Source organism: Mirounga leonina, unplaced genomic scaffold (genome assembly GCF_011800145.1).
Source record: "Mirounga leonina isolate KUSES-001 unplaced genomic scaffold, KU_Mleo_1.0 Mir_129, whole genome shotgun sequence".
Taxonomy (NCBI): Eukaryota; Metazoa; Chordata; class Mammalia; order Carnivora; family Phocidae; genus Mirounga; species Mirounga leonina.
This window is the reverse complement of record NW_023270323.1, coordinates 60599454-60663075: the sequence shown is the minus strand read 5'-3', so window position 1 is coordinate 60663075 and position 63622 is coordinate 60599454. Positions and strand designations below refer to the sequence as shown.

The 63622-nt window shown below is 42.9% G+C and overlaps 1 long non-coding RNA gene across 1 annotated transcript; it reads left to right on the top strand.

The window, feature by feature from the left end:
• Positions 1-6104: 6104 nt before the first annotated feature.
• On the top strand, positions 6105-50942 carry LOC118010275. Its single transcript, XR_004679160.1, has 3 exons — positions 6105-6121; positions 26944-27020; positions 50839-50942. It is a non-coding gene; the product is annotated as an uncharacterized LOC118010275 (long non-coding RNA).
• Positions 50943-63622: the final 12680 nt, after the last annotated feature.

The window sequence follows — 63622 nt, the reverse complement described above, 5'->3', positions numbered from 1 at the left end:
AAATAAATAAATAAATAAATAAATAAATAAATAAATAAATAAATAAAAATAAAGAAGGCTGATAGAAGGGTACACATGCACATATGGAGGAGCCCCCCCTGGGTCCCATGGCCTGTTGTACTGGAGTTTCTGTGCAACTTCCAGGCGGGGACTGATAGACCAGGAGAAACCCAGAGACAAAGGGGACCGGAAGGCCTCCAGGTGCAGGGATCTCAATAAGGCGTGAAGACAGGGGCCCATGGACTTCTGCAGCAGGGCTCCCCAAATCAAGAAATGAGATTATTGAGCTATGCCCCAACAGGGATTTATGCCAGATGCCTACAGATGGAATAGGACCAGGAAAGATCACTTTCTGTCCCATCCCTCCTGGAGGGCAGCAGGGAGGAAGCCAGGGCAGATGGAGCTCCTGAGGGGAGAGGAAAAGAACAATAATGAGTTTAAACTCATTGTCAACATATGGCGTCGGCTGGAAAGCAAAGCAGCATGAAAAAGCAGTGGGTAATAGAGATGACAGAAGTGGCTTTAGTGGGTTGTGTGGGATCAGGAAGTAGGACACAACGCCCACCATGGACACACTCTTTTCTCGAGTTTATCCCCTTCCTTGAGGTAACAAACTTCACTGGTTGGCTGTGGAGCATCCCACCCCTTTGCGCATGCTCACATAATCATATGCACATACAGATAGATAGATATATGTTCATTTTTAATTTTTTTTTAAGTTTACTTTTTTTAGTAATCTCTACACCCAACGTGGGGCTCGAACTCACGACCCCGGGATCAAGAGTCGCATGCTGCCCCCACTGAGCCAGCCAGGTGCCCTAGATGTGTTCATTTCTTTAAACAACAGGAGTAGATTATGCCCAGCTACTTTTCTTAGGTGACATGACATCATAGTGAACGTGTCTGTGTGTGTATAGTAAATGTGTACGTATGTATAGATGTGTGTACGTGCTTCTTTTAATCCCATAGCATGCAATATCCATGAATCTTACCCCACAACTTGCTATCACCACCACCTTCATTGTCACTTTCACCCTTTTTTGGGACCATCCTAAACAATGTTTCAATAGACACACTCGTTTTCTCATCTAATCCTCACGAGACCCCTCTGAGGTGAAGGTCTGTTCTGAGACTCATGGCGCAGTGACAGGCCTGGGCATGCCCTGATGGTCCATGCTCTTTCTTCTGTACCACAAATATCACATGCTCTTTCTTCTACACCAGAAATATCACTCCCCAGGACTGTCCACAGTGTGTGGAAATCCCACCTTCAGGGATGTATATTAGTTTCCTAGGGTTGCTAACAAATTACCACAAACTGGGTGGCTTAAGAGAGTGCAAGTTTATCCTCTCCCAGTTCTGGAAGCCAGAAATCCAAACTCAAGGTGTCAGCAGGGCCACGCTCCTTCTGGAGGCTCTAGGGAAGGGTCTTTTCTTGTCTCCTCCCAGCATCTGCTAGTTGCCGGCAACCCTCAGCCATCCTTGGCTTGTAGAAGCCTCACTCGGTCTCTGCCTCTATCATCACATCATGTTTTCCCGGTGTAGCTCTATGTCCAAACTTCCCTCTTTGGAGATGGACACCAGTCCTTGCATTAGGACTTGCACTAATCCAGTATGACCTCATCCTTAACTTGATTCCATCTGCAAAGACCCTTTTGCAAGGGTCACATACACAAGTTCCAGATGGACATGAATTTTGACAACCCCGCACAAGGGGGATGTTCTTTTGAGAACAGGTGTGATTTCTTGAATACTCACATTCCAGTTCTAAAGTACAAATGGCTTGTTTGTCAAGAGCTAATATGTCCAGCACCACGTGAATGTGGATGACAGGGTGTGCACGTTGCTGGGACTGGAATGTTAACAGGCACCTTGAGATCAACCCAGACTCTTGACTCCCTCCCCACTGAGCTCACACCAGTCACCAATCACTGTGTTTGGGTCCCCTATCCTCACTGTCTCTTCTTCAAAGGTTGGGCCACTGAATTCCTCACCTGAGGAGCAGGAACACCCTCTGGGAGGAATTTCTTCACCTCTAGTCTCGCCCTCCTCTAATCCATCCTCTGACCTTCAATCCCAGTGATCTTTCTGAGTTAAAATTAAGATCATGAAAAGCCTGTTCACTGCCTTCAGGGCACAGTCCAAGCCTGTTGGCCAGCACACAGGCCCTTCGTGGCCAGCAGATTGCTTCCCAAGTAACCTGAGCTCTTACCCTACCCCCAGAACCTTGTGTTCCGTACTCCATGCCATTCCCAGAACCAACATGCCCTCCCACACCTCCTTGGCTTTCTGTACTCTGCGCCCTATCTAAAAGCTCTTTCCCTCCCTCCTTCACATGGTGTAGTGAGTTGAATGATGAACACCAGAAAGAGATGTCCATGTGCTGACTTCCAGAATGTAAGAATGTGACATATTTGGAAAAAGGGTCTTCGCAGCTATAATCAACTTAGAGTTCTCAAGACAAGATCATTCTGGATTACCTGGGAGGCCCTAAATCCAATGACAGGAGTCCTTATAAGAGAAAGGCAGAGGCAGATTTGACACAGAGACACACAGAAGGGAAGCCCATGTGACGACAGAGGCAGAGAATGGATGATGCAGCCTCAAGCCAGAGAATGCCTAGAGCCCCCAGAACCTGGAAGAAGCGAGGAAGGATTCTCTCCTAGAGACTTCAGAGGGAATGTGGCCATATCAACACCTTAATTTTGGACTTCTCACCTCTAGAACCCCGAGGGAATAAATTCCTGTTCTTTTAAGCCACACAGTTTGTGGTAATTTGTTACGGCAGCCCCAGGAAATGAATATTCATGGGTTCTCCCCAAGGACATGGAAGGCTCTGCCGGCTGCTGATATCACAAGGCCACCTAGCTGAGAGGGTGAGTAGGAACCACATCCAGCTTACACTCAGCCTGCCAAGCTGTGCGCTCAGCATGAAACTGCCTCTTGCCCGAAGGAGTGCTCTTCTCTTATTCACACAAAGGCACCTGATGGGCCAGCAGCAGCCCTAATTCCTGGGTGTTGTTCAAGGTTCTCTTCCTGGGTTGGTCCTCCAGGAAGCCTTCCCTGCCTCACACACCCTCCCTCAGACTAGTTTGGATACTTCACCTGCTCCAGCAGCACCTAATCGTACATGTATCCTGCTGTAAAACAATTGTCTGTTCCCATTTCTGTCCCCTCCTCTGCACCTTGGAAGCAAGGACTATTCTTATCCTTCCCTTTCCCCTATACCTAGCACTTAATAGACGTTCAAAAGAGGCCTACTGAATGAATGGGCATGATCACACAATGGGGCTTTAGCAAGCTTGAGGCAGCGAGAAGGAGCCATCAGCAGGGGCAGAGGTGGGGTGCTATTCCCAAAGGGGGGCTGGATATGGGCAATTTTATGCACATCACAATTTTGCCTAAACTAGCCATCAAAGAAAACCAAAAAATAGACTTAAATAGAGAGCATCACCAAGACATTAATGTTTTACAGATGCCATATCTGATATTGTGTCTTTATCTTTTCCCTAATTGAGGCATCAGTGCCTAAGGATGTTTCCATTTGGGCCAAGCACATGTTCCACACATCCAATGGGAGGCAGTTCACTGCATTCCATGCAGATACACACATGAGCTCATACAAGTCCCAGGGTGCTCATCTGGTCCAGATTTGAAGGAAACTATGTAGCTGGATGGAGAAAAACACATCATGTATCAACTTAATACCAAACAGATTTTATGACATACTGAAACTTCTTTTGATAATCAACTAATATATCAGAAGGGCTAATGAACCAAAAAAGTACCAGCTAATCATTGTATCTTTGAGGTCTGGACAATGTTTGTGTGGGCTGCAGGGATGACAGAAAGGCAAAAAGATGCAGGGAGCTTTAGGGAAATTTATCCAAAAGGACTCCTGAGAGGCAGTATGTCTGTTGTAGCAAGAGGTATATTTTGCCAATTTATGAGCATAAGCAATTTTTTTTTTTTCTGGCGGAAAGTCAGATTGGACTTTTCCAGAGATAAAGAAGGACAATGGCTTGGTCATTCTCATCCCTGCTAGGCATGAGCACCATGGATGCTACTGAGGAAGGAGTCAATTCTTGGTTGTCTTGTTTGGGAATATCTCAACCCATTGTTAAAATTGGTGTGAATAGGCGCCCCCCCCCCCAAACTATCACTTCACATAAAATAAAAAATTGGGAACATGGGATTAAAATGATAAATTAGCTAAGAACTTTTGGCTGCTAGTGAAAATCACTTGTGGTTGGAATAAGAAACAAGGCAATTGTAAAGAAGGATATTGGCGAGATTAATCCAATTTAATGGAGAGTTAATGCATCTTGGGAAAGGTAAGGACTGAGACAGCTCAGGATCCTCAGCAGCAGGAGTTGCCATTCATGAGACAGCTTCAAGTTCTGAGTGAACAATTCTAGGAGGACTGAAACTGGTTGACCCAGTTTGGGATTGGATTGAATTAGAATGGATTACTCAACTAAGGGCAGGGGGAGGTGGTCCTCATGCAAAGTGATCTCTTACAAGCCAGCGAATGCTCCAATTGGGGCCGACCATAAATACCTACTAACAGGGCGCCTGGGTGGCTCAGTCAGTTAAGCAACTGCCTTCAGCTCAGGTCATGATCCCAGGGTCCTGGGATGGAGTCCCACATTGGGCTCCCTGCTCAGGAGGGAGTCTGCTTCTCCCTCTGACCCTCCCCCCTCTCATGCTCTCTGTCTCTCATTCTCTTTCTTGCAAATAAATAAAATCTTAAAAAAAAAATACCTACTAACATGTTGGGAGGGTTTTAGGGCACATGGGGATTTAATACAAGGTTTTTCCTTGCTCACTTTCTTTAGTACAGGATTTCCAGCTTGGTGTCAGGGAGAATGTAGTCCTGTCCCCTGGGATGGGGGATGGCCTTTGGAAATCTGTAGAATTCTGTTGGACTGTCTCAATATCTGGGGAGGGATGGGAAGGAGAGGGGAGCACTACTGACCCTCAGAAGGCAGGGACCCAGGGAGCTCACCTTCTTGCAATAGCCCCACTGAGAAGCACTGCATTAAAGTAATTCCATTCCATTCCTGGCTGAATCTGTATGTAACTCGCTTCATTATGGTATAAGCAGAAAGGACATTACTGTTTGTATTTGCTTTTGTTTTGATTTAGGTTGCTATTTGGAGGTGTTTTTATTTTATCATATTATATTTTTTACATAACCAAGCCATTTTGTTGGCATTATGTAAATAGACTTATCTTCTAAAATGTAAGAGAGGAGTGGAGGACATTTTTCAGAGGAAAACCATCCTTTCAGATGCCCTACTCACACCAGGAACTCCAGAAGAAGGTCCTCTCCATTTGATCTCCTAGAGGAGATATTATAATGAGATTCTCAGTTATTAGCCAAGGCCACATGTCAAAGGCAGCAGAGCTTCAGTTCCTCATGCACATAAAGAAAAAGGAGGAATTTGAGACAAAAGACTAACATAGAGTTTTTTCCTATTACTGGAGAGGAGCAGTAATAGAGCCTTTGTAACAAAGGAATCACGTGATCCTTTTAAAAATAAGAGTGAATTCAGAAGTCAGGACTCTCTGTGCGGGAAGCTTCAGGGAAATGCAAGGAATTTTTTAAAAGGAAGAAGTTCTCAGAATAGGGCTGTAGGAAAAATGTCTCCTGACAACTGGGGCAGCCATATTGGCGAGGGGCAAACGTGATTAACTTCATTTTATTTTCATACAGGAAACCATAGGGATAGCCAAGAAACAAGCTCACTATTTCTGGTTATTGGCTGGTTCTAGCTCTTAGGGGACACTCCCTTCCTCAGTCAGAGAGCTGTTTTTATGGCAAGGGACTCACATGCTTTTTCATTGCTACATTTTTCTTTGAATCATGGTTGGCAATTAGGCATTCAAATTGACTATACACCTTTGGGATTCTTCTGGGTATGAAAAGAATTCCCCCATCTGTTTTGTTCAGGATGTGGGCAGATGAAGAAGTAGTAACCACTGATAGATATTGACTCTATTTGACTGGTGTTGGGAAAGAACCTTTGCAATCAGCCAAGGAGATATTCACCAGTGCTAAGAGGTGGAAAATAGAACTATATCTTTGGATCTCACCTACTTCTGCAACTGTCCCCAGGTCAGAGGGAGTTGGGGTGGGTGGGTGGAGAGTGGGGTGGGAAATCCCACCTTTCAAAGGTTAAAGACAGCCTGTGACTTAAACAGAGAATTAGGGAAATTGGTGGGAAAAAAAAAAAAGGAAGATTGTGCCATAAAGTGAAAAGAGAAAAAAGAAGGAATTCAAGTCAACAAATATTTATGAGGCATTAGGTGCTGTGCTAGATGAATCATCCTCATAATAACAATTGTAAGAGCGGGTCATGCTTGCTATCCTCTTTCCAAGTTCCAGGCACTGGTTTTTGTTTTTGCTTTTGTTTTTTATTGAAGTATAGTTAACATACAGTGTTATATTAGTTTCAGGTGTACAATGTAATAATTCAACAATTCTATACATTACTCAGTGCTCATCATTTTAAGTGTACTCTTAATCCCCTCGCCCACCTCCCATCTGGCACTGCTTTAAGTATATTTTATGTATTAACTCATTTAATCTTCATAACAAATCTATAATATTTATGCCTGTTAATATGATCCCCACTTTAAGAATGCAGAAACAAGGCACCAAAAGGCTAAGTACCTTCCCAGAATTATCCAGGTAATAAATACTAGAGCTGGGATATACACTCAGTAAGTCTTCAGAGACTGGGCTATAAATCACTATATTATAGTGTCTCTTTTTTTTCTTTAAGATTTTATTTATTTGCGAGAGAGAGAATGAGAGACAGAGAGCATGAGAGGGGGGAGGGTCAGAGGGAGAAGCAGACTCCCTGCTGAGCAGGGAGCCCGATGTGGGACTCGATCCCGGGACTCCAGGATCATGACCTGAGCCGAAGGCAGTTGCTTAACCAACTGAGCCACCCAGCAGCCCTATTATAGTGTCTCTTAAGACATAATTTCTTTTCTCAAGAAGGCTACAGGGAGATAGAGTCATCAACAGGTAATGCCAGTATTATTTGAACAGAAGATGATGGGTAGATGTGGGGTGTTTGGGATGCCCATAGTCCAGTCCTGGGGACAGAGGTGGCTTCTACCAGAATCTTGAGGAGTGGATAGGAATAAGTTAGGGAGACAAAGAGGCAGAGGGAAACCAACCAAAACAACAGGAATAAAAAGGGTGTCTAAGGAGAAACAAGCAGTTTGGGGGTAGGAGTAGTATAAAGTATGAGGAGGAAGATAGGTGAGCTACAGTTGGGAGCTTAACATGTTAAAGGCACACAAATCTTCATTTGTTGAATGAACACATGAGAGTCCAGCCAAACATGGCTCTGTGGGCCAAGTTAAGGAGTTGGGTGGCCATAGGGGGGAGTTTAAGCAAAGGAGTACTATGATATTAGACCACTTTAGCAACACTGTTAAAGATATGTATCTGTATATAATTATTATTATTATTGGCTAGGAGAATGGCAATTTTAACTACTTTTCTTATAGTTCTTTATAGGGAGGCCTTATGTCAGAAACTGGTTAGAAAGTGGCCAAAAACGTTTGTCTTGAAGTTACACTTTTCTTTTTACTAAAAGTCAGTCTACTGGCCCAAAAGTGGTATTTTCTTAGTTTTTACCTTCCACAAATTAAACCATGACATCATCAGCCTAATTAATTTTAACTGATGCCTGGCTAGGGTTCTTCTCTTTCCTCTTTCATTCCTTTTTTTTTAAATTATTTCTTCCTTAATTCCTTTCTTCCTCCTCTTTCTACTTTTATCTTACTTATTTCATCAAGTGGCCAAATTGACGTGAAACCACACCTCAACTTGACCACAAGGTTATAATGGAGACATGAAAACCAGAAAGAGGCTATTACAACACGCCAAGCAAGAGAGTATGCTGAGGGCCTAAACTGGAATAATATTAGAAATAGAGAAGAGGGGGCATATTTGAGAAAGAGCGAAGGGCTAAAATTGGTCAGCTGTGCATGCATGGGAGCTGGGATGGTAATAGAACTAGAGGGACCGGGATGAATTCTGGTTTCTGGCCTGGATGGCTGTCATTTACTAAAATAAAGCACATAGGATGACACACATGTCCAGGAGGGAAGATGATGAGTTTAGTTGCAGGCATATGGATTTGAGGTACATGTGGAAACATCCAACAGGAGGCAGATGCATCTGAAATAAAGGGAATGATGATAAAATTGGGAAAGTAAATTCAGTACTTATGGCCTAGAGGCTGTAATAACTAGTTTCAAAGGTGACCGCCATCAATGTCTTCTCTTGGGTAATGCACACGCCACTCCCCCACCCACAGGAGGACTCTGTGTCCCTTCCCTGGAAACTCATATGGACTTGTAAATGTTCTGACCAACAAATGCTGGAAAAGAGACATTCTGGGACTTCTGAGTTCAAGACTTAAGAAGACAAGTAATCTTTAGTTATTTCCTCTTGGATCATGGAATGCAGCTGCCATGCTATGAGGAAGCCCAAACTCTAAACTCACAGAATCGTGATAATGAATGGTTATGAATGGTTATTGTTGCTGTTTTAAGCCACTAGTTTTTTAAAAACTTTTTAATACATGGCACTAGGAAGATAAATTGGTACCTGAAAGAGTGTAGTGCTATTTATAACAAAAACCTAATTTTATATTTATAAATGTCATATATACATATATATGACATTGGCTTTAAAAGCTAGCAGCGGGTAAAAGCTGGGGGCTTTGAAAAGACATACAGACTGAAAAGGCAGTAAGGAAATTGATATTGAAGATTTGAGAATAAAAGACATGCATTAGGGATTGGCAGAATTATTTAGTGAAATGTTGCCTACAGTAACATGAAAAGTAGACTGCCTGATTAATGATGGCTGGCTAAGATTTCCAGGCAGAGTGATGGCTTCCTTTAGGTGCCAAAGATAAAGTACAAGAGCAATGAGATGAGATTAAGAAGGAACTGTTTAGCTTTCAAGCAGAATTTAGAGGCAGTATTTCTGATGTAAAACCTGCTTGATGGAAAATTAAAACAATTTTGTATTTACAGCTTTTTGGGAAAACAAGAGATCCTCAGGGTAAGAAAAAGCCACAGGGAGGGGTGCCTGGTTGGCTCAGTTGGGGGTGTGTGTGAGACTCTTGATCTCAGGGTTGTGAGTTCAAGCCCCACGTTGGGTATAGAGATTACTTATTTTATTTTATTTTATTTTAAAGATTTTATTTATTTACTGCGGAGAGAGAGAGAGCACATGTGAGAGAGTGAGGATGAGTTGGGGGCGGGGGGAGGGCAGAAGGAGAGGGAAAAGCAGACTCCCCACTCAGCGGGGAGCTTGACAAGCGGCTGGATCCCAGGACCGGGATCATGACCTGAGCCAAAGGCAGACCCTTAACCAACTGAGCCACCCAGGTGCCCCTGTAGAGATTACTTTAAAAAAAGAGGGGGGAGGGTAATAAAAAAAAAGAAAGAAAGAAATAGGCACAGGGAAAAATCAAATCCAGAAGCTTCTAAGAAAACATAGCCTTTGGTAAAGATCAGAGCAAGGGTGTGGTAGTAAGACCCTTTGTTGACACCTCAGAAAGATTTAAGGTAGCGCCTCAGAAGCTTCTCAACTAGATAAAAGAGCTTTGTCATGGAGAACTTCCTAGCCTTTCTGCCAGATGATAGGACTTCTGAGAACCTTAAAGATTTTTGCCCCATGGCACACTGACTTTGAGGATCCTATCTCAAGGAGATTTGTGGGTATGAATTATAATTTAATACACTGGGAGCCTACAACGTTTTAAAAAGGAATTATGTCAGTTTAAATTCAACAAGCAGGGCTTGGGAAACTATTAATCAGAAGAGAAATGTTTCACTGGAGAATGAAAATGCACGATGTTTAGGTTACAGATCTGGAATGTGGTAAAGGATGGATCATGGGAAATGAAAAGAGATCCCTGGACCCTAAACTTCCTATGAGCAGGAAGCAGACTGAGAAAGCTCCTCAGTGGCAAACAGAGGGTATTTCCTCTAGGAAAAGAAGGGCAACTCAGAAGGTGAAGCCAAGATTCCAAAGGGAGGAGCCAAAAGCCATGGAAAACCACTCACAAGGAGCAGAAATAAACTCTTAATCAAGGAACATTCTCTCCCCCTGGAGTCAGAGGAAAATGACCACATGGGCTCAGCTGAATTTCAGAACTGCTAAGGACAGTGGTGTCAATGTGCCTCCTGTTCTTTTTCTTTTTTGAGTGGGAACATCCATTGTTTTATTCTGTCTCCTTTTGACAATTGTATGTCACTGTAAGATGGCTTGCTATTATGTCTCATAAATCTCCACACCCAAAACACCATGGCTGAAGCAGACCAGCAAATCAGGTATAAATCTTCATTTATACCTGATTTAAATGATGATATCCCAGACTTTGAGCAAATGCTGTAAGGGGATGAGAATTTTGAGGGAGAGATGAGTGCATTTTGCACGTAGGAATATTGTTCATTGTTGTGGTCAGAGAGTCAACCATGGTGGGTAATCTCCAAGTATATCCACCATCAATTCCTTCTCTCCTTGAATGTATATGCCATTTGTCAAAGAAAAACTAGAACTGGACTGTAGTCACAGAAGTGAAAACAGATTTTATTCAGGACTATTGCACTAAGGGAAAAGAGACCTCAGTATGGAACCAGGTTCAATTCTGAACATGACATGGGCAAGTGGGACTCTACAGCCAAGGAACAGGGTGGGGGTCGGTGGCTGAAAATTGCCAAAAGGAAAGGTTGGGGGTAATGGAAGATTCTGGCTAAACTGATCTAGCAGGATTCTTGTTGAAGATAAGCCAGGGTGATCAGACACCACCTAGGGGATGGTAGAGGATAAGGAACTGATCAGATACTGAGGGTGATCAGATATGGAAGATGAGGGATTCTGGCTAAACCAGCTTAGCAGGATTCTCGCTAAAATTGGACAATGCAGATGTACACAAAAATCCAAAAGTCAGGCCTAGCTGAAAAGGAGTTCAGGGAAGCCTAAGGGGAGTTTGGTCAATGAGAGAACCTTTGTCACACTCCCCCATCAAGAGATGGAGTTTATTTCTCCTAGGCTGGCCTCATGACTTCTTTAGCCAATACAATGCAGCAAAAGTGACATCTGAGACTTTTGAAAATCCATTTTAAGAGAACTGGCAGCTTCTACCACCTTCCTTTTGGAACACAGCCACCATCTGTAAGGAAGCTCAACATCCATGAGGCAGGGACCATACAGAAGAATACAAAGACCCTCAGCTGTCAGCCCTAGTTGAACTCCCAGTCAGTAGCCAACATCAATCACCAGCCACTTGAGGGAGGCCATTTTGGAACTATCATCCCCCTTAGCACCCTAGCCAATACTACAAAAAGCAGAGGAACCACCCACTTAACCCACAGAATTGTGGAGATCTTAATTTATGGTAGTTTTAAACCACTAAGTTTCAGGTGGTTTGTTGTAGCAACATGTAACCAAAACAGATACAGATTAAAACTTTGGAGACTGAATGCGATATCTCCAAGAAAGCACATAAAAGAATCAAGCAAGAACAATCCAGAGAGAACAAGAATTCTAGGTGGTTAGAAGTGTCCCCAAAAGGAGACTGAGAAGAAGTGTTCAAAGAGAGAAGAAAGCAAGAAGCAGTAACATCACAGAAAGCAAGAGAGGACTCCTTCACAGTGTCAAATGCAGCAGAGCGTTCTAGAAAGAAAAGAGCAGATGTGGAAATCCGCCATCAGGTTTGGTAATGTGAAGCTACTGATGATGCACTTTGTCAAAGCAGCTTAAACAAAAGGGTAGAAACAGAAGCTGAATTACAGGGGGTTAAAGAGATTTCTAACCAGGAAATTTTATTTAGTCATAGAGAGTAAAAATGAGAGGAAACAACATCTCTGTAACCAAGCGTCTAGAAAGGAAGTAAGAGTAATAGCACATTTGGTAAATGGGAGTCACAGGGTCAAGAGAAGTATTATATTAACACATTTATGCTTTCCAGTCGGGCCCTAGGTTGCTTTGGCTTTTTAGAAATGGTCATCTTCGGACTGATGTATGGCTTCTGCTTTTGAGTTTGTCCATATGGTTCTGCTTGAAAGCTAAGCAGATCTGAGCTTTATAATGGGCTTATCACGTGGTGCAAGGAGCACCGTTTTGGGGGTTCTGACACTGAGTTGGCCACTACTTACAGCAAGTCCTCTATTTCTAGACCTCAGCTTCTCCTCCACTCAACAAGTGTTTTTGAATGGAGGACCGCGAAGGGCCTTCCAGTCTTAGCACTCCATACATTGATTTCATTCTCAATTTCTACATGTGATTATAATGCTTTGTTATTGTTATTTCCTAGAAATTTATAGTGTGAATATGGGCTAAATCACCTAACTTACATAAAAGACTTGCACCTAATGCACACACAATACTTTAATTTTTAGCCCTTATCCCATGAGTTGGAACTTGGGTATAAGGGGCTCAACTCATGAGCCCTTGGGGATTGAAGTCACCCAGAGCAGGTCATCTAGCCCAAAGTTGATGAGCTAAGACCTTTCCCTTGCTCATACCTCAGGGTCAGAGGTCTGTGGGCATGCCCAGGGATAAACCAGGCTACCAAGCAAAAAGGGAAGGGTCAGGAGGATTTACCAAGTCTAGCGTATTCCCTAAAGTGACAGGTCTACATGGTTGGGGAGACAGATATCTGTCACTTCATGTAGTGCAGAGACAGGAACATATCCCAAGCCTTTCCATAGCCCTCCCTCCCAAGGGTCAGTATTGTCAAGCATCCTTTTTTCATATTTAACATCTATTGGAGGATATTATTTCTGCATTCAGCCTCTTTCTTTTCTATTTCTCATTTATACTTTCATCTTTACTCTGTGCGGTGTCTTCATTCCCAAATACAATCAAGGACAAAGCCAGAGGGTACATGGTTCTTGTACAGTCAGGAAATGTATTTAATTGGTATTACCAAGTTTTCTTTTTTTAGAGGAAGAAAATAAACTAGAAAGTGAAATCTTATTACATCTCTCACCCCAAATCCTAATACTTTAATATTGATGTTATTAGTGTGACAGGAGGAGAAATAGATTTGTGGCAGGAAAAATAATTCTTCTCATTCTAAGGATGATCATCCTCCAAGAGTTCATGCTAAATGGGATGATGAGTGTGAGTATGCAGGCTGGGAGAAGTCTTCATAGAACCAGGTAGTGTTGGTTAAGGAAAAGGAAGAGAGACAGAGGCAGGGAGGGAGGAAAAGAGAATTTTGGAGAGGTCAGAATGCTGGTTTCCATCAAGCTATGACGTCTGTTGGAGGGAGACAGTGGAGTAGCGAAGCAGCTATTAGCTGAAAAGAATACTACAGGCAGATCTGAGATGCTTTTTGCTCTATTTTATGCTTAAAATAGAACATGGCTCTTTGTCACATCCTCCCCAAACAAACAAACAAACAAAATTGAATTTCAGAAAGTATTAGGAAGTAGCTGTAAAATATGTGTCAGGCCTATTGTAAGCCCTTACCATGTCCTAACACACTTAATTCTCACAAGAACCTTGTGATGTAGGTGCCATTATTACCCTGGTTTTGCAGATAAGGAAACCAAAGCATGCAGATGTTAGATTAAATCACCCCAAGTCACCCTGTCAGTGGTATGTGTGGAGCCAGGAGTTGAAAGGAGGTGTCTGGACCCAGAATCTCTGTTCTTAACAAGCACAGTAAGGGAAAAGCTGGTGAAGGCACAGGAGAGAAATGGTAGAGGGTGTTCTGTCCCACAGCACAAGGCACAGCAATAGAAATCCTCACTAGACCGTCTCCATAGGACGGCTCACGGCATGGAAGTTCCCTTCCTGCAGACAGAGGGACCCGAAAGAGAGTGAAAGAGTGAGAGTGTGTGCTCAAAAGGAAGCTACAATCTAAGAAGAAATAATACCTATTCTCCTAAAGCTGTTTCAAAAAATAGAAACAGAAGGAAAGCTTCCAGACTCGTTCTATGAGGCCAGCATTACCTTAATCCCCAAACCAGGCAAAAACCCCATCAAAAAGGAGAATTTCAGACCGATATCCCTGATGAATATGGATTCCAAAATTCTCAACAAAATCCTAGCTAATAGGATCCAACAATACATTAAAAGGATCATCCACCACGACCAAGTGGGATTTATCCCCGGGATGCAAGGGTGGTTCAACGTTTGCAAATCAATCAATGTAATAGAACATATTAATAAGAGGAGAGAGAAGAACCATATGGTCCTCTCAATTGATGAAGAAAAAGCATTTGACAAAGTACAGCATCCTTTCCTGATTAAAACTCTTCAGAGTATAGGGATAGAGGGAACATTCCTCAAGTTCATAAAATCCATCTAGGAAAAACCCACAGCGAATATCATCCTCAATGGGGAAAAGCTGAGAGCCTTTCCCTTAAGATCAGGAACACGACAAGGATGCCCACTCTCACCACTATTGTTCAGCATAGTACTAGAAGTCCTACCAACAGCAATCAGACAACAAAAAGAAATAAAAGGTACTCAAATTGGCAAAGAAGAAGTCAAACTCTCTCTCTTCCCAGATGACATGATTCTTTATGTGGAAAATCCAAAAGACTCCACCCCCAAATTACTAAAACTCATACAGCAATTCAGTAATGTGGCAGGATACAAAATCAACACACAGAAATCAGTTGCTTTCTTATACACTAACAATGCAACTGTTGAAAGAGAAATTAGAGAAACTATTCCATTTACAACAGCACAAAAAACCATAAGATATCTCAGAATAAACATAACCAAAGAGGTAAAGGATCTATACTTTAGGAACTACAGAACACTCATGAAAGGAATTGAAGACACAAAAAGAAGGAAAAACATTCCATGCTCATGGATCGGAAGAATAAACATTGTTAAAATGTCTACGCTACCTGGAGAAATCCATACCTTCAATGCCATCCCGATCAAAATTCCAATGACATTTTTCAAAGTGCTGGAACAAACAATCCTAAAATTTGTATGGAATTAGAAAAGACCCCAAATCGCCAAGGAAATGTTGAAAAAGAAAAACAAAGCTGGGGGCATCACGTTGCCGGATTTCAAGCTATATTACAAAGCAGTGATCACCAAGACAGCATGGTACTGGCACAAAAACAGACATATAGACCAATGGAACAGATTAGAGAGCCCAGATATGGACACTCAACTCTATGGTCAAATAATCTTTGACAAAGCAGGAAAAAATATGCAATGGAAAAAAGACAGTCTCTTCAATAAATGGTGCTGGGAAAATTGGACAGCTATATACAGAAGAATGAAACTCGACCATTCTCTAACACCATACACAAAGATAAACTCAAAATGGATGAAAGACCTCAATGTGAGACAGGAATCCATCAAAATCCTAGAGAAGAACATAGGCAGTAACCTCTTTCACATCGGCCACGGCAACTTCTTTTAAGATACATCTCCCAAAGCTAGTGAAACAAAAGCAAAAATCAACTTTTGTGACTTCACCAAGATAAAAAGCTTCTGCACAGCAAAGGAAACAGTCAACAAAACAAAGACACAACCCACAGGATGGGAGAAGTTATTTGCAAATGACACTACAGATAAAGGGCTGGTATCCAAGATCTATAAAGAACTTCTCAAACTCAACAACCCAAAAAACAAATAATCCAGTCAAAAAATGGGCAGAAGAGGGGCACCTGAGTGGTTCAGTCGTTGGGTGTCTGCCTTCGGCTCAGGTCATGATCCCAGGGTTCTGGGATCGAGCCCTGCAACGGGCTCCCTGCTCAGCGGGGAGCCTGCTTCTCCCTCTTCCACTCCCTCTGCTTATGTTCCCTCTCTCTCTGTGTCTTTCTCTGTCAAATAAATAAATAAAATCTTTTAAAAAAATGGGCAGAAAACATGAACAGACACTTCTCAAAAGAAGACATACAAATGGCTAACAGACACATGAAAAAATGTTCATCATCATTAGCTATCAGGGAAATTCAAACCAAAACCACATTGAGATACCACCTTACACCAGTTAGAATGGCAAAAATGGACAAGGCAAGAAACAACAAATGTTGGAGAGGTTGTGGAGAAAGGGGAACCCTCTTACCCTGTTGGTGGGAATGCAAGTTGGTACAGCCACTTTGGAAAACAGTGTGGAGGTCCCTCAAAAAATTAAAAATAGAGCTACCCTATGACCCAGCATTTGCACTACTGGGTATTTATTCCAAAGACACAGATCTAGTGAAAAGAAGGGCCACATGCACCCCAATGTTCATAGCAGCAATGTCCTCAATAGCCAAACTGTAGAAAGAGCTGAGATGCCCTTCAACAGATGAATGGATAAAGAAGATGTGGTCCATATATGCAATGGAATATTACTCAGCCATCAGAAAGGATGAATACTCAACTTTTACGTCAGCATGGATGGGACTGGAGGAGATTATTCTAAGTGAAATAAGTCAAGCAGAGAAAGTCAATTATCATATGGTTTCACTTATTTGTGGCACATAAGGAATAGCATGGAGGACATTAGGAGAAGGAAGGGAAAAATGAAGGGGGGGAAATCAGAGGGAGAGACGAACCATGAGAGACTATGGACTCTGAGAAACAAACTGAGGGTTTTAGAGGGGAGGGGGTGGGGGGATGGGTTAGCCCGGTGATGGGTATTAAGGAGGACATGTACTGCATAGAGCACTGGGTGTTATATGAAAACAATGGATCGTGGATCACCACATCAAAAACTAATGATGTATTGTATGGTGACTAACATAATATAATAAAATTAAATTAAAAAAAAAAAAGAGGAAGCCACAGTCTATGTATAACTGGATCTTTTCCAAACGACATCCAATCATTTCTGCAAATTCTATTTGTTAGAAGTGACTTAGTAAGTCCCACCCACACTCAAGGGAAGGGGATTACACACGGGCATAAATACCAGGAGGTTGCCTACCACACAATCCTAACCACTTTTGGTGAGCTGGAATCTCCTTGGTAGCAGAGAGAAGCAGCAAAAATTGCTAACAGCTGTATGCCACCACAATTGCTGCAGGATTAAATCAGGTCCTAAGAGGAATAGTTTCTGGTGTCCTCCATACAGGAAGACCACCACCGGGAAATTAGGCAATTGTGAATTCATCCACTTTTGTCAAATTTATACTGCCTGTGACTGAGTCAGCAAGAAACGTAACAGGTCTGCATTTATTCCAGAAGTTTTTGAGTCCACTGTCTCAAGTACAACTGTTTGTATTTGCACCACAGGATCTTTATAATCTCATCCTTTGTTCAGGGGACAAATCTCCCTGAACTCTTCAGCAAACTTTTCCCAAAATGATGTTACTTTGCATGTGACTTTTCTTAATCACAGCCTCCTTCATTTGCATGTGACTTTTCTCATGACAATATCATTCACGTGAGGAGGCAGCACCAGGAATGCTCCTCGATGAACTGCAACTGTGTTCTTGGCTCATCACACCCTTAAATACAAAAGAATGTAAACATTCAACAGCCTCCCCTGCTCCTCTCCTCAGCAGTCCCACAATGTCTTGCTGTTTGGTACAAGTTTCTCTAAATTCACTTACTTAATACACTGTATATCTGTAATCTAAATTTCATACATTTCCCTTGTCTAATGAAATATTTGTCCTCTAATAGTTCCCCAAACTCAGCCTCTTTGACATTTTCTTCTCCAGAACAGGTATCTTCAAAAACAGCTTTCCAACTTAGGTTAAAAGGTAAATATCACAGAGTCCAATAAAAGTCACCAAAAAGCAATAAAATAATATCAGGTTAAGCCAGATGATAAGCAAAAAATTTTCTTTACATCCTGAATTTCCACAGCACTTCTCGTACTTCCCAGTTCCATCAAAAGTGGTGGACTTTCCTACTCCTCAAAAATTAGAATTTAATTGTAAACTGCCAAATCTTTTTTGGGGGGGCGGGTGTCTGTAATCTAAAGCAGTTCTCCCCTCAAAGGCTCTGAAAACTGATAACTATAACCCAGATAAAATTCCATTCTTGTGCTCCGCATCCCACCTAAACCACCGTGTTCTAGCAGTCAGATTACAGAACTGTCAACTTCTTGGTCGTGGTCTTCCGTATTTTTTAAATTGATACTTAACTGGTATTTTTTTTTAATATTTTATTTATTTATTTGAGAGAGACAGAGATAGTGAGAGAGAGCTCGAGCAGGAAGGAGGGAGAGAAGCAGGCTTCCCGCGGAACAGGGAGCCCAATACGGGGCTTGATCCCAGGACCCCGGGATCATGACCTGAGCCGAAGGCAGACGCTTAACCATCTGAGCCACCCAGGTGTCCCGATACTTAACTGGTATTTAAGTTGAAATCAACGTAATGATATAAACTGGTATTTAAGTTTAAATCAAAAGCAATGGTTTCAAAAGCTTGAAATCTCCTGACTAAAAATGCATTTCCATTCTCACACAAACAAACAGAATATCTATGGTAGATAATCAAGGTAATAAGCTCTGCAGGACACAAAGATGAATTATGGTTATTTACTTTTAATTTACATTTAACTTTGGTCCTCCTCTTTCCAAAACATGTGAGTGCCATGAAAACAATGTAAAATGGTGTTCCATGAATACCCGTGGAAGAGCAAATGAGAGATTCAAAATTAGAAACTCAGAGAATGCAGAAGTGAGAGATCATTTCTATGTGTAAAAGTACATAGTAAAGACCAATAATTTTCCCAAAAGGAGAATCATGGTCTATGAACTTTATGTCATCTTTGGTGAAGTCTAAGGGGGATGTTCTATTCTCCCCCACAATGGAGCCTGGGGATTGAGCTGATTATTGAATAAGGCTAGAGGAAAGAGAGGAGTCTGCCTTCCAACCAGCCAGTCCCTGGAAGAAACAATCCCTGAATCTCACCCCACGTATGAAATAACTGACTTACAGTGTCTTCCTGGAGAACAGAAAGAAAATCAATTCTGTCAGATGAGTCTGTCCTTTTGCATTGCTCCCAGTGAGTTATTTAACACAATTAGATTTCACACATGTCAACACCATATGTGAGGAAGTACATAAACTTGTATCAAAGAGACTTTAGCCTCTAGAGTATACTTTAAAACTAATGTATGAAGGATATTACTATTCAATAGGATAACTACTATTCAAACTAGGGAAAAAAATAGAATACTGTAATACTATGATTAGACAAAATTTAAACAACCCAGGAAATATCGATGCCTTGTTTGAAAGCACCATAATTAAATGTCTAATTTTAAAAAACTGACTTGTAATTCCAACCATTTCTTCTCTTACTCACAGGCCTTGTAAGATCAATAATAAAATGCAAGTTTTTACAACCTCATTATAGTTAAATTACAATTACTAACAATTGCCTCTTTCTTCATCAAAATAATGTTTCATCCAATAACTACTTCAAGTATCAAATCAATTTAGCCAAGGCTCCTCTGTTTCCATGCTGCCAGACGCCCACCACACCAGACTCAACTATTCATGTTTGCAATCTCCTCTCCACTGAATGACAATGAAAGGATGCTCTTCCTTTCACTCCTCTCCCAGGGGCAAAGAAATAAAGAAATTGTCATTCTGGTGCTTCAGCATGAGACATGATGTTGGGGGGGTAGTTTAAAAATGAATTTGGTCTTGCTGTTTTCATGGAAACCAGGGACTCCGTCAATAGTTCTGAGTTGTTGAAATTCCTCTGGAGTAGAGGCCACTGATGACATTAAGGGCCTATCCAGAAAGAGCTCACATTTATAAAATGTCTATTGTATACTAAGTACTCTACATGTGCTGTCTTATTTAATCTAGTGTTCTGAAGAAAGCAGATTTTGTTTGATACCTAACACAAGATTTCAATAAAAATCCAAACTTTGTAGTGTTGAAAACACCTAACAACTATGTATTATTTACCACCATGTGTCTTGCACTGTTCTTTGGAGATTAGTGGCATGAAAAAATGAGAACATACCACTCAAAGGCCATATATTTTATTTTCAAAACAATATTTTTGGGGTGGGTGACTCCTATGCCCATTTTACATACAGTAGAGCTTCCATCTTGGATTTAAGTAATGTCCATCTTGCCGTGCCTTGTCAAGTAATCCGTCAGATGTCTACTTGCATGAAGGAGTGAAGAACTTTACCAGAGAAACCTCATGCTAAGGGAAGTTGAGCACAGTGATCCTGACCCATTTACAAATATCCCATTGAAGGGTCAGTAGAATGTGGTGTTTACCATGGATATCCTTGAACCCGCTTATAAGGATTCATGTCTGGGTTCTAAGGGATATAAAAGCAAAACAAAACAAAAGAAAACATAAAGAATCATTTCTCTAAAAACTGTGTATGCCCATGGACCATAAGCTGTAGGCTTTAGAGCCACCTCTCCTTGGCCCAGGTGAGAGGGTCCTCCACCCAACATCTGTTCTTCTCTTTTCTTCTTTCCTAGTGCAATCCCAACTTTGTTCAGTTGTCCACTCTTTTTCCTTGAAGAGGAAGCTTACTCTGGAGAAACTGGCCTCACCCCCAGTCTGAGGGGATGTGCTTGACTGATATAGATGTAAACCCTTCTCCCTTGCCATCGTTGACTCAAATGTGAGCAAAGGGTGAAACCCAGTTTTGCTAGGGTCTTGTGGGAAACCTTGCTCACATTCCTTTAAAAGCATGTGCAGAAGCAACCTCCTCTCTCTGGGCATTGTCATGGTGGACATATTCTTGAACTGCTTCTGTTGTTTTGTTACCAAATTCAAAGGAAGCTAAAACACTGAGTAGAACAAAGCCGAAAGAATCACAAGAAAACAGAGTTGAAGCCTCTGGAATTCGTCAACCTGAAAAGTGCTTTGGCAGAAACTATTCCTTCCGAATTTATTCTCCTCATTTTCCATGTGAGAGAGCCCCTGTTATAGCTGGGCATGTGACCATCCAGAATAAAGGTATCTTCTCCTTGCAGTTTGGTATGGCTGCATGATTAAGTTCTGGCTGATGGAACATGAGCAGATATGTCATGTGGCAGCTTCTAGGAACCTTCCTTACAAGACAGCTGGTTCATGGACAACCTTACCCTTTTCTCCTTCCTGTTCTTGGAGCACGAATATGATGACTGAAGATCTAGCCAACATCTTGATCTATGGTGACAATGTTTACCCCTTTCAGAAATGACAGAGTAGTAAGTGGGAAGGAAACTAGAAGAAGATGAAAGTTTCTCCAGATTTTGTTGCGCACAGTTATGATAGAGGCCCTGACTTTCCTATGTCTGGCCTTATATGTGTGTGAGAGAAACAAAGCTCATTTAAGCCACTGTTAGTCTGGGTCTCTGTTTCTCACTCTAACTTAATGCTCACTGGTACATATGCCTTCTTATCTTTGGACTTCTACTGAACTCTTTAGCAAGATAATAAGTTCTACTTGCTTGATCCAGGTTGGTTTGAATTTTCTATTAATCTGCAACCAAAAACATCCTAAGTAATACATGGAGTGAGCCAGTCTCAATCTCCACTTGGCTACAAACAACTTTATAGCTTTGACACCTCAAGGCATGCAGTGTATTAATGACTGCACCAGGACAAATAGGGCATTAGAGAGGCGGTGCCCATCAGGAGACATTACTGCCCAATGGTAGCCTGAAGTGATGATGATGTGCATTAGAGGTGGGAAGCTGAGGAGAAAGATGTACTCCACATGGTAGTCAATATAGTGGATTTGTCTGGGAGTTAATGTAAGACACTCCTGAGACTCTCAGAAAGATTTAAGGAATATTCCATTGACTCGATGGAATAAAAATTAGTGGAATAAGCTTTCTCATCCTTAAATTGAGCCCTTTTGACCAATAGGGATATAAAGGAGAGAATAGAAAAAGTTGAACTCCATATAGATGAGGAAATAAGCTCAGAAAAGTAAAATAACTTGCCCAAGTTCATGTATATAGCCCCACAATTTGTTTCAACACCAATGCCTTATGAAAGGATATTTTTATGTCTTGCTTTTTTCCTAATACTTAGTTACTGCCTTCCTCTAAACAAATGCATCCTTTTTTTTGCCAAGGATTCCTTAAGAAAAACAAAACCATATTTACAATAACACCCACTGACCCAAGATAAGTGAATATGACCTAATCAAGAATACTGGTGCCCAGAGGTTCCCTTCTAAATATAAGTTCTCTTATTCTATGATCCAATGCTTGATTTTCATTATAAATTTTAAACCATATTTTTGAGACTCAATCCATATAATTTTAATAATGCATATATTCTTCCAGCACCTTAAATAAGAATAAATAAGACTTAATTTGGTATTGGAATAATCCAAATAATTTTTACTGCTGGATTGTTCAGTTGTTAAAAGTTGCCTTTCCAATTTCAACCAGCTGACCTCAGCTTTGGAACATGTGTAAATTAGTATCATGACAGAGAGAAAAGAGCATTTTTCCAAGGATTGGCCAGAAAATGTGTGATTTTTTTTTTCTTTGCCTTCAGCCTGTTGGCTTACCAGTTGCAAGGGTTAGATCTCAGGAGATTCAAAAGCTTGATTTGAATAAACAAGCAAAAATTTGGATACTTATCAAAACTCTGGCAAAAGTAGGCCAGAAATGGACCTGATTTTCTAGTGAGGTTTCCAGTATTTCCTGTTTCCAGTAGGACTGACCTATCTTGGGAAGAGCCTAGTAATGACTGGAACCAGCTGGACATAACTGAAGAACACTCAAAGACTGAAAAAAGCAAGAGAAAAGATAGTGCGTGTGATTTCAGCCTACAAGAGAGATGGAGAAAATTAAAACATGGTACTGAAAATAAGTATCAACTACTTGACATGTTGTTTCTTGTATTTCCCTAGAGAAAAAAAAAAAATCTGAAAGATTTTTATCCTTTCTGCTGTCAGTACTGCCTCAGCAAAGAGATCTACCTCATGGACCTCAAGCCAACAAACCAATGCAATGGCTTAGTACCAAGGAGGGGAAATGACTATTTATCTGCTTTTGGCCATTCCTAAATTACTGTGCATCAACAAGTTGGAAGAGGCTACAATACAATCTATGATTAATAATAGCTGATAATGAGTTTTCCTTTCCTGAGCCAAACAGGACTATCCTTAGTCATTCCAAAGAGGTGGGCAATAAATCTATTTAGAAAAAGATGCTGAAGAGCCACTGAAGAGCGAGGTTAACCGTCTGTGATAAACGCAATTGATCAAAGTACAACATCCCTTCCAACCTTCTTCTGATGTGCCTTCCTGTGCAGAAAAGGTTAGTAAGCTAAACAGTATCCCCCGGGCTTCCTTGCAGCTAGAGTTCTAGGCATCATTTTGATTCCATTACTGAAATCACTAGTGCGAGATTTGAGGTAGACACCAGGATGAATGCTACCCTTCTGCTTCTGCCATTTCTGTAGGCAAACACCACGATGGCAGAATCAGCATGGCCCCAGCAACCAGTCATTAGCTTTGTGTGAGTCTAGTGGCAGGACCCAAGCCTTCCATTTTCTAAGTAGGGATTCTACAGCTGGCAAGTTATGAGAGGTTCACTATAGCATATTCTTGATAATGTTGATGTCCTGACTATTGTATGGATTTCTGATTATGGTGGTGGGTGGTACTGGAGTCAGCAGCTGTAGAAGCAGCTTCCTGATTATGGAAGATTTCGTAGCTAATTTGGTGTTCTTGTTCTGCGGCATGGCTTGAGTATTGTTCCTAGAAACTCAACTTCCCAATGGTTATCTAAGCCACTGAATATTCATTAATAAATGCCTTTCTGTTTTAAATTGACTAGAGTGTGTTCTGTTTTCTGCAACCAAATGCTAACTAATGCATCTCCTCCACAAGGTGGGTCTTACAGAAATCCCAACTTCTTCCCAGTTTCTGCACATGGACCTGAATGAGGAGTGAGGGTGGAGTAGAAAACAGAAGGGGTGTTCTCAGGAGCTGACTGATGTAGGGAGATTTTTACCCAGGATATCATTCTCGAATTGAGGAGTTGAGAAGGAGAGAGAGACTCAGAAGCCAGGAAATGGAGCCAAGTTTAGAGTAGTAGAGAAATTAAATTCTGTGTTAAATGGGAGTGGCTGAGATAAAGATAGAGACTGAGGATGAGTTGGAAGGTCTGTAGCAAAAGAAGCTGACATTGTGGAGCAAGAAGAGAGGTGCAACTCTGGGTACTCCCAAGTTCTTCGGGTTGCTATGAATTTAGTTAGAAAGTGGCTCAAATACCCATTATACACACCCTAGTAAATCTAGCATTCCTCCCAACATGCCAAAGTGCCTTGGAAATGAGAGGGGACTCATATTTTCTTTAACCCTCCGAGGTTCCTGCTTCCACTGTTTCTCCACCTCTGTTCCCTGTTCCATCCTCCACAAGAGGATTTCCCCAAGGTGTTGCCCTCAAGCCAACCCTTCAAACACTTCAGTTTCCAAAGTGCCACTAGTTTAAGATTGTGTGTAGCAGACTTCACTCAAAGGTTAAGATATTACATCCCTGCTTATTACAGAAAACCATAAAGTTAAATATGAGTCCCTTTCTTTAAAGTCCCTTGGTCAATTTGACCCTCAAAGAATTCTCTTTGGTTCTTTCTTCCACTTAGTTCCTGCCTCATCCTGCCATGTAGTCAGGACCCTCCTGTTCCCTCCACCCAAATCTTGTATATTTCTCTGTTGGGCAGTTTTAATGTTTATTACCTTTCTCACTCAGCCTTGCCTGCCCAGATGGTCTTTTCTCCAAGCAAAATGGCTCATTGAGACAGTTTGTCTCCTAAGAGATGCTTGGTCACTAGCTCATAAATTAGGGTAGGAGGTGGATTTGCAGACATAGTAGAGGGTTTATATGAAGCAGAATACCAGAGGAGAGATGAGAGTAGGCATCCTGGCTCACACGGAAGTGGTGATTCACCTTGAACCCTTCCCACTGAAATGGGGGGAGAGCAGCAGGGATAGGTAATGGCATAAGGGACATAAGAAGGAAGACTGTTTCCTCTCTCATTCCTGGAAGGCTGGGAATCTGGTGGGCTGGTCTTTTCTCCTTTTGACTCAACCTTGGTACATCCCATGGTGGTAGAATGTGGTAGTTAAGAGTCTGCCCTGAAGAGTCAGCCTGCTGGAATATATATCCCTACTCCACTACTCACCAGTTACATGGCTTTCAGGCAAGTTTGTCTGACACTCTGCATTTGTCAAGTGAGAACAACAATAGCACCTATCTTGTAGAGCTGATGGGAAAATGAAATGAGAAAATGTATGAAGTGCATAGAACAGTGCCTGAAATATCTTCAGTGTTCAGTAAAAGCCATCTATTGTTATGATAACAGAAATGTCCTCCTTAAAAAAAAAAAACAGACTAGGATGGACACATCTAAGATACAGCACAAATCAGTTGGGCAGCAGAGTAAGATTAAGGGATGGAGCCCCCCCTTGGCTATTTAAATACACTGTGGATGCTGCTTAGTCTGCCCGAGACTTAGTTTCTTCATCCATAAACTTGGGGTGATTATACCTACCTCATGGGGCTCTTCTGAGGATAAAAGACAATAATGTTTATAAAGAGAATAGCACAGTGGCACTATTAAGTTACTCCTTGTCCAGGAACTTGGACTGATCTCTTTTATTCTCGATTTTCCACAGCCAGCCTTTGGGGATAAAAACAGCTGCAACAACAAGCTGTAAATGTCTCCCTTGTCTTCTTTTTTCTGTGTTGTCTACTGTATTCTCAGTTGATTTTACAAACAGAATAGAATCAAAGCAACAATAGATATATCTTCATAATAATAATGCTTATAACCAGATAATTGAATAAACCAAACCTACCAGAGGGCCCACAGAATTCATTTTATTCTTTCTCTCCTTGCCCATTCAATGTGCTCTTTGGTCTTCTTCCCTACTCTGGGGTAAAATCTCAGGTGAGGTCCCAAACTTTTCCCCATTGCTCTTAGATACTAAAAGGTCCTCAGGTCATTTCAACTATAGAGACCAATTCAATGTAATAATAAAATAATCAAAACTACAAGCTTTCACAACTTGAATGGGCCTTGAGGGCAGTATGCTAAGAGAACTAAACCAGAGAAAGAAAAACACTGGGATATCACTTAATTGTGGAATTTTAAAAAGCCAAACTCAGAGATACAGGGAGTAGAGAGCAGTGGTGACCAGGGGTCACAGGGGAAGGGGAATGGGGAGATATTGTTCAAAGGGTACTAACTTCTAGTTATAAGACTGATAAGTTTGGGAGGCACCTGGGTGGCTCAGGCAGTTAAGCGCCTCCCTTCAGCTTAGGTCATGATCCCAGGGTCCTGGGATCAAGCTCCGTGCTGGGCTCCCTGCTCCTCGGGGAGCCTGCTTCTCCCTCTCCCTCTGCCTGCCACTCTCCCTGCTTGTGCTCTCTCTCTCTCACTGTCAATTAAATAAATAAAATCTTTAAAAAAGATTAATAAGTTTGGGAATCTAATGTACAACATGGCGATTATAGTTAATAATACTATTATCATACACTCGAATGTTTCTAAGACTAGATCTTAAATATTGTCACCACAAAAAAGAAATGATAGTGATGTGACAGGATGGAGGTGGTAGCTAATCCTATCGTAGTAATCATTTTGTAATTTATAAATGTTATGTGTCAATCATATCTCAATAAAGCTAGTTGGGGGAGGAGGACTACAAGTTTTCACCTTGCTGACACTTTACCCATCCTTCAACACAAGCTTACAGTAGGTAAGAGGATGTGGTAGATTTCTCTATCCTTCTTACTCCTCCTCCTCTCCCACTTACTAGTTGCTGGTTAAGGATCTTCAGTATCCAGCATAGGGGGATGGTAGGAGGAGAAGGTGGAAGAAAGGGCTTACTTGTGTGGAGCAGTTGAAAAGGGGCATTGGTGCTCTGTGGCATGGCAGATGTCCACAGCTAACTCATGGTTTCCTGGAGCTCTGTTGCTGACCTTTGGAAAACTTCCTACTAGGCACCTCCAAATCCAACTCTTTTGTTCTAGGCATTGCCTGTCCTCCAGCTGGCTGCCTAGAAGTCTCCCCTGAGCCCTGATTTCCAGCAGCCGACCCTTCTTTCAAGGTAAGTGGACAACTGTCATTTTTGCACCCTCTTGCATGTTTACGGTTCCCCACAGTCTGAACCCCAGCTTCCCATGGAAGAATCCACAATGCAACATTTTCCAGTTCCCTTGGTGCTAGGGCATGGACATGTGACCAAGATTCTGCTGATCAGAGGCACCACATGAGGCTTTCAGGCCAGAGTTATTCATGTGAGGAAACGGCAAGCAGACATGGCTTCCCTGGTACCGATGTGAGTGACTGCAGGTACAGCTCAGTCCTGGAGTCGAGGGCCAGCAGCAGCTTTCTCCCCAGGGTGAGGTTCTGAGACTGGTTTCCCAGAGACCAGATTTAAAACCTGTTGCAAAGATTCTGTAAGTCACTAACGCCCTATACTAAATCTCTCCCTGTGGTTCTGACTGGAGGGGGTTCTGTCATCTGTAGCAAAGAACTCTCACCAAGGTAAGACCCTCTAAAGGCCATCGGTCTAGCTATCTTTGAGGATGACACCAGACCAACTTCCTTTCAGGGGCCACATGCCGAGGGTTCACAATTACAAACAGAGCAGCTTACTCAGATACCATATTCACCCTGCTGCCGGAGAAAAGGCGATTGACCCAGCCCCAGGCTTGTAGACTCCTTGTGAGAGTCACATACCAGCCCCTGTGCCCCTAAGCTCCAGGAGACTCTTACCCATCTCTGCAACTAGCTCTCCAAAAACCCTCCTCACTTGGCATATGGCGAAGGGAATGCACTTCCCTCTCACCTCGACATAATAGGCACAGAAACAACCAGAACCCCACGATGTACCCCATGGATTTCTTCCCACCACTCCCACTCCTCAGTCTCCTCACTTCTTTCTTTTCTCCATCGGTTGCCCAGGCATGGCTCTTGGGCTAAAGCTGGCAGAAAAAGCTTTATAATTTCTCAGCATATTCCACACAGTTGGTCTGGCCCTTATCAGTCATAAAAGGCTGCACTGGGCAGGCACTGTACTGTTCTCAGCTTTTGAAGCTTCTGAAAAAACCTCTAAGATAGAGAGAGTCCCTTTTTAACATCCTGTTAAAAATAAACAGGCACGCAGCGGAATTTTTAAAAATAAAACCATATCAAAATTAGCATTTAGTTCGAGATTCCAAAGTTTCATCAAGTTCTCATTCAGTAATATTAACCAAGCCAACATTTCCTGCTTAGGCTATCAGCACGAAGAACACACATCCATTCATGTTGACAGGCTCTAACAGACTGACTCATGCAGAGGCATCAACAGGCTGCACTGAGCTGACAGGTTGTCAAACCCATAAACGGGGTGGGATGACGTCAGAAGGCCGGTCCATCATTGCTGCCTGCAGCTTGTGTTCATTACATGGAATGCTAGGCATGCTGTGAAGAGCTGGAAACAGAAAACCTTACCTGTTCTTCATCTGTATGGCTTACATAGTCCTGAGGGGAATAGGTTCACACACTATTTCTGTAAATTTTTTTTCCAGTCTGCTACTGCAGGATCTTTAGCTTTCCCTATATCCAAAATCCCCTCAGTTGTTTCTGCGAGGCCTTTGAAGACATCTGGTATGTCCTCATGAGACTGTCTTCTCAGAGACCCTGGGTGCACATCATTTTTTCCCTCTACAGCCCTGGATTCCTAGAAAGAACTACAGCAGAAGCTTCTCATGCCCACGAAGGTGCACCACACAGATGGCAAAGATATGATCAAGCCACACAGGGTTTCATAAAACTACGATATGCCGGACCTTCTGCTGTTGCCAATGCCACCAGCCCCTGTGGCCACTGCCATAATGTCACGGGCTGCCAAAGCTACCCCAAACAGCTCAAAGTGGCACCAGAGTACTTCACCTTCTCTGTCACTAAGGACACTCTCTGTCCCTCCTGGGGTGGCACTCTGCAATACGGTTTCCATGTGGATGTGACTTGGGCTTCCAGGTCTCACATAGGTCCTAGATAAACTGCCCTTGAATAGATTTGCAAGTGTCCCCATATCTGAACCAGAGGGAAAGTTGAAAGGTCCTAAGAGGCAGGCTGCAAGATTCTGAATCCAACACATCTGCCGTGGACCACCTGTGGGGCCTGGGTTCGCTTCTCTGAGGCACCAGAGGTACCAGGAGAATGCACTACAAAGGTATCTTTGTATAAGCCCAGGCCTAGGTACACCCTATGGTGAAAATACCTTTGACTCTAAGAACACTGACTTCCCACAGATTCAAAGCCACAGTCATTATTCCAGAGGAAGTCATATGTTTTCAGAGGAAAAACCAACTAGTCAAAATTTTCCTATTGAATTTGCAATACCCACTAAATGTCCACTGAAGCAGAAAAGTTGATTTCTTAAAGCGGAGGACTGCCAACATTGCTCTACCTAACAAGGCAGTCTTCCAGAATGGGGAGAAGTATCAATGACATTCTACCCTCAGCACTCCTGCCCCATGTGACTACCTCATTCCCCATCTTCTCAAACATCTTCCATGATCACAAAGTGGTGTGTGCAGAGCCCTTAGCCCGACCATCCTCCTCTGGTTTTTCTGGCCCCAGATATCTTACTTTACCGCCACTTGCAACCCCAACTTCCCCAATATTATCTGAACTCTCATTATACCTAGCAGGACCTGGCCTCTCTACATACGATATAATATGTAACAGGAAATGATGCAGCCCATGTTGGCCATGTTGGGAAAAGATTCAACTCAACATCACACACATGTACTGACAACTTGCTAGGTGACAAGTATTAAATAATGGATATGAGTCAAACTGACTTCACGGAGCTTACCATCTAACCCAAAAGAGCAATGTAGCAGAAAGGGTTATGGGCACAGACTCTGCAGAGAAAGTTGGGCTCCTCCATTTAATTAACTTTGTAACCTTTAGACTGAAGAACTTCCCTGGATACATATACTCATCCTTCAAAAGGAGACAAGAAGAGTATCTAATGCTTAGTATTGCTGTGAAGAAGTGACAAGTCAATGCACATAAAACACTCAGCAAAGTGCCTAGCATTATTAGCATTCATAATAATTATTAAGGAAGATAGACATGGACACAACTGCCTATGATAGAACAAAATAAATTATTTAGCAGTGTAGCAAAAGCACACACAATAACTATACACAATTCCATACCCCTTATTTGAGCCAAAGCTGTGTCCACAGCTAAGATTTAAATATACATTCATCCATGTGTATTTATTGATTGCCTACGATGTGCTAGACATGGTGCTGGACCTGAAGGATGCAGGGATAAGAGGAAATCATAAGGACTCAGCCTTGTCCTTAAAACACTATTTAGTCGGTTGTTAGACAGGTCTAACAAATTAGAGACACAAGTCTATCTACCAGATGTGTAGTGTGCAAAAGAGTTCATCCTTCAGCATTAATCAACCACCCGGTGGGGCATAGGTTACTAGTCAATCTGTGGTTTGGTTACTCTCCAGCCAGCTGTGGCCAGGTTGGTAGGATCATGTGTTACAAATGTGGCTGCCACCTCCTCCCCAGGGCTGTAGGCAGGGGTTTCCTCTAAAAGAATGGGTAGACTGGGCCCACGTGTTGGCATTGTTTAATACTAGCAGGCAGGTGCAGAAGATCAATCAGGTTTGTAGGGCAGTGTGGTTTCCAGAACAGAGTGGTCATTCATGCCAGTCCAAATACAAGAGAAGAGATGGAGTACTTGATTGGTCCACCTTTGTAATACTAAGTCTCCCGACCTCTTTATGTCCTATGACTTCCACTGCTGCTTAGGTTGATTCATGTATTTTGCCTTAAGGGAAGGTCTAAGTAAGCTCATAACCTTGTTCATCTCCCCAGATTTCCTTTTAAACTCCCAACCCACCTCCAAAAAAGTACTCCTTTGTTTAACTCCTGTCCATAGCACAGGGACACTCCCCATTAACTGCTTCTTGAAAACTTGACACTCTTTTCCACAGTTTTTTTTTCTTGCCCCTTCATTAAGTCAGTTGCCAATGACCTTGGAAGGTGGTCTAGTGGAGTCCAAAAAGCATTACTTTTGGAGTCCTCCAGACCTGAGAATAAATTCTACTTCTATCACTCATTAACAGGTGATCTTTAACAGGTTATTACTACATGACTCTTAGTCTTTACTTCATGACCTTTAAAATAAGACTAATAATTCCTACCTTATAATATCATTGTTAGATTAAATAAAATATGGTACGGAAAGCCCATAGCACAGGGCTACACATAGTGAGCACTCAGTAACCAGAAGCTCTTACTCGGTACCTCTGATGGGTATTTCACATCTATTATCTCATTTTGTTTTCTCTGACACACCCTAGCATAACAATAATGATCTCCTTGTCTTCCATTGTTCCCTGTCACATGGGGCAGGAGTGCTGAGGGTAGAATGTCATTGATACTTCTCCCCATTCTGGAAGACTGCCTTGTTAGGTAGAGCAATGTTGGCAGTCCTCCGCTTTAAGAGGTCTTTCTGAATCACCAGGTTCAAATCAACTTTCTCACTGAATTTCCATGGAGCATTCTAGCACCTTGCATGAGGTATTGGTTACCTTCTATATTACAGTGGTGTTATCAATATAACAGCTTCAACAATTTTGTGATACAAAGCAGATATTAAACAAATATATTCAAGTAATGGACATGGTATGAAGCCTTAAAATGCCTGAGAGTTTCATACACCTTTTTCTTCATAGCTTACATGTAAAATACCATGTTTTGGATAATAAGACCCAACCACCCTGGCTGCAAATGATTGAATAGGGCTTTGTGCCGGAGCCAAAGGCATCTGTGTTATAGGCGGGTTCTCTTTCTAGGAAAGTTTGAATTTGAGCCACATAGAAAGAGAGTAATTGGAAGAACTAGCATTTGAGAAAACCAAAAAAGCCATGGGCGATGCCTGTAAGCAGGCATCACAGGCAGTGGATGAGCAAGAAGCATGAGGTTGAACAGAGAGTAGGCAGAGGTGGAGCAGAAATCAGCAAGAGTAGTAGATGCAAACTCAGTCCTGTAGAAGCAACAAAGGGACAGCTGAGTCACCAGAGAGATGCATCCCTAGAGTGGCTGCTGGGACCTGGAATGATGTGCAGTTCTGAGCAAGCCTCCGGATCTCCATTAGGAAAACTTCAGCTGATGTTGCCTTTCTGTACTTCTAGCTAAGCATCCTTACAGTAAACCCCTATCACCTGGAACAACTGAGTAAATGTTTGCTCTTAACAGTCTAGAAGAGCTTTCCATAGGACACTGAGACATGAAATAGCTCTCTCTGTGCCCCTGTTTTCTCTTCAGAGACAGATTGAGTCTTCTCTGTCTTGCCCCATAGCACATTAGTAAAACGCATAAGTGCTTATGGCCTTTCATACTGTTCAGACAGTAAGTTTTTGAGTCCTAATGGTCTTCATCCTGACCTTGGCAGCTTACTGCTTGATACCATCTTGTTTGAAAGTTCTGGCTTATCCCTTTATCTCCTAATGGTCATATGTCAGCTTCTTAACCCAATAGGTTACTCAAGACCATTATCTCAATTTTATAGATGAGTCAGTTGAGGCATGGATAGATTAAAGCCTGGCAAGCATATTGTGGTTTAGAAGCAAGCATGTAACCTAGAATTTCTGACATGCCCCAGCTATTATTCTCCCCTAATCCCTATGTGATTAGACTGAGATGAATGAACATGAATTTAAGAAAAGAAAAAGAAAAATACCATCTACCATCATCAAAAGTGGGTAGTAACTGAAACAGCAATTTAACAAAATGATTGGCTTCCTCCTGGGAGCCCCTTGGAAACCTACAGAAAATGAAAGATTCTAAGCACTCACCTGAAGCATCAAACTCTGTGGGCACAAGAAAAGATTTAATCTGATAATGTCACGGATCTGAAGCCAGTTGCTTTTTCACCTCTGAATTTTACTTGGTCAACAAATTTTCTCTTGCCAAATGCTCCTTTGCGGGCGGGCAGTAACTTGAGAACCCAATCGACAGACACAAGTTTGCACCCAAATAATTGAAAGCCCATAATGGAACCCACGGTCAGGATAGAGAATTAATCCTCAAAACAATCCTGAGTGATCAACCTTATCATTCCCATTTTAGAGAAGAGTTAACTGAGTCTCAAAGATGCTAAATAAATGGTCCACTCAAGAAGTAGAAGATCAGAGCCTCAAATCCACATTGTCTAACTCCTTATACCCCCCTTCATCTGCTACTACTTAATCCTGCCTTTTTATATCCTTCTAGTTGCAGAAAGCTGGATGTTGCCTATATCTCAGTTTTCAGACATTTAGATTCTGTAAACTATAGTCATGGCTAAAAGAGAAAAAAAAAGAATTATTCTGAGTTGACATAGACACTGTGATGTGCTAAGCTTAGCATAGTAACTTAAATAATCATCAATTCACATCCAACTCAGACAATAGAGATGAACGTTAGCATCCAAATAAATGTAACATCACACACCCAGAAGCAATCACAACTATATATAAGAATTCTAAGTTGCCTGGAATGAGCAGCCATTTGCTTTGTTCATTTATTTGTTTGTTTGTTCTGTTTTGCTTTTATCTCCTGGCCTACCTTTTTTCCTTTTTAGGTAATAAAACCACTCTTCTGAGAGAAATCCATGTCATTATTGACATTGAGCCTCCTCACCTGGCTAATCAAATCACTGCCTCCTCCTAAATACAATGACTGATTGGTTCAGGCATTAAGCTTGACTCAGGCAAGGCCAATCAGAATTGTCTCTGAAATTTGATATGTGGACACATTTATGAACTATTAGCCAGAAAGATGCAAGCTCCAATCTTCCAGCAACCATATTTTTAGAGCACAAAGAGCCCACTTAAAATAAGTTATTACAAATTAACAGAGCCAAGAGATGAAGAGAAAGATGGAGGCAATAAATTATACCTATTAAGTCAAATTCTGGCTGCAAGCAAACAAAATCATCCTACCAAATACGATACCAGATCCCATATTTTTGTAAAAGCTGGTGAGTGGCTCAAATGTTTCTGGCAGGGAAGACAATTAACAATAAAAGTGTGGATATTGCAGGCTCATACAGGGTAGAATTGGGTGTAAATTCACCCATTTCATGTGGAGATTTTTTTTCTTTTTTTTGGAGAAGGATTGACTGATCAAATGAGAAAAACATAAGGTGAAAGTAAAATATCCTGAAGTAACCATCATTAATATTGTGATATACACACGAATTAATAGGATGTAACAGGGGATAGCAATCTTTTGCTGTAAAGTTCCAGATAGTAAATATTTTAAGCTTTGTGAACCATATGGTCTTTACTGCACCTGGCCATTGAAGCCATAGACAACACAAAAATGAATAGGTATGGCTGTGTTTCAATAAAACTTTATTTACAAAAAGAGGTCATGGGCCAGATTTGGCCTGTAAGCCGTAGTTTACTGACTCCTGAGATATAGGATCAGCTGCTCTAATGAAAATTCAAAATAGTAGCAACATAAACTAGAAATGCATTTTTCCCTTAGGAACAGTTTGGGCATTAATAATTCAGGGCTGCTATGGCAACTGGAATGTGTCAGAGATCTGGACTCCTTCTACCTTGTTGCTCTGCCATCCCTAGGATGTTGCCCTCATACACATGGTCTGAGATGACTACTGCCATGTCTGTGATCCAGCCAGCAGGAAGGGAGAAGTGGGGGAAGGAAAGGGGAAAAGGAAAAGCACATTCCTCCCTTTAAGGGTACCAGCTAGGAATTACACAGGAAACTCCCACTCACATCCCATCGGCCAGAACTTAATCATATGACCACATTTATTTACAAAGGAGGCTGGGAAATGCAGGCTATATTCTGGGCAGCATGTAGGTAGCTAAAAATTAAGGTTTGTTTGTTTGTTTGTTTTGACTATAGAAAAGGGGGAGAACGGATATTAGGGGACAACTAGCTGCCTTTACCACCATTTTCCTCCTGTCTTTCTCTTTAATGCATGTATGCATGTGAGGATAGTCTTCGCATCCCCCTGCCCCCATCCCACAGCCTGGAAAGAAACCCAGTAAAAAAGGAGTGACTGGAACAGGTGGCTTCATTGTCAATTTAACAGAACAGGTTTTGTAATCTAACCCAGAGTTGGAAGGTGGATAAATGCTCTTCGAGGACAGTAAATTAAAGTAATATTACCGGGAGCTACATGATTATCTTGCTTAAACTAGAGGTTTTTCAGCAAGAGACTAGTTTTAGCAGTGAAAGATATGTGCACTGTTCGGTTTAGATGCCTGGAGCAAAGCCAAGAGTCATTAGGAGTGTGAGTGGGAGCTCCCAACCCTTTTATCTTGGGACTCTAGTTCAAGTCTTTTCACTAACAGGAGAAAGAATAGCCTAGACTATGCCTTTGACTTACTAGCATGTTCCAGAAGCTGGACCACTACAAGACACAAAAGAGGATATGAGACTTGGTGAATTCTGAGAGAAGCACATGGTGTCCCAGAAAATGGGCTGGGGTGAATAAGACAAGACTTAGTTTGGGAGGGAAGAGTATGAAGACAGAGAATAAAGCAAAAGAAGAGGGAGCATGAGGACAAGACAGAGCATCCGTGGGGGGCACAATTTGGAGCCTGACATGGAGTGTCCTGAGGTCCGGGCACTGAATGCCTCCCCCCCCCCCATTTTGGTGGGAAGGGGATGGAGCCAGTCTGGGAGGACAGTGGTTAATTTTTCTACTCCCCTGATTCAGAAAAATTTTAATGTATCCTTCAAGCCCTGAGTGAAAGGTGCTTAAACTTTCCCTGGAAGACAGATTTGCAGGTAATTGCTTTGGAGGGGGGCAGACAGCGTGGTATCTGGGACAGGGTGAAAAACAACCCCTCCTCTTTAGTTAGGCACCCTCTTGGATCACAGGGTGACTGGGGATTCCACTCATGACAACAATACAACCAGAGGGGCAGAATGACGGAAGTCTTCCTGCCCTCACCCAGGGCACGGATGGAGACATAGCTGTACTTTACAGTGTGTCCATCACACACGATACATATGTATGTAGATATACTATCTGTATGCCCCAACCCCACTTCTAGATTTTAAAGCCCCTAAGAATTGGTGTTTTATGTATCCATCTTTGAATTCTTGAAGGAGCAAGCACTAGTCTCCCATATGTGTTGATTTCTTGAATAAGAGAAATCATCCAACCTGCAATTCCTTAAAAAAAAAATCTATTAAGCACCTACTGAGTACCAGGCACTAGACATCTAGGATACCAAGATGAAAATTCATAGTCCCTGCTTTAAAAGCTTTTAGCCTAGGAGGGAGGTGGACACTGAAGTGGACATCTGTTGTTTTTTGGCTTTCAGCCCTTAACCCCAACTTCCTCTTAGCATATCACTCCCTTGTTTGGGAAATCCCCCATACTGTGTGTTTGAGATAGTCAGTACACTCTCACACCACAGAAGTCAAAGTTGCTAGCTGCTCCTCTCTCTCCCCCTTTTCCATTCCTGCTGCAGCCCCGGGATGAGCATATGACTAGGCCCAGCCAATGAGATGCTCTCCCAGGACATGGAATCTTGACGGTGTTGTAAGAACCTTGAGTATGGCTGGAGGTTCTAGTCATCACGATGTTAGTGGCAGATCCTCTGGTTCTTGCCTATTTTCTAGCCCTTGTCTTTCTTTGATCTTGAGGACCCCCTATTATTATTCCAGTACGTTTATTTCTTTCCCTTAAAATTTCCAGAGAGGTTGGTTTGGTTTCTATGGCCAACAACCAAATCCCTTGCTGATGCAGAAGTGCTAATCTTTTGGATGCAAAGAGTTCTAGGTCTCACCAAATACTATAAACCCTGGTCCAAAATCTTATGGAACTTATATTCCAGTAAAAAAAAAAAATGCAATAGTGAACTGATGAGCAAAATATTTCAGTTTATGATAAAAATTACAAAAGAATGAAGAAGACCTATTTACTAGAGACCCAAAATGATTCTAGAACCCTCAGCCCAGAGCTGCTTTTGACATAACTACTATCATCAGCTTCTTTCACTTCCATCACCAAGTGAGTTCTGGACTCCCTTTAACATACCTTTTCTCTACCCTATAGTCTCCACTTACTCAGAGTTTCTGATGCCTTATAATTTAAACTTTTACATCATCACTTCTCCATTGTCATGGGTTGAGTCCCCTGGGAGGCAGACCCTGAGATGGTGATTAACAGGCCAGGAGTTTATGAGGGAGTGCTCTTGGGATTCCCACCTGTGGAAGGCAAAAGAAACTGGTAGAAATACATGCGGAGAGAAGCTGAGCTGCAGTGCTGTCTTGACTTGCATGACCTACTCATTTGCTAGGGGCTTTCCAGATTTTAGCTTCTGTCCCTGCGACTCTCTCTATCCCAGGCAACTGGGACAGTTGGTCATCCTAGTACTGACAAAAGCCTCAGCCAACTACACAGGTCACTCTGAAGCTGAGATGACACCAAATTTTCCCAAGCAGCCGTTGGAAATGGGCTTCCCTGGGAAGGATCATGCTTAGTGGGGAGAGGGGAAATCTTCAATAGAGACAATTCCCCCAAAAAAGCTAACAACTGAGGGTTGTCTGCTGGCAGCGCCATCAGCAGCAGGGGGAATAAATCCTTCATTCCTGACTGGGATCTAGGCAGCACATCACAGCAACCACTACATCAGGTTCTCTGTTTGTCATGACCTTTCAGCTTCAGTTACTACTATTCATTGCTGGAGTCTCTCCCAATTCAAATCCCTGACTGTGAGAACCTGATTTAACCTGGCCCACATCACCATCTAGGGACTGGTTCCCCTTGTCCGTTCAGCTATGGTTAGAAGCAGGATTATATGGTAGAAACGTGCCCTTCTAGACTGACCACTTTGACAAGGTCTATGGACAAAGCTAGAGGAAATCTTGTTGGTGAGCATCCCCATTGTCACGACCCCAACATAGCAACAAACAGTTGTAATGTGCTATAGTGAATGGAGCATGTAAGATATAAGCATATAAGATGGAGTATTTAAGTGTAGAGTGGATGGGATACATACACAGTTTGTGTACTGTCCAAAACACTTAGCTCTGCCTAATAGAGCCCAGAAACCTTTGCCCACATATCTGAACTAGGACTTGAAGAATGAGCTAGGACTGGTTTTTATCCAGCATGTAGGGAGAGGAAGATATTCCAAGCAGAGAAAATCATAACTGTGAAGGCACAGAGGTGTGAGAGAAATTAAAGCGGTCCTGAAGGGGTTGGCCTTCCAGCCACCCCTGTACTCACTGCCTCTTAACCAGTGCCTGAGAGGCATTTTTGGCAGCTACTCCGAGGGAAATATGCCACCCATTGAATCATCCAGGGCACTCCCTGTTCCCACCTTTCATGAGCTGGTGCCAATGGGTTCTCTGGGCCAAATCATGCCCCACCCTGATCCTGTTTGACTTGTAGGCTCTGCCAGGATCCCCACAAGGGGTGGCCTTGCCTGAGGCCCCTGCTGCCCTTCGCACTACTGCAGCGGCCAAGTCAATGCAAACACCGGTCCCTTCTCGTACTGTCAGGCTTCCACTGATGTAAACTGGGCCTTGGGAAGTGGGGGAAGCATATGGCTTTGGTTGCCAACTTGGCTCTGGTAGGCAGCTCTGCTTTTCCTATTACAGTGCTAATGATGGAAGGGTTCCCAGGAGAGGTGTAGAGGCTCCCATCTACAGTTTCCAGAGGTGCTAAAGTTTGCTGACTTCTAAAGCATCACACAAGTACAACAATGAGAAGACATCTACAACAATGAAAAAGACATCACCATGAGCAAGTGTGCAAGATAATAATAATCGCTAACACTTATTGAGCACTTACTATGTGCTGTACAGTAGTTTATAGAAATTAATCCCTATAATCCTCATAGAGCTCTATAAGATAAACACTATTATTATCCCCATTTCTCAAACAAGGAAATAGAGACACAGAGAGGTGAAGTAACTCTGCTTGGTATTACACATCTTGTAAGTGGATTTGAGCTCAGGCATTCCCTCCATTTCAATTACTCTATTAGCCCATATTCTGATAAGTTAGCTGGCATCTTATAAGATGATGTCTGAAAATGCTCTACAATATATTAATGCCAAGTTCTTTCAGTTGAGACTTTCAGTCTCAATTCAGTTTCACATTAGTCCAATGAGGAAATCGAGGAGAGTCTTGTCATTTCATTTTACAGATGAGTAAATGGATGCTCCGAGAAAATGAAGTGAATTAATAACCAGTGAATGGCCGGATTGGACCTCAAATAAGTGTTTTGCTTCTCAGTCTACCCTTTTGTAAGTCATTTCAAAGGGTCCTAAGGGCAATTGTATCCAAAAATATGTAATGAATGTATGCACCCCAAAAGGATCTCAGAGTAGCTACACATTAGTTTCATGTTTGTGTTTAATATAGTGGGCATTTTCCTTCAACAGACAAATGGATAAAGAAGATGTGGTCCATATATACAATGGAATATTACTCAGCCATCAGAAAGAATGAATACCCAACTTTTACATCAACATGGATGGGACTGGAGGAGATTATGCTAAGTGAAATAAGTCAAGCAGAGAAAGTCAATTACCATATGGTTTCACTTATTTGTGGAACATAAGGAATAGCATGGAGGACATTAGGAGAAGGAAAGAAAAAAATGAATGGGGGGAAATCAGAGGGGGAGATGAACCATGAGAGACTATGGACTCTGAGAAACAGACTGAGGATTTTGGAGGGGAGGGGGATGGGGGGATGGGTTGGCCTGGTGATGGGTATTAAGGAGGGCATGTACTGCATGGAGCACTGGGTGTTGTATGAAAACAATGAATCGTGGATCACTGCATTGAAAACTGGTGATGTATTGTATGGTGACTAACATAACATGATAAAAAAATATATAGTGGGCATTTTCTAAAATACAAACATTACATGAAAGGGAAGTCAAGTTTCTGTGGAAAGAGGTCTACACTGGAAGTCAGGATTATTGTCTGGTTTATAGTTTTTGTTTCATCATGAATGCCAGTGGCCTTGACTAACTTACCTTTTGGGACCTCTTACCTTTTCTCTTCTGAAAAACCAACAGGTTGGGTTTTTATGAACTGACTGGCCCTTCCAACTCTTAGTAATATCATGATGGTATTGTAAGACTGGGCTACCTAGTAATACTCAAATCATCCTAGTCTCAAAGTGGAGTTGTTGAGGAACCAGCATCTGTGTAGTGACAACCAGCCCATTCACTCACAGGGGTTCCCTACCCGGCCTTAGTATGTTCTGACTGGGATGGAGTCTTTCTACTTGGACACCACATAATTTTTTTCTTTAACACTGGAGGCAGAGGAATTATTTTATAACAATCCAAAAAAAATCTACAGGTTTAAAAGAATTTTTTGGGATGCCTGGGTGGCTCAGTCGGTTAAGCGTCTGCCTTCGGCTCAGGTCATGATCCCAGGGTCCTGGGATCGAGTCCCGCATCGGGCTCCCTGCTCCACGGGGAGCCTGCTTCTCCCTCTGCCTCTGTCTCTCTCTCTCTCTGTCTCTCATGAATAAATAAATAAAATCTTTAAAAAAAAAAAGAATTTTTTAAGTTTTATTTATTTAAGTAATCTCTACGCTCAACATGGGGCTTGAACTCACAACCTCAAGATCAAGAGTTGGATGCTCTTCCAACTTAGCCAGCCAGGTACCCCTCAGGTTTAAAGAGTTAAAATAAATCTACACTTACACCTTCTTGAGCAGGTAAGTTAAGCCCTATGTATTTCATCTCAATAGATAGAACACAGGGGTTGGGTGCTTGCTGCCCATCTTTCTTCTAGGGAATGGTTAAATCCTCTAACCTCAGGTAATTGGAGGTGGAGTCTCCCTGCTGGTCTGTTTTCGTGTTATCCTCCTATTTGGACTACATACTTGTCCACCTGGGTTTGTCAACTTCTTTTGTTGGTAGGAACATCTCCGATGTTCTAGAAGCATGCTGTTCCTCAGGTCTCCCTGGCCTGGATTCAATCCTTATTTTTCAAGCTTACAGTCTCTGCTGCTATATCTGTTCTTCTTTTCACTAGTTTTACCTCTGTATTTTCATATTCATGTATCCCATTCCACCCCCTGCAGTAGATCAGCGTTTCTTAAACTTGAATGATGTTCTACGCCTTTTATCAGAAGAAAAAAAATTCTTGTGGCTTCCCGCCACCACCATTTGCTAGGATTGAGTTCTTTTTCTTTTTACAGTACCTGAACATGTGAAAATATAAAAATAGGTTTTAAAAAGTATCTAGGTTTACAGCTCTCATATGATGTATCAGACCCGAACAATTTTATAAATGAAGTACAAGCAACACTGCAAAATCTTAACGAACAGAATTAATTTACTGTGGCCAACAATGCCATTCTAAATGGCTGCAATTAAATTTCTGCACAGAATGTGACTGTGCCATGGACTGCCATGGCCTGGACTCTTTGGGGTTTGGCATGCCTGTGCCTTCATGTGCCACGTGAGAACTCAATTCTCCCATCCTTTTCTGCCACCTAAACCACTGCCAAGTTTTCATTTGTCCCACATGCTGACTGATCCTCGCTTATCATAAGCAAATCATTTACATATTTTTAAATAAAAGTTGAATATATTTGAGGTGTACATTATGTTGATTTGCTATACACACACACACACACACACAGAGTGAAATGACCACAGTCAGGCTAATCAACATATCTTCTCTTCACATAGCTATCATTTGTGTGTGTGATGAGAACATCTGAAATCTACTCTCTAAGCAAATTTCCAGAGTTCAATGCATTATTATTTTTTTTAAGTAAGCTCTACGCCCAACATGGGGCTTGAACTCACGACCCCAAGATCAAGAGTTGCATGCTCTACAGACTGAGCCAGCCAGGTGTCCCTCAAAGCATTATTATTAACAATAGTCATCATGCTGTGCAGTACAGCTCTAGATGTATTCATCCTAAATAACTCTAACTTTGTACTCTTTGACCAACGTTTTCCCACTTCCCCGACCTGCCCACCCTTGATAACCACCATTCTCTCTGCTTCTGTGTACTGACTTGTTTAGATTTCATATATAAGTGAGATCAGGCAGGTTTTCTTCTTTCTGTGTGTGGCTTATTTCACTTAGTATAATGCCCTCTGTTCATCCAACTTGGTGCAAATGGCAGGATCTCCTTTTTTTTTTTTTTTTTAATTAATTTATTTATTTATTTGACAGAGAGAGAGATAGCGAGAGCAGGAACACAAGCAGGGGGAGTGGGAGAGGGAGAAGCAGGCTTCCCGCCGAGCAAGGAGCCCGATGTGGGACTCGATCCCAGAACCCCGGGATCATGACCTGAGCCGAAGGCAGACGCTTAACGACTGAGCCACCCAGGCACCCAGGATCTCCTTTTTTGAGGATGAATAATTTTCCATTGTGTATGTGTGTGTATATATATCACAATTTCTTTACCCATTTATCCATCAATGGAATTTTAAGTTGTTCTCATATCTTAGCTATTGTGAATAATGCTGCAATGAATATGGGAGCACAGGTATCCGAAGGACTAATTTCACTTCCCTTAGGTATATACTCAGAAGAGGATTCCTTGGATCATATAGTAGTTCTATTTTTAGTTTTTTGAGAAACCTTCATATGTTTTCCATGATAGCTGTACCAATTTATAGTCCCACCAAAAACGTACAAAGGTTCCTTTTTCTCCATATCCTCACCCATATTTGTTATCTATTTTTTAAGATAGCCATTCTAACAGGTGTGAGGTGATATCTCATTGTGGTTTTGATTTGCATTTCTCTGATGATCAGTGATATTGAACACATTTTCATATAACTGCTGGCCAGTTGTATGTCTTCTTTGGAAAAATGTTTATTCAGGTCCTTTACCCATTTTTAAATCAGGTTGTTTGGGTTTTTTGTTTGTTTAGTTTTTGCTGTTGAGGTGTATTAGTTCCTTATATAATTTAGATATTAACTCCTTATCAGACAGATGGTTTGCAAATATTTTCTCCCAATTTGTAGGTTGCCTATTCATTTTGTTGATTTTTTTTTTTTTCTGTGCAGAAGCTTTTTTGGTTTGGGGTGGTCCCACTTATTTATTTTTGCTTTTGGTGTCCTATTTTAAAATTTATTTTTTTTAAAAGATTTTATTTATTTATTTGACAGAGAGAGACACAGCAAGAGAGAGAGCACAACCAGGGGGAGTGTGAGAGGGAGAAGCAGGCTTCCCGCCGAGCGGGGAGCCGGACGCGGGGCTCGATCCCAGGACCCTGGGATCACGACCTGAGCCGAAGGCAGATGCTTAATGACTGAGCCACCAAGGCGCCCCAGTGTCCTATTTTAAAAATCATTGTGAAGGTCAATGTCAAGGAGCTTTTTCCCTCTGTTTTCTTCTAGGAGTTATACAGCTTCAAGTCTAGGCTTTAATCCATTTTGAATTGATTTTTACATATGGTGTAAGACAAGGGTCCAGTTTCATTCTTCTGCATGTGAATATCCTATTTTCCCAGGGCCATTATGTATTCCTGGTGCCCTTGTTAAAAATTAGTTGACCGTGTATGCTTGGATTTATTTCTGGGCTCTTATTCTGTTCATTGTCTTTATGTCCATTTTTATGTCAGTACTATACTGTATCATTTACATATTAAGCTCTCTCTCTTCTTGGTTCTTTTCTCATTAGCCTGCAATATACAGGTTTAGTGCCATTGTAATAAAGACACAAATATAGAGGATGGAAGTGTGGCATTACTAAGTTACTAGGTTATAAGGTGTTTGCAGTGTTTTTCAAACTGGGTCACAACCTAATAGTGGGTTGATTTAGTGTGTTGAAACAAGCACTTTAAAAAAAGATATAGAAAAGAAAAAATATCAAAATGTGTCATATGGTGTCAGAATACGTATTGTATACAGAAAATTGTTTCATACATGTGCACACATTAGTGACCAATCCAAAGAGAGGCAAGTTTACCACCTCTGGAGCAGGGTCCCACAAGCCCACTGTAGTAGACTGCATAATGGTCCCCAACAATAGCAGGTCCTAATCCCTGGAACCTGGAAATGTTACTTTATAAGGAAAAATTGTCTTTGCAGATGTGATTAAGTTAAGGCCCTTGAGATGGATAGATTATCCTGGATTATCTGTGTGGGCCACACTGTGTAATCACAGTGTTCTTATAAGAGAAAAGCAGAGGGAGATCTGACACAGATAGAAGCACGGTTCTGTAATACCTTGGTTTTGACCCAGTGAAACTGATTTCAGACTTCTGGCATCCAGAAGTGAGAGAATAAATGTCCGGTGTTTAAACCACCAGTTTGTGGCCATTTGTTACAGCAGTCACAGGAAACTGCACTCCCCCTCTTCTCACCTCCGCTGGTTGTTGCATCCTGGGTGGGGGAGGATCCCAGAGGGGGAACCAAAACAACAGAGAGGTAGGTAGTGGTGGTGACACTTAAAAGGTTCAGAGCTATTTGCCAAGTGGCTTGGAATGTTCCCATTATTTTCATAACTGGTGCAGCTACACTGGCCTAGACAGGCTGCCCAGCTGCTCTATTTATGTGAGTGTGAATATCAGGGTATGGAAACCAGGTCATCATGTAAAATGGATTCCTTCTGTGAGTAGATGCCAAAAAAAAAAAAAAAAATGATTGACGTCTGCTGACCAGAACCCAGATTATGTTTAGACTGACTTTTTATAGGATGTTACCAACATGAAAACACAAAATTTAGAGATCCTCCAAAAGAATCTGTGGACTCTCAAGATCATCTGCAGACACTCAAGGACGGACCCCAGTTTGAGAAACAGTAAAGTCAACTTCTCTCTAGCATCAAGTGGAGGATTCATCTATTTCACATCTCTTGTATCTTAAGCCTAATTTGTGTGGGCTCATCCACCCCAGGCTGTGCCCACCTGCTGTCCTTTCTTAACCTGCCCTTGGCACCTGCTTCTCAGCATGGCACTTTCACATGGGCCACCTGCCCCACAGAGCAGGTCTGAGGTCTCTGGAGACCCACGCTTGTGTGTGCAGACCCAGAGCCACTGTGACCATCTGCCCTCACACTGTCCCCCACCTCTGCCTTGGGGCCTCAGAGTCTTTTTGTTCCAGTGAGTCCCTGGCTCTTTGTTATCTATAGTCCCTGAGGACTGACTTAGCCCCATAGTCTTAAAAGCAAAGATTTGGAGGCAACATCCTGCTTTAAAGAGAAAACAAAACAAAACACTGTCTCAGAGGTATAGCAAGCCTCCTTCTCTAGGGACTACTTTCTGCTTCTCCTTAATTCTCAAACTGCTATCCCCCATCCCCAGCTCTGATGCAAGAAGGGATGGGGTTCTTACCTAACACCCAAAATATATTGTACCCCAAACAGCTCTATCACAACTGAGCTCTCTTTGTCCCGCCCCATCATAGGTGGATTTTACTATTATAATTAATATAATTAATAATTAAATTTTTGGCCTTCCTTTGTGGCCAAAAATCTTTGAGCAACCAGTACATAGAGTTCCAATCCCTGTGGCACCCCTAACCTGCCACCTCCTTCCCACCCCAGGCCACCGCGGAGCTCCAGTTCCACCTGAGGGACACCAGATGTGCTTACCTTGAGGCAAAACCTCCCTCTGCATGACCCAGGTGTCCTCTCTGGCCAAACCTTTTCTTTATGCATGTGTCAACCAATCCCCCCAGTCATGAATGTCCCAGAGCTTACGTCACCTTTTATACATTGTTTCCTGTACACCTGACCATCTCACGTTCACCACAACCTTGGGCATTGGTTGTATTTTCATCACCTTATTTTACAGATGAAGAAAACTGATACTCAGAGTTTAAGAGACCCATTACTCTATGTTGTTTAATTAGTGAGTGTCATTGCTGGCTTTGGACCCCCACCTTCTGGCTCTAGATCCTGTCCACCCTTCATTCCACCATATTGCCTTATCCTCGCTGTATAGTAAAGCTAAAATGAGAGACAGGGAAGAGAGGGATTCTCCACATTCTTCCAACAGGAGCTGTCATCCTGAAGTTACACAAAATCTTCCCTACCCTGAAGTTGAGTGAGTTTATACATTAGCCTTATCTTTATGGGTAGTAGCATAGATGAAAACCTACCTAGTATAGTTTATGGGTGCCCAGAGCAGTCCCTCCCCTCAACCTAAGACCTGATAAGGTGGCTGAAATTGAAACTCCACTATTAGAGTCCATTCTTTTGAGTCTTAAAGTCATAGGGTAGCAGAGCTTTGGAATCAGATATATCAGGATTCCAAACCCATTTCCACAACTTGGCTGTGTAACCTCAGGCAAGTCTATCCTTTCTGTAATTTTCATCTATATTGTGAATAGGACCTGCTACATGATTTGTGAAGCCCAGTGCAAAATGAAAATGTGAGGCCCCCTTGTTCAAAAATGAAGAATTTCAAGATGATGACAGCAGAACATTAAACCAAGAATGGGCCCTTCTAAACATGCCCATGAAGCCAGCCATGAGAGCAGAGGATTGTTTTATGGAAAGGGTGTTAAGAGAATTTAGTGTTTAGTATAATGCTTGATTTCTGTCCCTTTGGTCCATGCTTCTCAAGTCAGAAGACCTATCCTGGGTGTTCCTTGCAAATGCAGGTTCCCAGAACCTTTCTGGTCCATTCTGATTTGTGGGGAGAGGGCAGAAATGTACATTTTAACAAGGATCTTTGAAAAGATCCTTCGGGATCCTTGGTCTACTTGGCACGAAGCATCCTCAGCTCAACAACCTCCTTGTGAAGGACAGCAACCCAAGCCAGGGTGGCAGCCGGCCTTGGGTACAGCAGCTCTTCTGCAATCAAGTGCCACCACCCCACTTCCTGAGGTCAACAGGATGGGCCATTGTCTGATTCTTCCCTCCCTGCATTTCCACTTTGCGATTCCCAACCACTCCTCCTGCTTTGTGAATTCTGCCTCCAGGGCTCTGTGGACTGTGGAGGCACCCGCTCCCCTCAGCACCCTCAGTGCACCCCACAGGTAGCCTAGATTCATGTCTAAGTTGCTCTCAATCACGGGAAGGTGATGGGACTTCTTCCCAAACCCAGGATATAAAAGCACCCTGGAGTTTAGCAATCCTGATAGCCACCTTGAGGTGAGTAATTTGCATTCCTCGCTGCATTTAAGCCTTACCACAACCCTCTGCGGGAGGCTTCATAACCCCATTTTACAGATGAGGAAGCTGAGGACATTTCATGTACTTTCCTAATAGGAAGCGGTGGGCACAAAACAACCGTGGAAGACAGAGGGTGCAAATATTAGCAATCCTTATTTTACAGCTGAGGAAATTGAGGCTCAGAGGCTCAAGTGGGTTAGACAGTTCCCCAAAGTCACGAATGCTGCAAGCAGAAGGGCTGAGATTTGAAGCCAAGTGATCTGACCTCAGGCCCAGGCTCTGGGCCTGCTCATCTCTTGCCAGCTCACCCCTTCTGTGCTTCTCCAAATGTCTTTCGGTGCATCCTTATCTTAGTCTATTTGGGGGGCTATAACAGAATACTGAGTGGCTTATAAACAACAGAAAGTTATTTCTCAGAGTTCTGAAAGCTAAGAAGTCCAAGATGAAGGTGCTGACAGATTTGGTGTCTGTTGAAGGCCCAATTCCTGGTTCACAAATGGTGTCTCTTCCCTGTGTCCTTACACAGTAGAAGGGCCAAGGGTACTCGCTAGGGTCTCTTTTATAAGGGTACTAATCCCATTCATGAGGGCTGTACCCTCGTGTCCTAGTCACTTCTCGAAGACCTCACCTCCAAATACCATCACATTGGGGATAGGTTTCAACATACAAATTTGGGAAGAGGGACACAAACATTCAGAATATAGCAGTCCTCTTTGGCAGAAGCCTCAAGAAGGGGGAGCTGACTTCAGCCATGAGGAGAGAGCCTCAAATAGTGGGAGCCCATGGTCCTAGCCTTCATGGGCCACACATGAAGGTTGCCTCAGCCTCTGATGGAGAAGCACCCTTAAGCTATGGGAACTGAGGAGGTCAGCCCCAGGTGTGGTGGGTGTCTCTCCTTCAGGGCCAACTGGGCAGCTCTGCTTGAGAAAGCAGGTCAGCTATGGACCCAGCTTCACAATCCAAGACACCGAAAGGATCCTTTCTTTCCCGAGGCACCATACCCTGGCCTCCTGCTCTTCCTCTCTCATGCCAACCAACCGTGTTGCCCACACTGCCACCCAGACCGGTCCCTCAAGTCGTTCCTTGTTTACTCCCACACCCCCAGCCTCCATACCTTCTGCCATGGTGAGGAAACTGGAGGGCAGTCCCCCTTGAGTGACCCAGAAGCAAGGAGCTGTAGAGGGAAGTAACAAATCCAGATAGCAGGAGACATTGGATGAAAGCAGGCTGCTCTCCCAGGGCATGCCTTCACTCTGGATTGCCATAGGCAGCATCCTGCTGGTGGTCAGGCATGTCAAAAATTTAGATTACTTAGATAGAAAAGAAAAATTAGTCATACTGGGAACTTAGAAACATCTTAATCATCATCTTCATCATCGTTGTTGGTAACTTTTTTTTTTACCCCCTCTTTTATGGCAGGTACTAATCTAAGTACTTTTCACATATTAATCTGGTCAATGAGCACTTAGCATGTTTAACTTCCTCATTTGCCTGAGGGTTTGAGACTTTTATTCACACATTTAATAGATGAGAAAATTCAAGCTCACGAATATAAAATCATTTGCTCAAAGTCACACAGTCACTAAGCAGTAGATCTCAAACTCAAATCCAAGTACTTCAAGCCCCAAAGCCTATATTCTACTGTCCCTGTATCATGTAAACATCTTCCAAAGTCACTTCTAGAACTAGATAAAACTGCTGAAATAACAAGTCTGTCTGTCCAGCAGAAACCTGACAAATGAGATCAGGAGAGAGGTGGAAGACAGAACTTCTGCCTTCAAAGCTCTCACCATTAGATTACCAAGATGAGGTTTCCCCATGAGAGCAACTGGAAAAGCAGATAGGACAAAAGGGAGCGACTGTGGGGTTGGGTGAGCCGGCTGGCCAGAGAAAGCACAGGCTTCTCCCTGTAAGTCTCTCTCCTTTCACAAGTTCCTGGAATCTTTTTTCACCCTGGTTTGACCTTCACCGATATATACAATTTGAGGGAAATTTTGTCCCCACGACTTTAATGCATGTGTCCTGGCTCACTCTGTGATGGTCTAAGGGATGCCCAGATAGTTAGTAAAATATTATTTTTGGGTGTGTCTATGGAAGTGTTTCTGGAAATGGTTTTCATTCAAATAGGTAGATTGAGTAAAGATCACCCTCACCAAAGCAGGTGGGCATCATCCAATCTGTTAAGGGCCTGAATAGAACAAAAAAGTGGAGGAAGGGCAAATTCTCTCTCTGTTTGAGCTAAGACATCCATGTTCTCTTACCTCAGACATTGGAGCTCCTGGGTCCCAGGCTTTTGAACTCAGACCAGTACTTGCACCATCAACCCCTGATTCTCAGGCCTCGGGCTCAGACTGAATTATACCCCCAGCTTTTCCTGGTTCTCCAGCCTGCAGATGGAAGCTCATGGAACTTCTCAGCCTCCATAACTATGAGAGCTAATTCCTAAAACCAATCAATTGATCAATCAACTTTCTATGGTTTCTGTTTCTCTGGAGAACACTGAGTAATGCACACCCTTTCTATTCTAGGCTCTCTGCTAGTCCCACCCCACATGGTCTAGTAACCTTTGTGTCTGAATTACCAGTCTATAGACCTTGCACCTTTCTTTACTCTAACCAAATCTTTCTTTAGAGATGCAGCTTACACTGTTCAGTGAGCTCACCCCACTCTCCCAGCTGCTAACTTCCCACCGCAGTGTGATGGAGAGAGAGAGAGCATGGGTTCAAGTCCAGTCCTGCCAAGTATGGCCAGTGACCTTGAGCAAGTCACTGTACCTCTCTAAATCTCCTTGCTTTATTTATAAAACATGGAAAACCACGTATGGCCATTGCAGTTGATGCACAAATTCTCCTGAAGATCTAATAAAGGAAAAGAGGGAGAAGGGCTTTGAAAAGTGTGTACCCCATTTCACTATCAGGTATAACTGTCTCTTAGTGCCATTAACATGGTCTGTGGATCATCCAAGTATGATAGATGTTGACCTATTGCCTCCCCAGCATCTGGTCCTCCTCCTCTCAATAGTACCTTGATTTCTCTTTGGGCATTCAGTATGTGTGTGTTGGATGGGATTGACCCTACCCCATCTCCAGGGATAGACTCCAACTAGCTTAGGTCATTAAGGATAAACCCTCCTATGGCACACAATGATTGTTTAAAGGAAGAGCATGTAACTCAGTGTAGTCCAGTGAAGGAGTGATATTCCTCGAACACGTTTAGGAGCTACCAAAAGACATGATATCTTACTTCCAAGAACGTGAGGTGTGACATTTCATAACTATTTGCTAGCATGAAGCGAGGGTCTAGAAGTGCCAGGGGACTGCCATGTGAAATCTAAGGATAAAGCCCACACTGTGGGAGGTATAAAGAGAGGACCATGGCCCTGGTATTCTCAGTTGCTGGAGCTAACCCTACCTGATGTCATCCTAACCACCAGACTTTTTAGTTATTTATATAACTAAATAAACGTCTTTTACTATTTAAGCCAGTTTGAGTTGGATTTTCCATTATTTACGACAGAGTACTCTGCTACATCATTCCTCTTGCTGCTCCTCTCTTTCCTTGTCCAATGCTGGAGGCCTCTCTCTCATAGAGGAAAACAAAACAAAACAAAACAAAAGGCAAAACAAAAGAGGGAAGAAAGGAGGAGAGGATTTGAAAGCCAAGTCCATAGATCTGACTTCTCGGTGGATGCTCTGGAAAGAGATCCAACACAGGGGACACTTGGAGCTGTTGGCCAGAATAAGTTCCAGAGTTATTTGGAAATGTCAATGGTCTATCCTCTCCCTTCTCCCACAGATAATCAAGAGTTGGCTGGGAGTGCTAATCCCCACCAAGCACAGCCAAGGAAATATCACCGCTCTGGAATTCTGAGTCTTTGCAGAGGTACAAACCATCATGTTCAGAGTGAGTTCCAGGGCTGGGGCCAGAGGCTACCTCATGTTAGTGACCCATCTGGAGCACCACGAGCCATTTCATAGACACTAGGAGAGAAATCCATAAGCAATCCTGCTTGCTCCTATTCAACTATGCCCCAAACCTGCCCAAAGGACAAGAGGAAACGAGCCTGAAGGCTCATCTCACTGACCTGAGAGAGCAATGTTAAGAACTCAGCACAGCACAGGCTCTCCTGGTAGCAGGATTTGAGAAAATGTGAGGCTTAGTGGTTTCCTGAAATGCCAGGCATGTACCTGGAGATAATCAGGACCACCTGAGATTGTTCTGAATCCAAGATGGGGAGGGAGGTGGGCCTGGGGGATGATGCAGTAATAGTCAACAAGACAGCACATCTAAAGGGCTAGGCCAGTTCAGGGGCAACTCAGGCAACTGCCAGCACCTGTGTTTCCAAGAGAAAGGAACACTTCACAGCAGCAGGGAGTTAGGGAGACAGTCACTACCCAAGGGGTGTGCCCATGAGGGATAAAGCACCATCCCCCAGTCTTTAGTTCCAACACATACCAGCTGTGTGCACTCAATGGGTCTCTTGGAGATTCCGTTTCCTCATCTGGGAAATGGGAATAACAGTAATTCCTCCTTTATAAGATTGTCTAGATGAGTAAATGCATGCTAAGTGCTTAAAGACAGTGCTTGGCACATAGTTGAGCTCAAGACAAGGCAGTTTTTGGTTACTGGGAACAAGGGGAACTAGAATTCAATGGGGAGGTTGGCATGGTGGCATGGGGAAGCAGTGGTGGGCAAAGCAGTGTCCCAGTGCTCACCCCCCTCTATTTATTGAGCACTTAGCATCTACTAGCTGGAGACACAGAGTGGGATCAGAGCTTCAGTGAGGCCAAGCTGCCACAGGGCTGGGCCAAGGCCTTCCCTCCAGCTGTAGGGGTGGCTCCCTCTGAAATTGGGGCAGATAGGCCTTACTGGTGAGGGCTCAGTGATCCACTGCTAGGGTCTGGGAAGGGCAGACCCTAGAGACAAGAGGCAGGGTCAGACAGGTAAATGGAGTCTGGAGAACAATGGCTCTGCACAAAGCTGGCCAAGCTAGTGCCTGTCCATGGCCCTCTGTTTTCTGTTCCTCTCAATGTCATGGGTGGATCAGTAAGTCTAAGGGAAAACCAAAGGGATAAGAGTCTTTGTCTCTAGCTGTGTGGTTCAGAATTTCCTTAACCAAATGCCCTTGAATTTTCACTCATGTTTCTGTATTTTTTTTTTTAAGGTACAAGAATCTTTTTTTTTTTTAAGAGACTGTATGCTGCAAGAATGTTCCTGTGTCCTGTGAATGCACTTGGAGTCTCTGCTCCCTTGTCATTGGTCATGAGATGCAGTGGAGCCGAATGCTGAGAGCATGCCCAGAGCAAGACTGCAGCATTTGGAGCCCAGCACCACCACACTCCCAGTTCTGGAGCTGGGTGATCTTGGATGTGTTCCCCAGTCTCTCTGTGCCTTCGGTTCCTATCTTTTAAAAAAAGTGGAGATAATGATAAGTTAAACTAGCAAATACAGATAAAGGCACTTGAAACAGTACTTGATACTTGGTAAAGGCCACACAAGTGTTTGCTGATACTCTTATGGCCCCGGTCCACATCTGAAGATGCCGCAGCTCTGTCTAAGCCCCTGAGCTCCCCGCATAGACTCAGGGCCTCCTTAATTGCCCAGTTAGAGCCCAGACTGTGGCGCAAACCACACATTTGCTGAAGGCTTAATGTGTCCACCAGGATTCTTTTGGTTACAAGTAAGAGTAAGCCTGACCCAAACTGACATCAGCAAAAATAAGATTTTATGAACACACATAACTGAAGAGTGCATGGCTTGGTTCAGATGCTCAAAGGATGAGGCATGGCTCTGGTGTCACTCTCTCGACTTGTCTCTACCTTATGTGTTGACTCCATTCTCAGACTGGATCTCTACTCATGGTCACAAGATGGCTGCCAATAGCGGCAGAAGCTGCCTCCTCCCTGACTCACCATTAGAGAAAAACAAGTGAGACTGCTTCCCTACAGTTTGAAACAGAAGCCCTCAGTCTTCTGATTGGCCTGCCTTGGTCATGTAATAGTCACCAGCATTTTGATTAGCATGTTGATTAGCTCAGTCTAAGTCAAGGGCTGCCCCTAGAGCCACATAGAGAAATTGAAGTGCTACTTACCTCCACAAACAACAACAAAAAAGCGAGTTTGCAATATTTGAAGATGGCAGAAGTGAATTACAATGTAGGGGGGAGAAGCTCTGCTTTCTTTTTCCTTACCACCTTGAAGCAGTTCGTCTCTCTTTACCATCCCCCAAGCGAGATTCCAGGCAAGATGGAGTCTGATGGTTAGGAATCCAAGTTCAGACAAGACTGCCTGAGGCAAGTCTCGGCTTTACTACTGATCCCTGTGAGGCCAGGGCAATTGATTTTCCAGCCTTGAGCCTCTGTCACCTTGGCTGTAGAACAAGGCTGGTAATACCACAGAGGTCCTGGGGTGTTGTGAGAATCCCACAAAAAGGTAGGGTCTAGCGGTGTGTGTCTGACCCCCGTAGAGAACCACTTTGCCTTGCAGCTGCTATTACCGAGGTTTCTTCCTGCTCCAACTCTGGTCCAGGAGAGAGAAGGTGACCCAGGCCAGGGGCAGGAAGGGCCCTCAATGATGGGCTGACTCCCTCCTGAGATGAGGAAGAAGCCATGAATGTGGATGCAGGAGAGCCAGGCCAGGGCACAGACAGGAGGGCGGGACCTGGCCGAGGCCAGGAATTCCTAAGAAGTGCTCCCCACACTTGGGGTTCGCAAGAAAACCACAGCATCTCCTTTTGCCTTCAGAGCTTTCTCTCCTGAGAGAGGCGGTGAAAAACACCATCCAAATAAGGCCCACAATCCTCCCGGGATTTGCATACAGAGTGTTTATATAGATTAGAACATCTCTGTTGACTTCCAGCTTAAACCTCCAAGGCTTTGCTGTTCATCAAAGTTTAATGTTCTGTTTCATGATGTTCCTTGCCAGCGCTAAGTGGCTCTGTCAGCTCTTAGAAGGGAAACTTCCCCCTTCAGGGTACATTTCCCCTGCCCCGAGCCAGAGAGCCCCGTTGCTAAGGGCATCTGTTCTGTTTGCTTGAGAGAAGTACAGATGTGAATAGTCACAGAGTCCCATCTTTTGTTCTGTTCATCTGGCAGCCGGGGTGCCGGCTGATGGAACAGCTGCAGAACACTGGGGCTCCCCGAAAGGGGAAAAAGAGAGAAGAAAAAATCCAAATGGAGCCCAGGAGGATATACCAGCACTCAGAGGCCTCCAGGAATTGACTCTATTCTTAGGAATCGCCCTCTACATCGCTCCACCCCCCGTGAAGGTTCATGGGATTCGGTTTGGTTCAACCTGGGTTTGTTGGCTGGGTCTGTCGGGCCTTTGCTGGGCAGCTCTGAGGGGAGGGGGATAGCTCAAAAAGGTCGTTAAGATATGGTTTCTACCCACTGCAGGAGTCTACTCCAGTTGGGGCTGGGAAGAGCTGGCTCTCCTATGAAGGGATCTAAATTACAAAGCATCCACTGGGTCACATCCTTATCAGAGGACAGGGTCAGGACTAGTGTCTTTGCCAGTGGGTGCTCAGACATTACCTGAGCTAAGTTCATTGTTCAGGCCCAAACTACAGTTACTTCTTGAGTGTCCAGTGGATTTTCTATACTGCAAAAGCATGAGATGAAGAATAAGCGTTCCAGAAATCTTTGTCTAGTTGATGACTACCTCAAACCCTACACCAAAATTAAGTTCATAGATCATAATAACATCATTAGAGAAGTGGAAGGAAGCAGAGATGAATATTAATCCAGATCCAATCACTCAGCTCCACTCGCTGCCTCATTTGTCCAAACCACCATTATCTCTCCCCTGGGTGGCAATTACTTCCTAAAAGGTCTTACCCGTCTTTTCCATTATACACAAAACGGTAGTCCCGCTAATCTTGTCAACATATGATTTATATCACGTCACCCTTGTGCTCAAAGTCTTCCACTGGCTTCCCATCTCATAAAAAGCAAAAGCCAAAGTCCTCCATGAAGGGACTTTCAGGGCCCTACATAACTTGTACCCCGGTGGGAGCGAAGCCACCTTAGAAATGGCTCCCAGGGCCCCATGGTGAGCCATCACATCTGGCATACGGAGCAGAGATGAATTTGTCCTTGCCGAGCCTGTAGACATTGCAGAATCGTGAAGGAATAAATGATTGTCATTTTTTAAGCTACTAAGTCTAAGGTGATTTGTTACACAGCAAGAGATAACCATTAAGATTCCACATTTCTTTAAAATATTCACTACTGGGGCGCCTGGGTGGCTCAGTTGGTTAAGCAACTGCCTTCGGCTCAGGTCATGATCCTGGAGTCCCGGGATCGAGTCCCCCATCGGGCTCCCTGCTCGGCAGGGAGTCTGCTTCTCCCTCTGACCCTCCTCCCTCTCATGCTCTCTGTCTCTCATTCTCTTTCTCTCAAATAAATAAATAAAATCTTTAAAAAAAAATAAAATAAAATATTCACTACTAAAAAAATTCAAAGGCCACTGTTGTAGAAAAGTATTTAATGAAAGGATAAACTTTTTATTATGCATTAGATTTCAAAAGGTTTTAATACCATATTGTACAATTTTTAAAAATGTATCTGAGTATACAAGGTATCTATAAAATTCTCATGCAATTTGAATTTTTAATTAATTCGTGCCATAATAGGTAGAAACAAGTTGCAAAACACGTCTCAATATTGAAATCACATTGCCAATGATTTACTTGCTCCAATTTCTTTATAGAGGGAAAGAGAGTGAAAGGGGGAGAAAAGAAATTCTGTCATTTATTTCTATGCCCCCTACCTTCTAAAGTAGCCAATGTCCTCAAAGTCTCAGAACAGGCCAAGCCACAGTTGAAATGTAAAAAGAATAAAACAAGTTAATTCTTAGGCTGAGCTACCAAGAGCCCAGTTCCTGGTGACTTGGGAAATCTGGACATGTTTTGGGTGTTTTTAAATGTTTTCTTCTGTTTTGTTGCTATCGGCGGTGATGGTGCCTCTGACCCAGGACTGACAAGACGCAGCTCCTTCGCATGGGCTGGGTGACCAGCCTGGGGAAGCCTGTGTATGGAGCAGTTGAAACTATTCTCCTGTATTCCTTCCCTGTGAGTCCTTAACTCCTCTCTAGGTGTCCTGGATCTAATGTATGTCGCTGTTCCTTGCAAACAGAACAAGCCTGAGTCAATACATCCACATCGACTTTTCAGGCAACTAAAATTTCATTCTTTTTTACTAAGCCTCTCCCACTCTGGCATTGTTTTTGTTGTTGTTGTTGTTGTCTTGTTTTGTTTTGTTTTGAGGCAAAATGCAGTAGTTTACATTTTTCTGAATTTCACTTTATCTTTTTGGTTTCAGCAGTGCTTCCCAGCCTGTCCAGACCCACTGAAACTTAAATGGATCACCTATCCTAAAGCTGCTCCTCTCAGCTGCAGATCTTCTAGAAATTTTACAAATACGTCTTCGGTGTTTTCCTTGAGAAAAACATTGAACTTTTAAACCATGTTGAAGCGGGTAGAGTCTTCCTGTAGAATTTCATACCTGTTTGGTGTTTTAAAACCCCAAAACTACCACCAGCCAGAAGATTAAGTTAGTGTCAAACAAACAGGTAGGAACAATCTGAGCCAGGGCTGGGTGACTTGTCCACGACCCCACCCAAAGTAAACACCAACCTCCCCTGAGGATGCCTTCAGTTCGGTTACTGTTCCACAAACGCACTAAGCCTCTGTGAGGCCCAATGCAAATATCTGTTCCGTGTTTATTATTCTAACATGTGTCAACGTCCTCTTCCTATTTGCCAACATAAGCTCTTTTGAAGGCAGGGACAATTTTTGTCACTTGGTTGAACAGAATATAAGATTAGGGGCTTCTAAAATGCTGGATGGGGAGAAATGGGATGAGTCAGAGTAACTTGGAGGAGGTTTCTATAAAAATGTCTTTTACCCATTTAATAAACATGACAAATCAATGGAGAAGGAAAGGATGATTCAAGAAACAATGCCAGGATATTCATTAGCCATTTTGAGAGGGAAAAACTCCATTTTGGCCCTAACCTCATGCCATGAATCAAAATAAATTCTAGAAAGATTCAAGAGACAAATGCTGCAAAAGCATTAAATGCAGATCAATGGGATAGAACTGAGAGTCCAGAAATAAATCTTTATATTTGTTCTTACATCGATGGTCAATTGATTTTCAGCAAAGGTGCCAATGCGATTCTTTGGAAAAAGGACAGCCTTTGTAACAAACAGTGCGGGGACAACTGGAGGGTCACAGGCAAAAAGGTCAATTAGACCCTTACACTCTCCACAAAACGGAACTCAAACTGATCATGGACTTAAATGTAAGGGCTAAGACAAGAAGATAACACGGGAGAAAATCTTTAAGACCTTGGGTTAAGCAAAGATTTCATAGATATAACACCACAGGTATGATCCATAAAAGAACAAATTGATAAATCGAACCTCATCAAATTTCAAAAGTTTTGTGTTTCCTGGGGTACCTGGGTAGCTCTTGGTTTCAGCTCAGGTCATGATCTTGCCATTGTGGGATCAATCCTGGTCTGGGGCTCCACTCTTAGTGTGAGTCCACTTCAGATTCTTTCTCCCACTCCCTCCTCCTCTGCCCCTCCCCGCTCATGTGTGTGCATATGTGCTCTCTCAAATAAATAAATACAATCTTAAAAAAAAAAAAAAAAACTTTTGTATTTCCCAAGACATCATTAAGAAAATGAAAAACCAAGCAACAGACTGGGAGAAAATCTTTGCAAACATAACTCCTGTTCTCACGCTTTGTCTTCTTCAGGAGGCACACAGTAAACAAATTAACAAATAAGAAAAATGTCAAAGAGCGATGAGCATTCTGCAGAAGACAAAACTACTGTGATATGTTGGGTGTTAGCTCCGTTAGACTGCATAGTTAGAAAAGAGTTTTCTGCTGAGATGTCATTTCTATCAAAAAACTTGAGTTCTGAATAACTAACAAAAAGTCAGTCATGTGAAGATCCCAAGGGAGCACCCATCAGGCCGAAGCAAAGGGATATGCAAAGACCCTTTGGTGGTCACAAGCTTGGCATGTTTGAAAACATAAACAATGGCTGGTAAGGTTCTGTCAAAGTAGGCAAGGAGGAAGGTAATATGGGATGAGGCGAGAGCCTTAGGAAGATGCCTGGTCCCAGAGGGGTTTGAGAAATAAGGTGAGGACATGGTCTGTCCTCAAACGTGACTGAATCAGATCAGTGTGTGAAAGCGACTGACAGAGAATGGATTCCAAAAGGGTCAATCACTTAGCCTCCTTAGTTGCAAATAACAAAATTTACCCTGGCTGGTTTAGCAGAAAGAAATTTATTTTCATTTTCTGTATTTATTTTAATTAATGTATTTCTTTTTAAATTGATCTCTTTTAAAGAATGTTATTTATTTTTTTATTATTATGTTCAGTTAGCCAACATATAGTACATCATTAGTTTTTGATGTAGTGTTCGATGATTCATTAGTTTTATTTTAAAAGGCACTGGGCAGCTCATTGATTTTTTTGGAGTACCTGTAAAACAACACTCAAGGGTCAGGGGTCCAGGGACAATTCCTAAAACTGCAAGGAGGGAACCCTACAGCTGATGCCCAGCTGGTAATACTTCTTTGTATGGAACTCAACTGTGGCGTTCTTGCAGGTCCCCAAGTCAGTTGCCTTTTGCTGTTTCCAAAAATAAAAAAGACTGCAGAGACCTTCCTTCTTCAAGCTGCTCACCACTGAATCAAAGTCTCTGAATGGCAAAGCCTGGGTCACCAGCTTACATCCTCATTACAAAGGTAGAAATTTGAGTTTCCCAGGTTCTGACTTTATAGAGTGGAACTCCCAAAGCGGGAATTTTCTGAAATATTAAAAGGATATTATCAACAAGTACTAGAAAGTCAGAAAACATGAAAAAATTCCATGAAATAGAATGAGAGCAAAGTATGGATCCCAATGAGGACAGGGTTACGGTATTCCAGGGAAAGAATAATGGAAGACTTGATAAGCTGATGACATATTATGGGATGGTGATTCTCAAAGTGCAGTTCATGACTAGCAGCATCTTCTGGGGACTTTGAAAAAAATGTAAATTTCAGGCCCCACCCAGAACTTACTGATTCAGAAGCTCTAAGGATGAGTAAGGCCCAGCAATTTGATTTTAACAAGGCACCCAGACAATTGTGTTGCATGCTCAAGTTTGAGAATCACCGATCTAGGACATGGAAAGAAGGGGAATATTCAGAAGTAGTCTGTAGAACTTCTTGATGGATTTGACATAGAATTTAAGGGAGAGAGTAGAATCAAGGAAACCACCTAGGTTTTTACTTGAGCAACTGGGAAAATAGTACCACATTTTACCAAGATGGAGAGATGGCTGTTTGAGGGAGTGAAGACTGGGGACTTCTGTGGACAGGCAGAGTTTGTTAGGCGTACAGGGAAGACGCTAAATAGGCCGTTGACTATGAGTCTGGAGTGTTTGGGAAAGGCCAGTGATGGAGAAATAGGTTTGGAAAGCATCAACATTTAGATAGTACCTAAAGCAAATACTAGTGAAATCACCAAGAGAAGATGTAAAAGCAAATGGGATCCAAGACAGATTTCAAAAGTCAAAGCGAAATGTGGGAAGAGGATTCAACCAAAGATAGAGATGGAGTGGCCGTGGTGGACATGAAAAAGCATGGCAGACAACTCTTACGGGATGTGGTGTCACAGAACACAAGAAAAAAAATGTTTTCAGGAAAAGAGCATGGCCCACTCTGCTGGATGCTGCTGAAAGGTCAAGATAAGAGGAGAGTGACCCCCTGACAACATAGAATTTGGGGGAATCGTATGGAAATTACTAGGGTTTTTTTCTAAATTTGTTTCCTGCCCAGAGGGGTAGGAAGTTAATAGGGAAGATTAAGTAATAAATTAGTTATCTCAGGCTGTTATACAAAATACCATAGACTGGGTGGCTTAAACAACAGAACATCATCTCAGGATGCCAGCATCATCAGGCTCTGGTGAAGGTCCTTTTCCTAGCTTGCAGAAATTTAGCTGCCTTTTCACTCTGTCCTCAGAGCAAGCTCTCTGGTATCTCTTCTTAAAAAGGCACTAATCCCATCGTGAGGGCCCTACCCTCCTGACCCACAAATACCATCACTTTGGAGGTTAGAGCTTCAGGTTATCAATTTGGGATGTGGAGGGGAGACACGATTCAGCCCATAGTAGATAAGTTATATAATATCAAAAAGATACTCTTTCTTTGCTCAGGTGAGAGGAAGGTGGGTGCATCAGAGACATTGCTACATTCGTACTCTGAAGTCCTCCTCAACTCCCATCCATTACACCCTCCCCCTATCAGGTTCTCATGATCTCTCCTGTTGCCAGACCTCTAATTTTGCCACTCCACCTCCAGTGCATCTTCCATGCACCAGACTGATATCATGAAAATGCGATTCTCTCCATGCCACTCCTTTGCCACAAGCCCCATGGCTCAGCAGTGTTTCCAAAGTGTGCCTGATTCTAAGAATCACCAGGGTGCTTGTTAGTCTGATCCCAAGGTCCTCCATCAGTTCTGGAGTGAGTCTGGGGCATCCAAATTTTTAGCAAGTGTCAACCAAGTGATGCTTATCATCAAGGAAGTTTGGGAAACACTCCTCCACATGATAAAATTCAAGATCCTTAGTAGGGCACAATGGTGCCTGATGAATTGGCCCCATCCTCTCTCTGCAGCACCTTGAAACTCCCCATCTGGCACTCCAACTCCAGCCACGGGCAATTGCTTGTGGCTCCTGACCGCCCCATTCTTCCTTGTGACCCCATGACTCTTTGCCTGAAAGGAGACCCTCTCTTCACTTGGCACCCTGGCCAACTCCTCATCTTTCATCTCCCTGTTTAGAGCTCCCTCTTCCATGAGGACCTCTTGCTTCTGCCCTCCTTGTTGACACTCATTTTACACTTCTGCTGCATTTAGTATGTTTCCACTGCAGCAACTGTTGCAGTTTTAGATTTGCCTATTTGCATGTTTACCTCCCCACCAGATTGGTCGGTCCTCCAGAGAAGGTAATGGGTCCTTTCATCTTTGTATCCCTGGCTCCTTGCACAAAACCAGGTGCAATGCAAATATCCAATTGATGTTTGCTGACTAAATAGACTAGTAAATTATTCTATGGAATTGCATATTCCTTCAGGACTACTATTAAAAATCAGGGGAAAGATGATCATCAAGCACACGTGCGTATACACACAATGGTACTCAAAGAGAAGAAGAATGCCACCCAATGTGGAAACCAAGTCCTCTGCTGTTACAGACGATAATGGCAACAATTAACCACAAGCTGGTCCCTCTCTGGGTACAGATCCAAATGAGAGAGAGACAAAGAACTCAGTCAGAATAGTGAAAGCAGCATTGTTTCTGGCAGTCAGGCTGGAGAACGTGGAGGCTTCTAAGACCCTGTTGAAATTCTGAATATCCCTGAATATCCTATTCAGTCAGGGAGAGGGAATAGCCCTTTCCCCGAATGAAGACCTTGGGATAAACCATCCCCCAGAAGAGTGGCCAGAGCCCTGACCCACAGGTCTGCTCCTACAGGGAAGTGGAGGATGCTGCTTCCAGAGATCAGGCTGCTCAGAAGGACAGCAGTAAAGGCTGCTGTCCCCCTCCATCCCTCAGGAGAAGACCCTTCCTCTGTCTCACCCACCAGAAAAAGTTACTTCTGTTTCCAGGAGGAAAAAAGGAAGAGTGGAGAGTAGCAGAAGTGTTTCTGTCATATATTTCTCTCCTGGGAGTGGAACGGAAGCTCCCTTCTCTCTGTAGAAACACCAGCAGTGGGGGGACACATTCCCCCACTTGCCCCCACTGTGGAAGTGCTTCCAGAAGGGCTGATAGGGCGCCTGGGTGGCTCAGTTGGTTGGGCGACTGCCTTCGGCTCAGGTCATGATCCCAGGGTCCCGGGATCGAGTCCCACATCGGGCTCCCGGCTCAGCGGGGAGCTGCTTCTCCCTCTCCCGCTCCCCCTGCTTGTGTTCCCTCTCTCGCTGTGTCTCTCTCTGTCAAATAAATAAATAAATAAATAAATCTTTAAAAAAAAAAAAAAGAAGGGCTGATAATTGTAGAGTCAAGTTTAAGAAGGAAGTGAGAAGTTTTTCCAAAGTCAGAAGGGAAATGGAAAAGTTCACATCACGTGAATCTGAGGAGAGCTGAGAAGAAGCCTGTATAAGAAACTCAGAATCCGAAGTCTAAATACCCCCCAACTTCAAAGCTGGGAGAAGGCGGGGGAATCACTTCACCTCTCTTCAGCCTCCCTTCAGCCATTTGTCAAATGCAGTGGGGGTGGGAATGGGGTCAGTTAACTTCTGTTGTGCTTCTGGTCAAGTGAGATGGCAGAAGGGCTGGGTGGACTCAATATCACTATTGTCATGGGTAATTGTAATAGCCAACGTCACACTCAAGAGATGGGTGACCGGTGAATCCATGCTTCTGCCACTCTAGTCTAGTCTCCCTCATCAATTTCCTCTCCACTTTTCCACCAGGTCCATACACCTCACCAGCCTCTTCCAGCCTCAGCTCTGCCCCAAGACTCCAAGAGACAGAATTTATGCCTCCTGGCCCCTCAAATCCTATTGCAGTTAACATTTAAGAACTCTCCCACACTAATTCGGCTCTCCATGCCCTTGAACTCTGCCTTCAATGTTATCACCACCTCCAGTTATGAGGTTCGAGGGAATACCATGCCTGGGAAATCTCGTGCCCCTTTCTGAATTCAGTAGCCCAAACAGACACAAACAGACCTCCACCCCTGAGGCTCTGTCTAAAACTTGGATGTTGATGGTAAATTCTCAAGTTAAATTCCCTACAACTGCACTTTCTGCCATAGGTTACACAACCAGCAATATTTTGACCTGGGAAAGGTCTACCCCATCATCAGACACATTCAACAGATGAGGACCACAGGTCCTGATGGGGATAAGCAATCTTGGCAAAGATCTCACTGCAAGACAGAGGCGGACTGAGGCTAAAAACTAGTCTCTGGTGCCCAGCTGTGCTGCAAACATGTTCAGCCCTTGAAGTCTGACTCTGTCCTAGACTCTGCATATTTATTTAATCCACACTTGTGGAACACCTGCTGTATGCCAGGCAAGAAACACTTTACAAGCATTAATCCTTATAACAGCCTGAGATATGCAACCTCTGAGAAGCAACTTAACCTTCTTATGTTTCAATTTCTCCTTCTGAAAACGGGGATTCCAAGAAGTACCTACTTCATAGGGTTATTGTGACAGTACCATTAAGTTAACACACTTAGAGCATAGTACCATAAAACAGTACCCGGTGTAGAGCAAGTATCACATGATTAAATATTTGTGATGTAAATAATAGGAACAAGAACAATGATGGATACAGGAGGGGCCCCTGCCCCAGTCTTAGAGGGTGAGGGAAAAGTTCCTCAGGAGCCACCTACTTGGGTAGAGAGCTGGCCAGTTTCTCACTAGTGAAGGAGCTTCTCACACCTTTGCTCTGGTCCCTGCCAGTGGTCAAATAGGAGACGTAGCTTCAGATGAGAGTAAATACGCTCTCTGAGATGTAAAGATGCATTTGCTAGCTCTTATTTACAGACATGCTAA